A 58,441-nucleotide genomic window follows, 5' to 3' on the forward strand; every position below is an offset into this window, starting at 1 on the left:
AGTAATGTTTTATTGTGAATTGGATAAATTGTCTATGTGATGAGTACTGTTAGTAATGTTTTATCATTAATTGGGTAAATTGTCTATGTTATGGGGACTGTTAGTAATGTTTAATCGTGAATTGGGTAAATTGTCTATGTAATGAGTACTGTAAATAATATGTTTTATCCTGAATTGGGTAAATTGTCTATGTGATGAGTACTGTTAGTAATGTTTTATCGTGAATTTGGTAACTTATCTATGTAATGCGTACATTGAGTAATGTTTTATCGTGAATTGGGTAAACTGTCTATGTTAATGAGTACTGTAAATAACGTTTTATCGTGAATTGAGTAAATTGTAAATGTAATTAGACCTGTGAATTATGTGTTTTATCGTGAATTGGGTAAATTGTCTATGTAATGAGTACTGTAAGTAATGTTTTATCGTGAATTGGGTAAATTGTATATATAATTAGTACTGTAAGTAATATGTTTTATCGTGAATTGGATAAATTGTCTATCTAATTAGTACTATTAGTAATGTGTTATTGTAAAGTGGATAAATTGTCTATGTGATGAGTACTGTAAGTACTGTTTTATCGTAAATTGGGTAAATTGTTTATGTTATGAGTACTGTAAGTAATATGTTTTATCGTGAATTGGGTAAATTGTCTATGTAATGAGTACTGTAAGTAATGTTTTATCGTGAATTGGGTAAATTGTCTATGTAATGCGTACTGTAAGTAATATATTTTATCGTGAATTGGGTAAATTGTCTATGTAATGAGTACTGTAAGTAATGTTTTATCATGAATTGGGTAAATTGTCTATGTAATGAGTACTGTAAGTAATGTGTTTTATCGTGAATTGGGTAAATCGTCTATGTAATGAGTACATCTAGTAATATTTTATCGTGAATTGGATAAATTGTCTATGTAATGAGTACTGTAAATAATGTTTTATCGTGAATTGTGTAAATTGTCTATGTAATGAATCTTGTTAGTAATATGTGTTATCGTGAATTGGATAAATTGACTATGTACATTAAAATGCTCCAATTGTTTCTTCTTTCAATGGTAATAGAAAACTATCGGTACAAACTACACTTTGGCTTAACCAAATATAATTAAATCCATATATAAACAAAATGTCTCTCACATTGCAATGCATGCACTTAATATCTATTTTTATGGTTAATGATACAACTTTAAAACTTAATAGTGCTGCTTATTATACTTCCACTCTTATTTCTGTTTTATATGCTAAGTGTTTTCATAATTTGTGATTGCCTTACTTTAGTGTTTTATGTTGCTACTTTAATGCTAATTTTAGCTTAGTATATAGTGCTCATGCATGTATTTAATATGTATCATTTAACTTAGTTCAGCCTTGACTAACTGTGCATGAAGAATATGTTTTATTGATGCTTTAATATTAGAATTGTGTATGTTTATTGTGTATATGTATGTATTTTTTGGTTATAAAAGCCCAAAGAGCTTATGTTATTGTTTTGTGAAATGTCGACTTTAAATAAACCTTTTGACTGATCTGATTTGACTTATCACCTATAAATATAAAAATAAGAATATTTGGTATGATTGCCAATGAGACAACTCTCCACCAGAGACCAAATGACGTAGATATTAACAACTATAGGTTTACTTTGTTGACCACCATTATTTTTTTTTTTTAACTCAACTTCTTTCAAATATTACATCATATAGCAGTTCTTTCAAAAACAATTTTCGGTACATACAATTTTCAACAAGTATTTCACCATTGAATATATGCAATCTTTAGTTGGCTTTGATAAGATTTTTGAGATTGTACAGCTGGTGCAATTCAGGAATATCAATAAAATGTAAACCACGCTATATATTCTCGTTTGTTCATTTTGCTGTTTTGGCTCGAAACAATTCTTGTTCATCTTCTTACTTTTGTGATTAAGCTTGAAAAGAAAACTGTGAAAATTAAGACTAATTTTTTTTCTTACTTGTCATGAATTTTTAGTTTTTGATGCTCCCATGTTCTATTAATAGAAACAGTCTTCATCTACATGAACGAATACAATTTGATTATTTACCGAGTTGTAACGACACACGGTTGTTCGTAGTGTATTCAGCTTATTTGAATCGTCATCGGACATAAGAAGATTGGGCATAGCAAGGTAACTTTTAATTCAGTTTTGTCAAAATAATTGACGTTAGAAGGAAAAAGTATAAAGATAAAATAGTACTGATGCTAGATTTCATTTTATTGCATGATTGAAAGCCTGACTTAAAGTATTTACCTTTCAAATGCGATCACCATGAATGTAAACATTAGTGTATGATTCAGCTGGTTTCATCACATTATCTTTTACTTTAATATCTTTTTCTTCATGTATAAAAGGATTTATCAAAATATCGAGGAAATACTGTTTATGTTGTCTTTACTTTTGAGTGAAACATGAAAAATTTAACAGATAACAATATATAGCTAACTTATTTTTCTAAACAACATTCTCTTTTTTTCTTTCTCTTACATGGCCCACGTGACGTATCTGTAAACTATAATTTGCATTATAATCTTTAATCGCTAACTTTTTTAACGAAATTATGTTAAAAAAACGTCTTAACGAATAATAATATTTACCGTTATTATTTAACAAAAAGTTTTCTTTTGACTGCATGCATATGCATATGGTAGCAATAGAAAGTTACGTGGTTGCTTCTATATATAAATAGATATCTACAAATTGTTGTAAGAGTTTTTCTTATTCAAACCTAAAATAATAAACTTGAAGTGTAAAATTTCACTTAAAAGTTTTTGAATGAGAGAAATGATTATCATGGTCATCTTTACGTGTACATATGGCTTAATTTAGGATCTCCACCAATGATCATCAATTCATGTGACCTTGATTATGCCTCAAGGTTAAATTTTTAGGTTGACCTTGATTTTCACCTTACAGCTTGTTATGGGATAGTCTCAGAAACCATTATACTCACAGAAGTCTTGAATAGAGGAAAATGTTTGGGTCATTAGGCGCAACTTTGTTACAGTTTGACCGAAGAGATTTGACCTTTCTGTAAGGGGCACAATCCCCGATAACGGTTTCTGAAAAGACAAAATTAGCTTTAACTCTTAGACCAAAGGTACTAGACCCATGGGGTCTTTTGCAATGACATCGGAGATTAATGACCTTGACAAAGTTCGTAAGGTAAAGGTCAAGTTCATGCCCTAGATAGCGAATTTTGTGTTTTTGACCCTATTTTAAGAATTATATATGTGTTTTAAAGCTTTCTTTTTAGGTTGATCTTGACCTTTGGCCTATCACCTTGTTATGGGATATCTCAGAAATCATTATACTTACAGAAGTCTTGAATAGTGGAAAATGTTTTGTTCATTAAGGCGCAACTTTTTAACATTTTGACCGAAGAGATTTGACCTTTCCGAAAGGGGCATGACCCCAATTTTTGGTTTCTGAAAAGACCAAATTAGCTTCATCTCTTAAAACAAATGTCCTAAACCCATGGGGTCTTTTGCAATGGCATTGGGTACCAATGACCCTGACAAAGATCATATAAGTTCAAAGGCCAAGGTCATGTCCTAGATAGCGAATAATCTGGTTTTTTTTCCATATTTTAAGGGTTCAATGTGTGTTTTAAAGCTTTTCAATGCATTCTACGTCTATTTAAATATATATCTCACATTATGAAAAAAGAAAGACATCCCTTATTGTTCACGAACAATTGACATTTAATTATTATTATTATTATTATTATTATTATTATTATTATTATTATTTGACCGTTTTTTATTGGCTCATTACTGCATAGAAACAAAAATGAGGGCTTTCAGATAAATATTACTGCATTTAAAAATTGGATGCTTCTTTTTATAACTTTATAAACGTGTAAAATTATGAAAGAAGCATTCAATTCTTATAATTACATTTGTATGCTACAACTATGAAATTACGAGTCATGTCAAGCTTTTTGTTTCTTTTTGTATACATTGTTTAAACACGGTCACGGATAGAGCGAGCAGTCATAGCTGTTGTATTTTATACGGAAATAAAATAAGATTTTAATGTGCTTCAGTCAATCAAAATTACGGATTCAAATGAAACATACAAGTAATGTAATTATTGATAGTTGAAGCCTCCTTTAATAAGCCACATGATCGTGTTGTAATTTCAAGTTAAATTTTAGGTTGGCTACTACATTAACAATTTAACTATTTTTTAGTTTTGCATGATTTTGTATTTAAGATGAAAACCTCTGGAATACTGTGTGGTTTACAATATAAGGTGGAGGATAACCCACCGTGGATAACTACCATACTTCTAGCTTTACAGGTAATGTGGACTCTTCACCGTGGATAACTACCATACTTCTAGCTTTAAAGGTAATGAAGACTCTTCACCCTGGATAACTACCATACTTCTAGCTTTACAGGTATTGTGGACTCTTCACCGTGGATAACTACCATACTACTAGTTTTACAGGTAATGTGGACTCTTCATCGTGGATAACTATAGTACTTCTAGCTTTACAGGTAATGTGGACTCTTCACCGTGGATAACTACCATACTTCTAGCTTTACAGGTAATGTGGACTCTTCACCGTGGATAACTACCATACTTCTAGCTTTACAGGTAATGTGAACTCTTCACCGTGGATAACTACCATACTACTAGCTTTACAGGTAATGTGGACTCTTCACCGTCGATAACTATCATACTTCTAGCTTTACAGGTAATGTGGACTCTTCATCGTGGAAGACTAAAGTAGTTCCAGCTTTACAGGTAATGTGGACTCTTCACCGTGGATTACTACAGTACTCCTAGCTTTACAGGTAATGTGGACTCTTCACCGTGGATTACTACAGTACTCCTAGCTTTACAGGTAATGTGGACTCTTCACCGTGGATGACTACAGTACTTCTAGCTTTCAGGTAATGTGGACTCTTCACCGTGGATTACTAAAGTACTTCTAGCTTTACAGGTATGTGGACTCCAATGGGGTCTGCTACAGGATAGTACATGTAAGATAAGTGAGCTACTGTATATACAGATAATAACTTCATAGATAGTAGATCATAAATGGCAACTACAATTCTAACGACTTTGCAGATCAAATGGACTACAAATTAACACGGTCACAACAATATAAACGACTTTACAGATATGAAATGATTCATAAACAAATGAGGAACACCAATGTACTAACGGCTATACAGAATAGTCACTATAATATTTATGGCTTTTTATGTGAAGTGAAAAAGCAAAAATAAGAAAAATATCATTAGAAGGCTATTTCTTGAATCTTTGAATCTCAAAGTAATATAAATCCTTTAGATGCTCACAATTTATCATGAAAGAGGAGATTTAGGCCTTACATGACAGTCGCAACCATATAACACGTAAGACCACAAACTACACATATAGAACACAATATAGTTACGGTCTTCAATAACAGGCAAATGTCCAACCTTTATTTGCCACAGAACATACAAGTTTTAGATATATATTTAGGTAGACTACCAAAGACCTTTCATCAACATCAAACTCCTTGAAGGAAAAAAAGCACTAGGATGCAAAACAAAAAAAACCTGTGATGAGCTTCCTCACTCAAAACAGTCACATTAACATGAAATTATATAAGCTTTTTCAAATATAGTCAGACTTTTTTATCTTTCAAGTAGCAACCACCAATCAATCAATCCAAGTAGATTTCGTTTAGCGCCGTAAACAAGATAGAAAAACACCGATCTTTTGCTAAAAATGAACTGTTGCTATGGACCGAAGTAAGGTCGGAACTCCTGGTTAAAGATCTGACTGTGACTTAGAGATGAAGCTGTACCTTGCTTTAGGTTTTGTTAAGTGTGTGTAGGGATTTTGTGTCATTAATTCATACCACATCTTCTTATTTCTATTGACTAATATGAATAGAATTTTAAATAAATAAATGAAATAAAATAAAATGAATATTTTTTTCTCACAACTATCAGTTACAATATAATATGTGTGACATGTCTTTATAAGGATTAATTTTTTTATTGTAATTCTATTCATAATGGGAAATGGTCATTGGTGCGGCGTTAGTTCATGAACCAGACACTTTAATTTTATTTGATTAATTTTAAACTGCTTGCAGCATTATCTGATGTTATTGAGTTCTAACCTTGCAACCCCTGGTCTTGTGGCAACTATAATTTGTGCCAAAGGTGACGTAGAGGTCACATCAATGATGCTGGGTAATTTGTTGTTTGCCTGCGGGATATGTACTGTTATACAAACGTTCATAGGAGTCAGGTAAATAATAATAATCCATTTACGAAATATCACACAATAAAAAAATGTCGTAATCATTATTTTCATAGATAACCTCATCCTGTAGTTCTTATGTAATTTATTTCATAAGTAACATGAACGGAACAAACAAAAAATCTTGCAGACCAAAGTCACTGGAGCGGGAGAGGGGGCTTACTCACCAGGTCATATTCTTTAAAAAAGATTGAAGTTGAAAGACTATAGACACTATATGGAACAGTAAAAACAATGCTAGCCGGCAACTGTTCTCGTTCTCAGCCAATGCAAGCTATCGTCTTTATGTTGTTGAATACTGTTAGGATGCTTATCAACTCGGATAACCTAACAGAAGTTTGTACATAAAGGATAGATAGTGTTAGTTTTCATTGTTTTATACATTATTTACAGACTTTGCTCCAATTGTTATCCTGCGACTCTTTTCACAAAAAATCTTACGATTAAAATTGATCGTAAGTTATACTGAAATGTGTATGACTTACGAGTATTTTTACTCTTAAGATTTTTTGTGAAAAGAGCTGCTGATTTGTAACATGATTCAAATGGTTCTGTTTATCCACAGTTGGAAATAATATAAAATGCAAGTGACAAAGAAAATACAGCCGTACACGAAACATGATGGCATGTTAGCTAACCGTGAAAAAGCCCAAGTTCGACAAATCACATTACCTTTAACTGTTCAATCGCTATGTCTCTTGACAATCAAACCATTTTCAAATTTAACGGTTTACAAATGATGGTGTTTGTTTGTTTGCTTGATAGAAAAAAAGGCCTTGATATCATGAGAAATAACTTATTGATAACGGCCTAGTTTAATTTTCAGTGGCGGATCCAGGATTTTAGGTTTGGGAGGGGGTTTCTGATTTTCACCAGTGTTCACCGTTCAATATCTATACGACTTGAAATGTTGAAAACTACATAAATAATTGTTTCCGAAAATAATGATTGATTTGAAGAAAAGCAATGAAAACTTTGAAAACTTTTAGCCCACACAGTACATGCATAGCTTATTTATCGGCAGCTTTTGTTCTATATAGATATATCGCGAGAAAATATTAAAATCAACAAAGTTAATGGTTTATCGAATAAACAATGAATTTAAAAACAAGTTCAAAACCTTAATTATTCCAAAACCTTAATTATTCGGGACAATATCAACAACACTTAAAAGTAAAATAACAAAAATACTGAACTCCAAGGAAAATTCAAAACGGAAAGTCCCTTATCAAATGGCAAAATCAAAAGCTCAAACACATCAAACGAATGGAAAACAACTGTCATATTCCTGACTTGCACAGGCATTTCCTTCATTTTCCATATGTAGAAAATGGTGGATTAGCTAAACCTCTCACTTGTATGACAGTCGCATAAAATTCCATTATATTGACAACAATGTGTGAACAAAACAAACAGACATAATAGGTAAGATCATTAATCATTAGAAGTTTATTTCTGCCAATCTTCTTAATATCAGGACTGCTCCCGATGCTTTTTTCTGTAAAATGTCCTGCAGATAAATGTAGTCATTTTTTTGTATATAATTTCTAACTATTGAATAATGGTATTGTACCCTGTTTGTTGCATGATAAATAAAAAAAACACGTCACATGTCCCTGTCCCTTTTGCACATGCCATATGTCTGTATAGTATCGGGATTTATATATAGTATATAGTAATAATAATTCAATAGGTCAGGTGTTTTTCAGACTACCAATAGTCCAATGTCCAGCATTTGCCTACATAGTTCCTATGTTGGCTCTGACAGACTTTGAGAAGTGGAAATGTCCAGAATTTAACACCACAACGATAAAGCCGATGAATGAAACATTAGGTAAGGTAAATAAATCAGTTCAGAATTTAACACCACAATGATAAAGCCGATGAATGAAACATTAGGTAAGGTAACTAAATCACCAGAATTTAACACCACAATGATAAAGCCGATGAATGAAACATTAGGTAAGGTAAATAAATCAGTAAGTAAATAATTCAACTTGTCGTCATAATTTGTTTACGGTTATAGACTATATAAGAATGAAGCAAAGAAAATAGTCATTTATTTTTACAAACGTGAAAGGAGGAGGGTAACTAAATTAAAAAAATTGTACGCCATATTATTTTTAGCTCACCTGGCCCAAAGGGCCAAGTGAGCTTTTCTCATCACTTGGCGTCCGTCGTCTGTTGTTTGTCGTCCGTCGTCCGTCGTCGTCCGTTAACTTTTACAAAAATCTTCTCCTCTGAAACTACTGGGCCAAATTTAACCAAACTTGGCCACAATCATCACTAGGGTATCTAGTTTACAAAATGTATCCGATGATCCCGCCTGCCAACCAAGATGGCCGATATGGCTAAAAATAGAACATAGGGGTAAAATGCCGTTTTTGGCTAATATCTCGGAAACTAAAGCATTTAGAGCAAATCTGTTACGAATAAAAATGTTTATCAGGTTAAGATCTATCTGCCCTGAAATTTTCAGATGAATCAGACAACCCGTTGTTGGGTTGCTGCCCCTGAATTAGTAATTTTAAGGAAATTTTGCAGTTTCTGGTTATTATCTTGAATATTATTATAGATAGAGATAAACTGTAAACAGCAATAATGTTCAGCAAAGTAAGATCTACAAATAAGTCAACATGACCAATATGGTCAATTGACCCCATAAGGAGATATTGCCCTTTAAAGTCAAATTTAACAATTATTCGTAAATTTTTGTAATCTTTTACAAAAATCTTCTATCCTGAAACAACTGAGACAAATTTAACCAAACTTGGCCACAATCATCACTAGGGTATCTAGTTTAAAAAATGTGTCCGATGACCCTGCCTGCCAACCAACATGTCAGACATGGCTAAAAATAGAACTTAGGGGAAAATGCAGTTTTTTACTTATATCTCTGAAACTAAAGCAAATGTATAACGGTTGCATTATTTCATGCATCTATTGTAAATAAAAATATCAGGTGAGCGACACAGGCTCCTTGGAGCCTCTAGTTTAACGATAACGACAAATTGATAGCTATCATTTATTGACAGGTAACATAACAGACCACGATGGTGAAGAACCCTATTGGAAAACACGTTTAAACATGGTTTGTATCAAAAATTAAAATCAGGATATGTGCCAATATTGTGTCAGCTACCAAAAACCTCCAATACAATTGAATATCATATATTAAGCCTTATATGCAAATGGATGACCTTAAATGTTATTCCGTATTGTAAGCGAGAAAATGCCAAGAAACAATTAAAAAACAACCACCGCTGTAATTTAAGTAAACTACATACAAACGGAAAAACAAACGACAAACAAATATGTAGACAACATTTTCCTTCAGAAGCATAATGAAGAATTGGCTAATAGAGGTCATTTGAAAGAGTGTCAATTAAGTGATTTCTCAGGAAAGAATGCACTCAATACAAAGAGCAAAGACTTGTCGGTTCAACGTCAGAAAACTGATTGAGTAGAGTTAAACAATAATGCAATCTCAAATTATCAAATGCATGTTAATGATTTTTTATATAGTCTCGAGCGCGCAAAGAAATACAGGGTCTACTGATATTTAACTATCTATTCAGCGGGGAAAAAAAGTCAAATAACTTTGCATTTTCGGGTATCTTTGCAAAATCCCGTCTCTGAAACAAACCAATTGACTGAAGATAATTAAATTATTTGTGACTTTTTCACTGAAGTTTTTGTACCAATAACAATTTTATTTAAATGAAGATAACGGGATCGATAATGGTAGCCTGTGTATTTGAGATATTTTTGGGAGCCAGTGGTATCTTGACTTTGTTGTTGAGATTTATTGGCCCTCTAACAGTTGCACCAACTATAATGATGATGGGGCTTGGTGTTGTAAAGACTGGATATGAACTTGCTGGTACTCACTGGGGGATCGCTTTTGGGTAGGTACATAATACAGGTAATGCATGTTTGTCTGTGTGTGGCTTGTGTGTGGTTTTTTTAATATAAATTTAGTCACGAAATTAAATGCTTTAGAAAAAGCTCATAGACAGCGGATACAAACGATTTATTTGGATTAATGACTGATTGTTCCACACACACACACACACACACACACATATATATATATATATACATATATATATATATATATATATATATATATACATATATATATATATATATATATATATATTCAATTTAAATGTTTAATAGTTTGAAATATCACTAAAAATATGTCTTCAGATACTCACACATGGTAAGATTAAAAAAAATTCTCCGTATTCTTGTTCATTCCTACTGATACATGTATAAGATGTGTTTCGCCTTACTCTGACTATTTCTTTTATTTGTAATAAGCAGACATTATGTGATAATGGCTTCTGAATAATAACAACAAAATGCTGGTTCGATCATTTTATGTTACGTTCTTATTTATAGAACATGTATATACGTTTAAATCATATATTTATGTACAGGTTGTATTTCTTTCGGCAACAATTGCGCCCCTTAAATAGGAAACTTGTTCCTGTATTGTTATGAATCGCAGTTTATGAGCAAACTCAGTAAAGATCCGTCTAAATTTCAATTTCAAAGAGAAAAAAAACCTTACCATTACCTTAATGATATTTTGCTTTAACTATCAAGAATTCTCTAATAATACTGAGGAAACTAACCCAAAGAAACTGACTTTAAATAAATCGGATATAAACATTAACATTTGTCCTTTTCTAGTTTTGGATATTTTAGTTTCACACGGGAAACTTTTTACATATAATTACGACAAAAGAGACAATTTTATCAAATTGGTTCCCTTTTGATAATGTTCAACGTGATCTATGTATAACTGGTAAATTACAAAGTTAGGGATTTCATTATTACAAACTAGACACAAAGACTGGGTGAGCAAATTTGGATGTACCTGTAAAAACCAGATTGCAAACGGGATATCACTTAATAACTTTTACGTGGATGTTCTTTCTTGAACCCGTCAATTTAGATACGATCCATGTAAAGTTATTAATTCTTTGAATAAACTTATTCTGAAAGGTTATCAGTTGAACATTGTGGTAAGATCTTTGAATATTGTCTTCATCGGTTCTAGCATTGATTCTGTATTTGATAAACATAACTAAATATGTATTGCTTAACATTAACACATAATACATCATGTCGATACTTATATTTTGGCATTGAACAAGATCACACTTTTGTTATACTATCAATTACGTCTTTACACTTATTCCGTTGGATATCTACTGATTGTTATTTTAATCTGGGAAAACATGGTTTATTTATTGGTTGGAATTGGCTTTAAACGAGCTTATATTAGCTGCAAATACTCTTAGATCGGTACCTAGTTTTTTTGTGCGCTCCGTGTCGATCTGATAAGCCAATCTCTTTCCAACTGAATTTTCAGGATGTTAGTATTAGGCGAGTGACATATTTCAAAAAGCCTCTTAGTTAAGGACTTTAATGCACTCATCTAACACACGGCTGTATACCATATCAATCGAAAGCTTATTATCTGAACTATCTGTTTTCCAAGTCGTAAAAAAATCGTACGGTGCAATTTCCGTTAAATCAAGGTCAAAAGGTAAAGAATAAACATTCCAAATCTTTGCTATAATTAAAACAAATGCAATGTTCTGGTTCTTGTATGATAAGATTTTCGGAAAGATCCTATGAACCTTATAGAACAGGATACAATAATTCCAAATAAAACGAAAATTAAGAGGTTAGAAGCGCAATGTTTACCGAAAATTCCAAAAGTGAGAAAAAAATGCCTTAAACGCAAAATATATGTTGGAGGATCGATATTTATATGATCAAAAAATCAAATAAATGAATTGTTTTTTAGGTCAAGGAAATTTTTGTTCATAATTTTAAAATGCAATTGATATATGTCGTTCTTGGAACAGCCTTCTATTAAAGTTTTTGGTTGCCCAAAATACTGCCATCTGCGAATAGCGATAATTTTGCTTTACTATGTTAAGCTAGCTTATTGATTCTTGTCAATATCAGTTAGAACAACGATTTTCCATAACTACAGAACGTATACTTAAAGTTCGAAAAGAAATACTAGTATACTAGCTCAATTACAGTAAACATTTATTTGAATTTTCGATATCGAACTTATTTACCTTTTGAAATCATATAAAAGTGCAAACATGACTTTACTCCTAAATCGGTTGCAACATTAAAATACGTTTGGAAGCACTTGGTTGTCTTTTGCATGATATCAACGAACTAGAATGTATGCTGCTACTTTTTTATTGCTGGATATTAACTTGTATATCGGTATAAATCGGCATATTGCCTCCAAACAAACTCTGACAGAAATAGTGTTAAAAAAGCCTCTCGTTATATATAACAAGTATATCAAATTTCTAAGTCGTTCACAACGGACGAGAAAGATGGTAATTAACCAAAGTCATTTCTTGATTTCAAACTGGTATACTTTCCATTTCAGTAGCCGCTAAAACTTCGAAGAAAGGTTGTTGTACTTTATTTGAAAACACTATAAAGATTATACAATATTTTTTTTTCACTGTATGTGAAGCATCATATTTTTGAAACTTTACATGTATTACTTTATTTTAACACTCCATATTTGTAGCACCATTGGTCTTATCATATTGCTGTCGGAATGTATACCAACATTAGAAATAGATGTCCCTTGCACTGTAAAACTTACCGGAAAAGGGAAAGGTTTTGTAAGACACGATAAACGGAAAACCCAAATAGTGTTCCATAAAATGTTTTCTGTGAGTAAAAAGAATACGTTTAGATTGTATTTTACATTTCATAAGAACTTAAGTTTTACCTTTGGCAATCTTAGCGCATCTCCTTATTTTTGTATTGAAAGCACTATGTGAATCAACTGTTTCATTACCAGGAGTTCTTACTACTTTCTTGTTATGTTGAATCATAAAAGTTTTACATATGAATGAAAGATCTGGCCTGTACGTAAATTGAACAGCAACCAAACGTTTAAAAGGTCAAAAGACATCAAGAGGTTTGCATAATGTCTTCCAACAATATACAGGCGTCTGTGCAATGTGTCAAAGTTCTAAATCTTCATTTTTCCCAGAGTCTAAATCAGAGGGAACAGTACTTCACAGATGATTAAATGCCGTATGTTCACTTAAAATACTCAAATCAAGGTAAAAAACAATAACTGAGGGAATCGCAAAAACTTCAAATGAAACAAGACCGGAGGCGTTGGCAGAGTAAGCGTTTCCTGCTATACATGCTTCACCCATTTTGTTAAAATTTCACAAAACGAATAGAGCACAATCGGTAAATGTACGACTATTCTGGTATTTTATGATCTTAAACCGCGAAAACATGTCGCTTGTGAGTTGAGACACAGACACATCGTATCAGTCAACCGATTCCTCAGTGACCGTAAAACGTATGCCTATTTCGGGCGTAATACATCGATTGAGGTATTTCAACGCCGTACAATAGGATAGATAATATGTTACAGCTACGAAATGGGAAAAGAATTTAAAAGTTGAAAATGTAAAGTTGTTCATAGATTATAGTTCGTTAAAAATTAATGTCGTCCATCTTTGTGAATATAAAAACAAATCCGGATATGAAACTGACCGACCGCTAGTTTTAGTGCAAGGACATAACACAATGGTGAAATCAAACAAATTAAATAGTTGTGAATTTTAACAGAGACTAGCAAAGATATTTTGTCAACACCAAATTCTCCAAACGATAAAACACATTCATGACAAAGGCAAACCGCTGAAGAGGTTCCAAACTTTGGCATTTACGTGTTGTTTTTTTTTGGCCGGAGACTTCTCCTTTTCAGAGTGATAACAAGATTTACGTTTAACCTCTTTATATGATATAAAGTTAAATTCATCAGTTATAGTTGATCGTATTACAAATAAACCCGTGGAGAGATTAGAAGTCTGTCACAGAAAAGACTAAGATTTTAAAAGTTCATTAAACAACTAGAAAAAAACTCCTTAAGATAAGAGTTGTGAACACAATTACATACACAGCTTCATATGTAAACAACAAACAACATTGAAAAATAAAACCAAATTGAATATGAAATATAAAGCTCAGGTGATTTGGGGTGTTTCGAAAGAGTAAGCATATCATGCTTTAATGCGGTTTCCGTCGTAGAAAGTATATTTTTGTTTGCATTTTTTCTTCTTTTTTTTCGCTTCAGGGTAGCATGCTTTTTTCTACTATCATTGAGTTTTTATGCCCCCGTCGTAGCGGAGGGGGCATTAAGTTTTACCCTTGCCCGTATGTACGTCCGTCCGTCTGTCCGTACATCCGTACGCAGAGTAAGCGTTTCCTGCTATACAAAAATTGGTTTCCGTTCTCTTACTTTAGTTTGCCTCAACCAAATTTTATGAAACTTATGCACATTGCTTATTATCACAAAACACAGATCAAGTTTGAATTTTGGTGGCGTCACTTTTACCGTTCTAGAGTTATTCCCCTTTACAAATCGAAAAATTGCTGAATTTTTCATTTCCTTTAACTTAAGTTTGCCTCAACCAAATGTTATGAAAATTATACACAATGCTTATTACCACAAAACACAGATCAAATTTGAATTTCGGTGGCGTCACTTTTATCATTCTAGAGTTATGCCCCTTTACAAATCGAAAAACTGTTGAATTTTTCGTTTCCGTTCTCCAACTTTAGTTTGCCTCAACCAAATGTTATGAATCTTATGCACAATGCTTATTACCACAAATCACAGATAAAGGGGCATAACTCTAGAATGGTAAAAGTGACGCCACCGAAATTTACATCCATGTCCAGTGCACAATGTTAAAACAATATTGTCGACATCGCGATATTTACAATGTTAACACGATATCGTGTCAACATCTTTATATTGTATGAACTCTTATATGTACTGTTTACATCGTTGACATTGTTAACATCGCGATGTATACAATGTTGTAAATATATCGTGTTTACATCGTTTACATCGCCATATCAGCAATGTTAACACGATATTGTGTCAACATCGTTCACATTGTAACAATTGTTATATGCTGTTTACATCGTTTACATCGTATACATCGCGATGTATACGATGTAGTAACGATGTAGTGTTTACATCGTTTACATTGCGATATTAACAATGTTAGCAAGATATCGTGTCAACATCGTTTACACTGTAACAACTCTTATATACTGTTAACATCGTTGACATCGTTAACATCGCGATGTAAACAATGTATTATCAATATCGTGTTTACATCGTTTGCATTGTAGTGTGCACGATATGGCGTCAACATTATTTATATTGTTTGAAATGTTATATAATGTTTACATTGTTTACCTCGATATATTACAATTTTTAAGTCTCCCAAACGAAGTTTGGGAAGACTTATTGTTTTTGCTCAGTTCTTATTATTATTATTATTCTTCTTCTTCTTCTTCTTCTTCTTCTTCTTCTTCTTCCGCCGCTTTTAAATTTGAACTTGTCCGCACCCGTTCTCCAAAACCGCTTGTCGAATTAACTTAGGGTTTCACAATATGTTAGACTAACATGTCTAGTGGTGCAATCAGGGTTTTGTTTTTGCAATGGGGTTTATAAAGGGGTACTTTGAGGGGCAAAAAGAAAAGAGGGTTTTACTATAGAACCCTATGGGATTTTATTTTTTTAAATTTTCAAATGATTATAAATTGAAAACCGTTCGTGATAGACACAAACTTTTTAATTGAAAATGTTCTAAATGATAAAGCCCATTACATGAAATACAGGGTTAGTCCCCAGGGGTCACCCCCACCCCCTGCCATTTAAGAAAGTTCTAATACCTTGTAAGTGGTCAAGATCCCCACCCCTAAACCATATATATTCTGGTTTGTCATGCTAAGATGGTTTGAATGATATACAGGGTTAGTCCCCAGGGGTCATCCCCACCCCCTGTCATTTGAGAAAGTTCTAATATCTTGTAAATGGTCGAGATCCCCACCCCTAAACCATATATATTCTGGTTTGTCATGATAAAGCACATCAAATGTAATACAGGGTTAGTCCCCAGGGGTCACCCCCACCCCCTGCCATTTAAGAAAGTTCTAATATCTTCTAAGTTGTCAAGATCCCCACCCCTAAACCATATATATTCTCGTTTGTCATGCTAAGATGGTTTGAATGATATACAGGGTTAGTCCCCAGGGGTCATCCTGATCCCCTGCCATTTGAGAAAGTTCTAATATCTTGTAAATGGTCGAGATCCCCACCCCTAAACCATATATATTCTGGTTTGTCATGATAAAGCACATCAAATGAAATACAGGGTTAGTCCCCAGGGGTTACCCCCACCCCCTGCCATTTAAGAAAGTTCTAATATCTTGAAAGTGGTCAAGATCCCCACCCCTAAACCATATATATTCTGGTTTGTTATGCTAAGATGGTTTGAATGAAATACAGGGTTAGTCCCCAGGGGTCATCCCGACCCCCTGCCATTTTAGAAAGTTCTAATATCTTGTAAATGGTTGAGATCCCCACCCCTAAACCATATATATTCTGGTTTGTCATGCCAAGATGATTTGAATGATATACAAGGTTAGTCCCCAGGCATCACTAATGCATATAACTTTACTGGACCAAACCAATTTTCAATGGACGTTGCCCAATGTCAGGCGACCCTGGGAATTACGAATTATGGGAGCTTCGTGCACTGGACATACTTCGAATTTTCGTTTCCGTTCTCTAACTTAAGTTTGCCTCAATCAAATGTTATGAAACTTGTACATAATGCTTATTACAACAAAACTCAGATCAAGTACGAATTTGGGTAACGTCACTTTTACAGTTCTTGTGTTATGTCTCTTTTTAAAGTTATATGCAAGCGGGGGCATCATCTGTGTCCCATGGACACATTACCCATTTATTTTATTTTTATTTAAATTTTCTTTCATTTTTTATATCAGGTGATTATTTCCGTCTGTTTAATGTGGCTGCTTTGTTACATATTAACAACAACCGGAGTATTTCCAAGCGACGAGCAAAGTTATGGATACCATGCTCGAACTGATCTACGGGATGAAGAATTAAAAACTGCTTCCTGGGTCTCATTTCCCTATCCTGGTAGGATTATGATCAAACTTACATGCATATGTCTATTGATATCAAATAATCGATTATATGATTTCCAGGAAATGACATATTGATATAAATGAAGTCTTTGGTGTTACTCAGGCGGAAAGCGATGCCACGACCTCCGCCACTCGGCGAACATGGTGCCACGAGAACAACGATTCGATTCTTCATTTGTCTCCAAATTCTTTACCGAACGTTGTACAATTTGGTTTATACGATAAACAGTACTATAAGAGTAACACATTATGATTGGCATATCCTGTCATTCGTCAATGTTTTGATTTATCACCTTAAGTTTTAACTACTAGTATATATCATCATTATAAGTAAAGTTTTTCTTAAAGAAGGCATTTGTTTTTCTGTATCAGATGGTTTCTCTTTCAGGTAGATTTGACATGCCAGCATTTACCTCGAGTTCAGAATTCAGTTAAAAATGATTTATTTTTCAGGTAGATATGGCATGCCAACATTTAACTCGGGTTTGTTTGTAGCATTTATAGCAGGTGTAATAACTTCTGTAATCGAGTCGATTGGTGATTATTATACGTGTGCCAGAATAGCTGGAGCTGTACCACCGCCACCTTCTGCCATAAACAGAGGTAAGAGCCAGTAGGTTTATTTGCCAGAATAGCTGGCGCTGTTTCACCACCACCTGCTTTAATAAGTAGGTTTATTTACCAGAATAACTAGAGATTTTCCCCAGATCATTCTACCATAAACAGAGGTAAAACTGAATGAGTTTATTTGCCATAATAACTGAAGCTGTTCCACCACATCCTTTCGCAATCAATAAATGCAAAAGTACAAATGTGTATATCATAGAATAGCTGATTCTGTTCCACCCCATTACCGTTTTCTGCAATATGCAGAGGCAATTGTTTGTAGGTGTATCATAGTTACAAATTCACTTTCTGTGACCGTTAAACATATGAAGTGTCGATTGCAGTCGTTCTTCCTTATAACTCTGTTCGAGCAGTTTTTGTTGAAGAAACTCATCACTTCACTGAAGTCTGCTAAGAAATGGGAAGTTGACGATTGGAAAGTTAAGGTCATCATGTTTATCATTGCTAGTTTGAAGTCGTCTCTTTCAATATTGTTGAAAATATCACGATATGAAGTAGAACTTTACAATATTTAAGAATCAAAATCTCATTGACACCAGTAGATCATAATATATCTGAAGGCCATCTTTTACTGTAGAAAGAATGGTGGCAAGAACTTTAGAAAGCTGTTTAGTCGAACATTTTGATAATACGGCTTTAAATTGTTTTTTATACATATTTTTGTGAATTTAGGTATCCAGTATAAAGACGGGAGATTTTCATTGTCTAATTCCAAAGGAGAGAAGGACTGGACATTTCTAACTGTATGGTTAACAATACATTTAGTGAAATTAGTATTATAGAGCAACGAATATTTGATAAGATAGAATGTTTGACATATTTTATGTATTTTCTAGGAATATTAATAGAAGGAATAGATTGCATATTATCAGCAGCTGTTGGTCTAGGATTTGGTGTAACATCATGTAGTCAGAATATTGGTGTCATTAGTTTGACAAAGGTACAGTTCATTTGATCCATCAGTACACCGATACTGAAGTGTAATAATATATACGATTATACAATTACCTTGGGTGAGATACTATATTTCTCCACACGAGATATACAGTTATACAATTACCTTGGGTGAGATACTATATTTCTCCACACGAGATATACAGTTATACAATTACCTTGGGTAAGATACTATATTTCTCCACACGAGATAGTATTTGGGTCCTCACACAGCTATTTACATTATGGTTATATAGTGAAAATCTATATATATTATGCTGAAATAAACCCTCCTGTTTTTCTCCATTGTAAATATGAGTAGTATGTTATAACATCTTAACTGTACCATGCATATATTTATGCTTAATCAGTATTTGTTCATTTGCATTCGTTTTAGCAACGAGTGAAAAAAATTAAAACAACACGTTATTAAATTCATGCGTCCGAAGCGATTAACTGGATTTACCTTCATCCGGAACGCTCAAAGCCGAATATTTGAAAGCCGAGGATGTATAAGAACCGAAACAGTTGAAGATCTATATAACCAAAAAGTACTTAAAAAATAGCCAAATCCATGTAAGTCAACTTTGCCTGAGGGAGTTGAAACCTTTGTTTCTTTTGTTATATATCATGTCAGTACCGAAGTAGTGACTACAAGGCTGGAAATTCAGCATTAAACAAAAGCACGGTTGCACCGAAACAAATATATAATACAAAAAACAGCGATAGAAGCAATGAAAAAGAAAAACACAAAACATCATGGTCAAGAAAATAAAATCGGTAAAACAATTAATAGTCACAAAAAACGCAAAGAAACTTAAGAATAAGCAACACTAACACTGCCAATTACTGTGTTCAAGTTTCAGTGCTGTAGTGTAGTACATCAACGGCACGAGTTCTGGTACTTACGGCTCGAGTTCTGGTACTTACGGCACGAGTTCTGGTACTTACGGCACGAGTTCTGGTACTTACGGCACGAGTTCTGGTACTTAGTGGTAAATTTATGGAAAAGAAGGACATGACCATTATACAAATATTTCATAAAGATTAACAAAGAAATAATGACAGTTAGGTAGCTTTCGTAGTTTAGAAACGTCCCTGACAGGACTTGACCATTATACAAATACTTCATAAAGATTAACAAAGAAATAATGACAGTTAGGTAGCTTTCGTAGTTTAGAAACGTCCCTGACAGAACTTGACCATTATACAAATATTTCATAAAGATTAACAAAGAAATAATGACAGTTAGGTAGCTTTCGTAGTTTAGAAACGTCCCTGACAGGACTTGACCATTATACAAATATTTCATAAAGATTAACAAAGAAATAATGACAGTTAGGTAGCTTTCGTAGTTTAGAAACGTCCCTGACAGGACTTGACCATTATACAAATACTTCATAAAGATTAACAAAGAAATAATGACAGTTAGGTAGCTTTCGTAGTTTAGAAACGTCCCTGACAGGACTTGACCATTATACAAATATTTCATAAAGATTAACAAAGAAATAATGACAGTTAGGTAGCTTTCGTAGTTTAGAAACGTCCCTGACAGGACTTGACCATTATACAAATATTTCATAAAGATTAACAAAGAAATAATGACAGTTAGGTAGCTTTCGTAGTTTAGAAACGTCCCTGACAGGACTTGACCATTATACAAATATTTCATAAAGATTAACAAAGAAATAATGACAGTTAGGTAGCTTTCGTAGTTTAGAAACGTCCCTGACAGGACTTGACCATTATACAAATACTTCATAAAGATTAACAAAGAAATAATGACAGTTAGGTAGCTTTCGTAGTTTAGAAACGTCCCTGACAGGACTTGACCATTATACAAATATTTCATAAAGATTAACAAAGAAATAATGACAGTTAGGTAGCTTTCGTAGTTTAGAAACGTCCCTGACAGGACTTGACCATTATACAAATACTTCATAAAGATTAACAAAGAAATAATGACAGTTAGGTAGCTTTCGTAGTTTAGAAACGTCCCTGACAGGACTTGACCATTATACAAATATTTCATAAAGATTAACAAAGAAATAATGACAGTTAGGTAGCTTTCGTAGTTTAGAAACGTCCCTGACAGGACTTGACCATTATACAAATATTTCATAAAGATTAACAAAGAAATAATGACAGTTAGGTAGCTTTCGTAGTTTAGAAACGTCCCTGACAGGACTTGACCATTATACAAATATTTCATAAAGATTAACAAAGAAATAATGACAGTTAGGTAGCTTTCGTAGTTTAGAAACGTCCCTGACAGGACTTGACCATTATACAAATATTTCATAAAGATTAACAAAGAAATAATGACAGTTAGGTAGCTTTCGTAGTTTAGAAACGTCCCTGACAGGACTTGACCATTATACAAATACTTCATAAAGATTAACAAAGAAATAATGACAGTTAGGTAGCTTTCGTAGTTTAGAAACGTCCCTGACAGGACTTGACCATTATACAAATATTTCATAAAGATTAACAAAGAAATAATGACAGTTAGGTAGCTTTCGTAGTTTAGAAACGTCCCTGACAGGACTTGACCATTATACAAATATTTCATAAAGATTAACAAAGAAATAATGACAGTTAGGTAGCTTTCGTAGTTTAGAAACGTCCCTGACAGGACTTGACCATTATACAAATATTTCATAAAGATTAACAAAGAAATAATGACAGTTAGGTAGCTTTCGTAGTTTAGAAACGTCCCTGACAGGACTTGACCATTATACAAATACTTCATAAAGATTAACAAAGAAATAATGACAGTTAGGTAGCTTTCGTAGTTTAGAAACGTCCCTGACAGGACTTTACCATTACACAAATATTTCATAAAGATTAACAAAGAAATAATGACAGTTAGGTAGCTTTCGTAGTTTAGAAACGTCCCTGACAGGACTTGACCATTATACAAATATTTCATAAAGATTAACAAAGAAATAATGACAGTTAGGTAGCTTTCGTAGTTTAGAAACGTCCCTGACAGGACTTGACCATTATACAAATATTTCATAAAGATTAACAAAGAAATAAAGACAGTTAGGTAGCTTTCGTAGTTTAGAAACGTCCCTGACAGGACTTGACCATTATACAAATATTTCATAAAGATTAACAAAGAAATAATGACAGTTAGGTAGCTTTCGTAGTTTAGAAACGTCCCTGACAGGACTTGACCATTATACAAATATTTCATAAAGATTAACAAAGAAATAATGACAGTTAGGTAGCTTTCGTAGTTTAGAAACGTCCCTGACAGGACTTGACCATTATACAAATACTTCATAAAGATTAACAAAGAAATAATGACAGTTAGGTAGCTTTCGTAGTTTAGAAACGTCCCTGACATGACTTGACCATTATACAAATATTTCATAAAGATTAACAAAGAAATAATGACAGTTAGGTAGCTTTCGTAGTTTAGAAACGTCCCTGACAGGACTTGACCATTATACAAATACTTCATAAAGATTAACAAAGAAATAATGACAGTTAGGTAGCTTTCGTAGTTTAGAAACGTCCCTGACAGGACTTGACCATTATACAAATACTTCATAAAGATTAACAAAGAAATAATGACAGTTAGGTAGCTTTCGTAGTTTAGAAACGTCCCTGACAGGACTTGACCATTATACAAATACTTCATAAAGATTAACAAAGAAATAATGACAGTTAGGTAGCTTTCGTAGTTTAGAAACGTCCCTGACAGGACTTGACCATTATACAAATACTTCATAAAGATTAACAAAGAAATAATGACAGTTAGGTAGCTTTCGTAGTTTAGAAACGTCCCTGACAGGACTTGACCATTATACAAATACTTCATAAAGATTAACAAAGAAATAATGACAGTTAGGTAGCTTTCGTAGTTTAGAAACGTCCCTGACAGGACTTGACCATTATACAAATACTTCATAAAGATTAACAAAGAAATAATGACAGTTAGGTAGCTTTCGTAGTTTAGAAACGTCCCTGACAGGACTTGACCATTATACAAATACTTCATAAAGATTAACAAAGAAATAATGACAGTTAGGTAGCTTTCGTAGTTTAGAAACGTCCCTGACAGGACTTGACCATTATACAAATATTTCATAAAGATTAACAAAGAAATAATGACAGTTAGGTAGCTTTCGTAGTTTAGAAACGTCCCTGACAGGACTTGACCATTATACAAATACTTCATAAAGATTAACAAAGAAATAATGACAGTTAGGTAGCTTTCGTAGTTTAGAAACGTCCCTGACAGGACTTGACCATTATACAAATATTTCATAAAGATTAACAAAGAAATAATGACAGTTAGGTAGCTTTCGTAGTTTAGAAACGTCCCTGACAGGACTTGACCATTATACAAATATTTCATAAAGATTAACAAAGAAATAATGACAGTTAGGTAGCTTTCGTAGTTTAGAAACGTCCCTGACAGGACTTGACCATTATACAAATACTTCATAAAGATTAACAAAGAAATAATGACAGTTAGGTAGCTTTCGTAGTTTAGAAACGTCCCTGACAGGACTTGACCATTATACAAGTATTTCATAAAGATTAACAAAGAAATAATGACAGTTAGGTAGCTTTCGTAGTTTAGAAACGTCCCTGACAGGACTTGCACACTTTACTGACTGTATATTCATGTGCTGCTGAACTGCTGCAACATATAATAAAATATTAACATCATATCATTCCCGTTTGACAAGTTAACTACTTTATCGAAGTGTTTTGTACTCTTATATACAGTCGGTAATGTGATATAGAATATGTAATGATATTTTAGTTAAAATTTATTGATATATGCAAAGGTTGGCAGCAGACGTGTGGTACTTGTAGCTGGTATACTGATGATAATATTTGGATGTTTTAACAAGTTTAGTGCGTTTGTTGTTACGGTTCCTGATCCAATCATCGGTGCATCATTCATTGTACTCTTTGGTGAGTTGTCAGTTTCATGGAAACAGATTTAAAATTTGTCAAAATCCGAAAAAAGGAAGATTGCTATCTAGTACGCGCATAAATATTGAAAGCTTATATTATAACACGAAATACGAAACATTAAAAAAAACAACAACAAAAAAAAAACAAAAAAAAACCAAAAACATTTAATTCCAAATTCAAGCGGATTTAAACGGGCAAACATGATTTAGATTTAGATAACCCTTTAAATGTCATTAATCATTTTATTATTATTTGAACCATACATTCAATGTTCATGTTTCATTCCACCACTTCTTCAAACCGTACGTTATCTACTGATAAATAATCTTACGTTGCAAGAACGTATATGTGACTTGTATAAACAATGCCTAGAAAGGTAATTTGAGTAAAGGTGACAATTTTGTCTCACCTTTCGTGTAATTATAATCAAACTTGATATGTGTATAGTGGTCATTGTTGAAGGCGAACATTATGCTTATCGTTGAAGGCAGTAGTACAATGCCTTATATTTGTTTATACCATCATATGTCTCTCATTGGCAATCATACCGCTTCTTATATTCTATACCTATTTGATTTTTTGTATATCAGGAGTACTAGCAGCTGTTGGCGCATCAAATCTTCAGTATGTAGACCTGAATTCACCAAGAAACATGATAGTGTTTGGTCTGTCTTTGTTCATGGGATTAACAATTCCTCCATGGACCCAGCAGAATGAAAAAATATTTGCAGATGGTAAGAAATAAACATCATTTTGGCCAGACTATGACTTCTTATAAATAACAAAATAAAGAATCAGAATATTTAACTGTATACACATTTCTCAAGTATAATAACAAATCGGATAATATGACAGAGGTATCATTCTCTATTGGTTGTTTTGGTTGTATGCTTGTTGGGTGGCTGGATTGACAAATATGATTGACGACAACTGTTGCATTATGGAAAGGCGATTAAGAATTGCCATCAATATTTTTTTTTTGGTTTCAAATACTCTCTTTTCTTTCTTCTTATGTTAATTCGTTAACGTTTTTTTTTTAAATTAATGGTATAGCAATAATAATTAAATCAGTAACACGACTTGAGAAACTACAAAACAGATAATAATAATAATGATATATTATTGAATAAAACGTCTATCAAGTTAAGAAGAAATACTAAGTAAAATTGCTGATATTAAGGTTAGATTTTATTTCAGGAAACGAAAATGCTATGCAGATGTTGTTAGCTCTTCTAGGAAACAATATGTTTATGGCTTGTTTCACAGCATTAATATTGGACAATGTTATGCCTGGTATGTAATTTTGTATTTCTGATAGTAATAAAAACAAAGCAGGTTGATCACTTACATAAGAAAAAAAAAAACAACTTGATTTTTCAAATATACTAAAAATAAATCAAAAACTATGCAAGGGAAATATTTTTTTACTATATTTAATTATGCAAAAATACAGAAATAAGAGCCTGCATTCAATTCTTTCCTTACAGTCACAAATGCCCAATCAACTTCTTGGATCAGCTAAGACATGACTACAAAAAAACAAAATATCGAAACAACATTGCATTACAACGTACCATTATGAAAGAAAAAAACCCAGAAACAGCTGAAGATTTTAAAAAACAACGCACCACAAGGGATATATCAATTAAACAGAAACAAATATTGAAGTTTCACCTTTTAAAATAAGCAATAACTGCTTGTGTTATGAGTTGAAAATGCGAATTCAAAAATCAACATTTTACAATTCAAGCTTGTAATTTCATAGTTGTAGTCTAGTGAAGAAAATGAAAAAGGAGAAGGTCCGGTAATGGTTAATTTTGGCCTAAAATTTGAAGTACATCTGATGAAAGATTTTTGACATTTTTTAAACACTCCAGTGTCTACTTCATTCGATCAAATTAGTTTGTGTAAAATATTTGAACTGGTTTGTTCATTAAAGATGCTCAAATTTAAGCTTCAATGAAAAATCTATCAAATATGCCATAAAACGTATTTTTTCAGATGGTTTTTGTATAAAATATAAGTGGCTGCATTCGTGTCCAATCTCAACCTTTATATATTTTATGTATTATCATCAAATATAACATGTACATACAAAATTTTAATACTGAACACAAGTGCGGGCACTTCTATTTTAGACAAAAACCGTCTTAATATTAATACAAATGCTTAAATTGTGATATTTCAGTAATTTCACATGCATTACTGATGCTAGTACATGATGCATGTGCATTGTATTGTCAAAAACAGACCATATTTATGTAACAAAAATATTCCAATTTCCAATAAATAGCTTAAAGTTTTCATTTTAAACAAATTGTAAAAATGATACATTTCGGGACCAAAAAGGGGTCTTGCCGAGCCAATTCCTTTCAGAATCTCTTTTGAGAGAATTGAAATGAAATACTTCTGGCAGACTAAATTATAAAAGCGAGTTGCAAGTTATTTCAAAGTAAATTTCATTTTTCTGTATCCAAAAACTAGGTACTGTTGAAGAACGTGGAATAGTGCTATGGCGAGAATTAACATCTGAACATCTAGACAACAAGAGCAGCTACTCGTTGAGAACGTACGACCTTCCATTTGGTATGTCAAAAATAAGGTCATGGCGATGGACCCAATATATTCCGTTCTCTCCAACATTTGTAAATGATCATCTTAATTGTTGTTCATCTCCTGCACGTGACCATGAAGACATAACAGGACGTGACCACGATGACGTCACTGGACATAATGATCTCAATAGAACTAATGATGATGGGTGTACAAAACTATAGAACAATATTAGCATACAACAAAATCAATATACCAGGTAGTTAATTTGAAAAAAAAAATCAAATATTGCTAAGTAAAACTCTATAAGTATCTTATTGTGTCAGATAGTTTGACATATTCCAAAGGGGAAAGAGTCCGTTTAAATTTGCATGAATCTATCTCAGAGGAGAATGATAAAATGAAATATAACAATATAATGCTTGTTGCAGAAAAGCTTTTTATTTACAGTCAAATAATGAGACGCAGTCATCAAGCAAAACTATTTTTTAAGCCACGATATGAGCTAGATAATTGTTCTGTTTATTGAAGTATCATTTCATAAAACGAAAAGGCGCCACCAATTAATCCCACTGAAATGAAACTCCGGCAGTAAAAAAAATACCCAAGACGAACGCATTTAGAAATAAACATTGTGCAAAAAAGTTTAGAAAAGAAACATTATGCAAAAAGTTTAGAAAAGAAATAGTATGCCCAAAAATTTAGAAAAGAAAACATTTTTCAACTTAGACGTTGTCATTTTTATATTTCACGCAAGCACGTACGTGCCTTTGTTGCTTCCGCTGTTTAAAAGAGCAACTTTTATTATCAAGGTTTGAGCAGTCAAAAATGAAAAATAATGCATGAAATAATTAAAAGCATCAAAGGCAGTAATATACCCTCTGTCAATACAACGTATGTTGTTAACATATTTCAATTAATACATTACGCTCGTTGATGTTCACACTATACAGATTTCATAAAAGGGGTTAATCATTATGCTCCTTACACAACAACGATTTCAACAAAGTAAGTGTAAACATATTTTATTAAAGAATTCTTTATGTATAGCTACAAGAGTAAATGAATACGAAATAAACAAGGAATTCAAAAATTAGGATTAGAAAACAAGAACAGTGCCTTATATAAATCCATTTTCAACAAAGTTACGAAGAAGAACGACCTTAATCCACACTGCACAAGTTTTTCAGTCGTCATCACAAATTGGGTGATCTACTTACAAGCGATATGTTTTTCTCTGATTTAGATTTTTAAATACCAAAATAGTCGTCATAGTTAACTGTTAGATTACATATTGTGTCCTATTCCCGATTGCGACATATTGACTGAGTGTGGATTCGCATATTTTTTGAAGCATGTATAGCTGGAGACACTAACCTTGTCGACACCACCAATCTCGGTTCTTTTTTAGTAAATGCTTTTCTCAGTTTTGTTTTTTTGTTTCTTGATTTGTATTTTCTTAATCGAGATCGGTAACTACTGTTGCATAAACTTAGCAGTAGTAATATCTAATGGGCGAAAAAAAGCTAATTTCATTATTTTTACAATTACAGATTTGTATTCGATATGGGCGTCCAACTATTTAAGCTCAAGCACCGCTGAAGAGAATTATGTATGCGATACGTGCGTCTGGCGTCCCAAATTTTAAGCCTATTATATGATGAGTTTATATAAAAAATGACAGAGCTTAGGGTAACAAATATATATGAAGTTTTATATTTATCTCTTTCTTTTTTGAGATCATGGGCACTGACTCTCATTTAATAATTGGCGCTTCTCATCAGAATTTTTTAATAAAAAGATAGATAAACAATTTCGAAAAATATGCTTTTTGTTATCTGCTCTATTTATGTTCCTCATTGTAATAAAACTATTAAAAATGTTTTGATTAACTGACTTCATAAAAAAAGCTTTACATCTGAATTTTGATTATTCAGCTTTTGGAATATTTATGAAAAACTTATGGGTGAATACCAGCATTTTATATTTTTTGTAATCATGTTTTTGTTACATCAGTAAGCCATGTTCCATAATTTTTACTCTAAATCAATTTTTCAGCCTCAATAATACAACTGAAAAATATACTTTTATGTCGATTCGTCCGAATGAATGATTTGTGTACCTATATGAAGCAGAATCGATACAAAGTTTTGTAGAGGCAAGAAGGAATAACATGTTGCAAATCCTTCAACTGTTCTTTTAAATAAACTAACAATTTGTTTTCAAAATATCAAAATTTGGCTATCATTTATTTAAGTCCTTTTTGGTGGTCATTTAGCTCTTCTATTGTTTCAGTACTTATACATCCTTTGCTTTCAAATGTTTAGCTTTTAGCGTTCTTTATAACGATTAAACCAGAAAACGCTTTGAATGCATTCATTTTTTAACCCTCTACTTTGGTTAGTACTTGTATTATATATATTCTTGTGAAACAGAAATAACCACTCATCACAGTTTATGGGGTGTATATTATATTTCAGTTGATATTGTAGACCTTGTTATCTTTATGGCTATTAGTGATCACTTTCACCGAGGTTATCACGAGCCAAGTAGTCAACACTTCTGTGTTGACATGAACTATCAATAATATGTTCATAATAATAGATAAACTGTTTACAAAACTTTGAATTGTTCGAAATATTTAGGATTTGCCAACCCAGGAATAGATTACATTAGCTGTATTTGGCAAAATCTTTCGGAATTACGGGTTCTCAATGCTCTTCAATTTCGTACTATATTTTAGCTTTACCTACTAATGCTAGTCTGTCTTACATGTTACCTAAAGACAGTCTGTTTTACATATTCCCTAATGCCAGTCTGGCTTACATGTCTCCTTATGATAGTCTGTATTATCACTGGTTTTGTCGTATTTTTGGTTTCAACACTATCTAACAGAAGTGTCTCCAATATTGTGTCAGTAGATGGGAACTCGACAACAAAGGTCAAGGACCTCTTCCACTTAGATGATTTTAATTACTTTTTCAACAAGGGCTACAGATTATAGGACCTTGTCTAGAAACATGACACCTGGGAGGACGTTTTGGCTATATCATTATTAGAATAAGGAGATGTGGTATGCTTGCCAATGAGAAAAACCCATACAGTATTGTCAGCTATACAAGGCCCGGACACGAAAATTGTGAAACAATTCAAACTTGAAAACTAACCATGAAAACGGCATAATTCATACAATAGTATTTAAGAAAAACAAACCTGACAGATATGAACCAACGACAAGCACTGGATAACAGGCTCCTTACTAACCTGAAACTGGTGTTATAGAACAACATTACAACAAACTGTAAAAAATCAGTTGCAAATGGTTTAACTCAATAGATCGGTACGAAGCAAAACAAGCTAACATAAAATAATAGACACAGTGTACCGATATGAGAGAACTCTCAGTTACTGAAAGCTAATTCAAAGCCAATTATTACTAATAAATACATAATGTTTTCCCAGACTATTTTTTCAATTTTATCTCATTTAAAATTAATTATTTTCAAGTTAAAAATCACAAATTTCCCCCAAAAATCCCTTTTGTCGATTTCAAAGAATCTAAACACCATTGGATAATGACTACATAAAGAAAAAATAATGGTTCTTTTTGTTAAGTACCAATCTATTTCATTGAAAATCAACCCGGGGTTTGGCAGACATTTATGAAATTTAGACTTAGTGTCACTGGTCAAATGAAATGACTCTCTGGTGACATATTCAGTCTTAGTTGTTCACATTTTTAAGGTCTCATTAAAAGGAACACGTCCTCCATGTCTACTATACAAATTTAAGACAATTGTTTGAATACTTATGTAATGAAAAACAATTACCTTTGCTGAGTACATGTGTAGTAGGGGTGCCAACTCTATATGAGTATCAACGAAGTTTGTCTCATTATTTTTAGGTCCATGTGAGTTCGATGTTGTTTTCACGGAGTTATCAGTCATTTGAGCTTACTTTTTACGGTGTAGCTAAAATAAAAATATCGGTGTGGTATTTAACACCATTTTTCCTACCATATAATGACCATGTATTTGTATTTATTTAAAGTCATCAGATTTTGATGTTAACTTTCGTGGACACTTAAAACTCCATACGTTAAACTATTAATGCATACTAAATAAACTCATCATAGATACCAGGATAAATTAAGGTAGATAAATTTAACCTTGAATATTATTTTTGGGAAAGGGACAATATAAAAAATATGCGTATTTGTTTGTGTTTGACAAATAAGGTCAAAGCTCATTTATCTTAATTAAGGGAAGTTAGTAGCTAAGTTTTGATGATGTCTATTGACAAGAATACGCTTGGTTAGTATCTTTATATACAATAAGCGCACTAGAGATAATTTCTTGAACTAAAATGTGGTAGAAGAATGCCGGGTAGAAGAATGCTTTTCCACTAACGTTCTCATTCTCTTGACCAATCTTTTTCTTTCGATACATTTTAATTCAAATACTTACCATTAGTACCTGAATAATTTATTTACAAATTATAACATTATAAAACTTACATAAATTTTAGTGTAAATTATTTGATACAAAACATACTTGTACAAAACGTTTTGTTGTGAAACAGAAAATTATCTGATCAAACATACTTCCAATCACGGTTCTATTGTCAAACACTAACAGAAAATTATCCTATCAACAGATGCTTGTATGAAAATAAACGGTGACAGATCCTGATATATCAAGGGTTGTTATAAAAGTAATATAATAAATACTAATTTGAATGTGAAAACGTTTAACCAATTAGTATATTCCATTTAGTATAAACAACAAAGTCTTATTCACACTTTTAGTGGTGATTTCTTGATATCTTGAATTCCCTGTAAAGAGAAAAAAATATAAACATTCAGTTCATTACAAGTGTGTTCATTTACTTCTTCCTTGTGTTGTCGTAGATATTTATGTTGTAATTTGATATATTTAAGTTTTCATTGACTTTGTTGTTTTTATCGCTAATTGTCTGTTTTAGTTCTGAACATCTCTATGTGTTTTTTTCAAACTTCAATTGTCGGGTTTTAGTTCTGAACATCTCTATGTTTATTGCATACTTCAATTGTCGGGTTTTAGTTCTGAACATCTCTATGTTTATTGCAAACTTCAATTATCGGGTTTTAGTTCTGAACATCTCTTTGGTTATTGCAAACTTCAATTGTCGGGTTTTAGTTCTGAACATCTCTATGTTTATTGCAAACTTCAATTGTCGGGTTTTAGTTCTGAACATCTCTATGTTAATTTCTAACTTCAATTGTCGGGTTTTAGTTCTGAACATCTCTATGTTTATTTCAAACTTCAATTTACGGGTTTTAGTTCTGAACATCTCTATGTTTATTGCAAACTTCAATTATCTGTTTTAGTTCTGAACATCTCTATGTGTTTTTTCAAACTTCAATTGTCGGGTTTTAGTTCTGAACATCTCTATGTTTATTGCATACTTCAATTGTCGGGTTTTAGTTCTGAACATCTCTATGTTTATTGCAAACTTCAATTATCGGGTTTTAGTTCTGAACATCTCTTTGGTTATTGCAAACTTCAATTGTCGGGTTTTAGTTCTGAACATCTCTATGTTTATTGCAAACTTCAATTGTCGGGTTTTAGTTCTGAACATCTCTATGTTAATTTCTAACTTCAATTGTCGGGTTTTAGTTCTGAACATCTCTATGTTTATTTCAAACTTCAATTTACGGGTTTTAGTTATGAACATCTCTATGTTTATTGCAAACTTCAATTGTCTGTTTTAGTTCGGCACATCTCTATGTATTCAAACTTCAATTGTCGGTCATACGTGAGTTGGAGAACTAATACTAATTGATAAATTACATGTAACGATTACATGTATTAGATAATTCTTAGTGGTAGACAAGAGACATATACCAGTCCGTTATTGTACAATACCTTTGACGCACTATTAATGAAAGAACATAATTCTTATTGGTCAATCTTCAGTTTTCTGTTCTTTTGTTTGCTCAGGACTTTATAAATATTTATTTATTGGGTTCTTGATGGCAGAGTGGTCTAAACTGTTTATATATAGTATCACTGTCAACACTTGGTTGTGAGTTCGAAATCTGCACGTGGCAGGTGCGTTTGACCCCGATCTAACTGACTAGGACTGCGTTTTTCTGCTGAAGGTCGATGGTTCTCTCCGGGCACTCGGACTTCCTTCAAGTATAAAAACTGATCGCCACTCTATAGATAATAGTGCTGAAAGTGGCGTTTACAATAGCCATCAATCAAGCAATATTCTTAGCTAATGATCGTTTTACGGTCGATTTAGTAATGAATTATCTGTAAAAGAATGACGGAAGACAAACTGACAACGTCATTTAAAAAAAAAACAAAAAAAAAAAACCCCACCAAATACGGCCAAAAGACAAACATCAGTCTACAAAACACAACAAAGAAAACCAAACACTAATCAACACAAACCCCACAAAAACCAGGGGGTATCTCAGTGCTCCGGAAGGTCATGATTCAAATGTGACTACCGTCGTGTTACACCTATAAAAGTTACAAATTTTGATGTACAAAAGGAAGCACTACTGGATGAATTTTAGTCTGAAACGATCATTTTGATCTTAACATCATCTGAAAAGTCTGTACAATAAAATATTCAGTCATGTCCAGTTTTTCAGTCAATTTTCAGTCTTATCCACTGCAGTCAATTCAGTACTGTTCAGACAATGCGGCTGCAGTCAAGTCAGTACTGTCCAGTACCTTTTCAGATAATTCAGAATGATATTGATGTGTACAGGTAAAACAACTACTGAACAGTCTGAACATAAAATGAACAGATCTTAATCAACTGCTATGGAATAGTTTATTATAAAATAAATAAGGAGATATGGTATGATTGCCAATGAGACAACTATCCACCAAAGTTCAAATGAAGTGGATGTAGGCAATTAAGGGTACCCGTACGGCCTTCAACAATGTCGGCTATAAAAGGCCCGACATGAAAAATATGAAACAATTCAATTCAGAAAACTAACGGAACAAATTACGAAAAACAAATATGACAGACATGAACCAACTTCAACCACTGAACTACAGGCTCCTGAATTGGGACAGGCACAAGCAGAATGTGGCGGGGTCAAACATGTCTGTGAGCGCTCAACCCTCACCCTAAACTGGGACAGTGGTGTTACAGCACAACATTAGAACAAACTATAAAAATCAGTTGAAATGGGCTTAACTCATAAGATCGATACAAAGCAAAAAACATCAAACAAACACAGACCGGACGTGGCATGGTATTTATACATCCCTCATCTCTAACAACAAAAAATACACAAAGTACTGATATGAGAGGACTGCCAGTTACTGACAGCTAGTTCAAAGCCAATAACAACTAATAAAAAAATCATGTATCTAAGACTAAACTATCAAACAGTACACATCCAACTTCAAGTGGATTTAGTGTAAAGACGTCATTAACAGTCAGAGAAAAACATGACCTTGTGCAATGCCGAAATATAGGTATTAGCAGATTGTAGTACCGTGAAAGTGCATATGTGTATAACAATACTATTTAGTATGGTTTTAATTTACTGATAACAAAATCAATATTCATACCAATAAAAACCATATTCATAGATCTAATTACAGTGCTGAATTGGTACCCTTTTAGAATAAGTTTATTTAAAGGATTGATAGGTATACCCAGATCGTTTCTAAATTTCCGGGCTCGGTAAACAACATCATAGGATGTGCTATTCCGTTTGAAATAAGTTTTACAGCCAAACTTGCAAACCAAATCTTTGTATCTACTGTTCAGTCATTTAAGAGATCGGTTTACTAATAAAGATCTTGTTTTCAATTTTCCCTTCCGTACTCTTCCAATAATTTCTAAAAGCCAAGCTAGCACATTTAGATTTATATATCAATGGGAGGAATTATACCCGAAGCTATTTTAACTGAGAGAGGTTTTGTATACAGTAATTAGATGTCCGTATTTCCAGAATTTATACATGTACACTATTCACGTGAACAAAAAAGCAAAGCCTTTCATATACATCAAACTGCAAACTGATTCGTAATTCTATGTATGCAAGTTATAGAATTCCCGTCCCCTATACACAATCAAACACTATTGCTTGATTAATGTATACATTTGTGTTGCTGTGTATATTTTGAAGTCTCAAATCAAATTTGAATGTACCGTTTAATTATACATTAAATGTTTATAAAACTTTGAATTTTTCGAAATACTAAGGATTTTCTACCACAGAATAAATTACCTTAGCTGTATTTGACAAAACCTTTCAGAATTTTGGGTCCTCACTGCTCTTCAGCTCCGTACTTTATTTGGCCCTTTTTAACTTTTTTGTTTCGAGCGTCACTGATGAGTCTTTTGTAGACCAAACGCGCTTCAGGTGTGCTATTTTTTTTTATCCTGGTGTCTATGATGAGTTTATTTATGTGCAACTTGTGCATTTATAGATTTGTTTTCTCCAATACGAAATAGATCTAAAAGTGTGTACAGTCAATTATAGACGAATAAAAGAAGAACTATTTAACCTAAGTATGTCTTAAACTAGCCAAACCGTCCACTAAAAGCGTAATTTAGTCTTAGATGCATGATTTTTTTTATTAGTTGTTAGTAGCTTTGAACTAGCTGTCAGTAACTGCGAGTACTCTCAGATCTGAACTTAGTGTCTTTTTGTTGTTTGGATGTACAAGTACCCGGCCACGTCCACTTGTATTTGTAGTATTTGTATTTTTATCCATCTGATGAGTTAAGCCTCTTTCAACTGATTTTGATAGTTCGTTCTTATGTTGTACTGTTACACCACTGTCCCAGGTTAGGGGGAGGGTTGGGATCCCGCTAACATGTTTAACCCCGCCACATTCTGTATGTATGTGTCTGTCCCAAGTCAGGAGCCTGTAATTCAGTGGTTGTCGTTTGTTTATGTGTTACATATTTGTTTTTCGTTCATTTTTTGTACATAAATTAGGCCGTTAGTTTTCTCGTTGAATTGTTTTACATTGTCATTTCGGGGCCTTTTATAGCTGACTGTGCGGTATGGGCTTTGCTCATTGTTGAAGGCCGTACGGTGACCTATATTTGTTAATTTCTGTGTCATTTGGTCTCTTGTAACAAAAAATAGCTGTGAATTGCATGAAATGAATGTCAATCAAAATAAGCTGTTGATTGCACGAACTGAATGTCAATGTTTGAACAATGACTTCTGGTAGATATAACTTTCAGTGACACCTACAGACAGAAATATATCAATTCATTTATTAGTTCTATCAATATTGTTTGACATTTATGAAAATTTATTAGATATATTGAATAAAAATATACCACAGATATTTCAGGCTCGTCGTAGATCTTGATTGCTTCCTTCGACTTAACAGTTATCTCTCTCTTAGCTCGGAGAGTTTCTAGATAATCCTTCCTCAATACTCGGAGGTGTGGGTTATAGTGGAGTAAGCATGCTAAGTACCAATTAATCGAAGCAACCCTGTGACGTCTAGATCTCTGCTGTTCCTTCACATGTTTTAGTTCTGCATGTTTGGTAATAAAGAAGATTAATATCTGCTTTGATAAACATAGTGCGTGTATAGAGTTGAAAATAATTGCACAATGAATATCAAACCATGATAAAAAAAAAACATGATGAAAACGAGACAAAATAAGAAGGAAACCAATTTAATCCCCGATATTTGTTAATGTACCTGTGTAAGTCAGGTTATTGTAAAAGAAATCTAGTGTTTTTATTTGTTTTAACATGCAGATTTTTAGGTAACTTTGCTATTGTATTTACAAATTGCCTGGATTCGGACACTGTAGAGATAATTGGCGTTCAATGAAGACGAAGTTTAAATATATTGCTCAATTATTTTAAAAGAACCCTTTAAAAGTAGAAAAAGGTACCAATGGAGAACGTAGAAAGGCGAATCATGAGAATACCCACATTTGTTAAAGGATACATAATGTTATTTCGTGAAAGAAGTAAGATCATATGGTAACAATTACCTCTTTCTTCGTCGTTGTCTTTTTCTGTCTTCAAGTTAACTTGTAGGAGAGACAGGAATGTGAGAATAACTGGGTTGTAATGTGCATTTTCAATATGCATAAATCCAACATAAGCATTAAACCCTAATAAAAACATATTAACTTTTAGTCATTGTTGATCTAATAAGAATACAGTCGATTTCTTTGATTACTTTTATGTTTGTAAATTCCAATTAATCAGGATTTGTCACAGATATTTTATCTGCAAATACAGAAGGTTAGGCAGTCATTAACCAATTGTTCTCATCATGTTAGTTTTATACACGGATACACAATGAATTACAGTTGGTATTTCCTCAATTTTTAACCTTTCGGAATTTTGGGTCCTCAATGCTCTTCAACTTCGTACTTTATTTGGCCTTTTTTTTTTAACTCTTTTGATTTTAGCGTCACTGGTGAGTCTTTTGTAGAAGGCACGCACGTCTGGCGTACAAACTTTTAATCCTGGTATCTATGTTGAGTTTATTTGCGGAATTTCCCCTTACTACTATCGTACGATCAATAGATTTCCTACATGACGATGTCATTCGTTTGTTTTGCATGATGTCTAAGGCATGAAAACGTTTGGGGACGTAACATTATTAATAAATACATTTGGCGTAGTTTACGGTATTTGTATATAAGTAAAAATATAACTAAATATTTTACAATATGGTCCATGTTAGATTTGCAATCCATTATTTCTAAAACAGGTATAAACAACTTAAACATTGTTCTTAATATTTTTGAACTTATATAGACATATTACTATGCATGGCAATTTCTTTTACAAAACAAACCTGGATCAAACAGTTGAAATCTCCTGGGAAGAGTACTGTGGTCTAATCGTCCAAGAAATAATATTCCTATAACTGTAGCTTTTATAATGCGCAACAGACACGATAATAAACCCAAAAATGTATTGTAGAAAAAGACAAAATAAACTGCCAGAAAGAATCCTCGTCTGTAAAACATTTTAAGTCATTTAGTTGGCAATTAGAATAAAAAAGAGTAATCATCATTACAGAGATATACATTTTTATACTTAATTTTTATATTAGAAGAAAATGGTATTAAATAAATTGTATTTTTTTCACATTTCCAGATTTGTGATAAAAAAATGTTTTTTTTTAGCCTTAAAGTTAACCGATACTGTTGGATTATTATTCCACGAGGGTAGCATGATCTGCTAATCTTTCGGAGGACACGAGATCCCCCAGATGTTTGGTTGGGTTCATGCTGCTCAGTCTTTAGTTTTCTTTCTTGTGTGTTGTATACTGTTGTTTATCTTTTGGTCGTTTTTTCGTTTAAAAAAATGTAAAAAAGCAAAAATACCGAACTCTAAGGAAAATTCAAAACGGAATGTTCTTTATCAAATGGCAAAATAAAAAGCTCAAACACTTCAAACGAATGGAAAACAACTGTCATATTCCTGACTTGGTACAGGCATTTCCTCATGTAGAAAATTATGGATTAAAATGGATTAATATTGTCAGTCCGTTTTCGACGTACACGGGTAAGTTTTATTATCCCTTTTGTTTCTTTCGCCTCACTTTTAGCGTTCATCTTATGTAGCCTATGCTTGAGTAATGGATTGATTTAAATAGTTCATATTGTAATGGTGCTAATAAAGTTAAAAGCAGAGACACCTGTTGTGATCGTTCCTGGTAAAGGTTATAGCAGAAACACCTGTTGTGATCGTTCCTGGTAAAGGTTATAGAAGAGACATATGTTGTATCGTTCCTAATAAAGTTGATAGCTGAGACTCCTGTTGTGGTCGTTCCTGATCAAGGTTATAACAGAGACACCTGTTGTGATCGTTCCTGATAAAGTTATAGCAGCAACACATGAAGTGGACACAAAAATTATCTCATTTGTAACTAATACAACCGTAAAAATCAACAAATAAAGGCTATAAAAGTTTGTCCACAATGACCATTACGTAAAGATATAAAGACACATTGATTTGAGTGATTATTCAAAGTAAAAGAAAAGTAGTATCATGTTAGAACTGCGGTAATATAATATAATACCTGTTTTCAATCGCCAAAACATTACCACTTTCTTGCAAGAATAAAAACTTGGCCATTGCAAGTTGCGATACACTTAACAGTATCGCAGTTACTGGAACTGACCTGCAAATTAATTAAAAATCTGTTTATTTCATTTCTAAAAGGAAACAAGGTTTGAAAATATAAATCGATATGGCGCGGTGTAATTACATTACCTAAGTGGTGACGCTGAACTTTTGCCAGTCAATTAAAAATATATCCACCATAGAAATATTGGGTAAACATTCATTATTACTATTAATCATTTGTTATTCACAATTATTCTAAAGGGGCCAAGGTTTTATTATTTTATCATTACAAATATCGTTAATCCTTATTCCTACCAGCTTCTTAGTCAATCCGATTAAAAAAAATCGTTACTTCTACACTTCTATAAATTATGTTTTAGAACTTAACCCCAATAAGAGTATTATTTTACCAAAATTCGCTTATAAGGTCTGTGATTGTGCCACCTAAACCGGCTCTGTATAAGGAAACTAGGATATCTACCACAAAAAACGTCAAGAAAAACAAAGCAACTTGTACAATGTACGCTGAAAGTATACAATTATATAGTTTCTACAAAAGACCGAGAAAAACACTTAATACCATTCATTGGCCTGTTAAATGATATTAAGTGTTGTGTATTGTATTTGTGCGGTTTATATTCTACCATTTATTCTGTATCTATCGCTTACGGTCTTCCTATCTTTTGTACTAAGAACAGTTAGAGAATGCATAGCTTATATGTAATGATGTTGTGTATCGTTTTATTTACTCTACAGTTTTCCATTTAGTACTATTATGTTCCTTGTGGTTGTATGACTCTGGACTAGGCTCGGTATTTGTGCATCCAGATTTCGGATTTTTGCATTGGCGTTCCTGGTGTGGGTTCGACCAGAGGTTCGATTCGGAGGCATGAGATTTTTATAATGCTGTTTTCATTTTGTATACCCTTGAAATCATGTTTGACTGCATTTGTACTTTATCGGGAAGGTAAATATGTCATTATGTTTACTGTATGAACTAATTTTTTATTGTTGGCGTCTTTGTCAGATTTATGTGTACGTCGTTTGTTAGGGGTGCATGATCGTATCAATCGGGAATCGAACTAAATGATAAAGCAAGGTTGTGCAATGTGAACTCTTAGTGACTTTGCAACAAGATAACAATTAAAATTAGCATGGGACAATTGTACATTGCTGAGATACGTGGTGCCTATTTCATTTGTTTGTTTTGATTTATCTTTTTGGCGGGGGAGGGAGAGAATGAAATACGCGTGTAAGGGCGCTCCATCATATTTTACCCTAAAATATAGAAATGTCAAGTGTATAATTCTATTATCATCGGCAATAAAATATTTTTCTTTTCAGGTAATTTTTCGTTGCGTTTTTTTCTTGAAAACATAAGATAAATAAAGAAAAAACATGTCCCATTCCCAATAACAAGTGCACGTCTGATAAGTCTGGTAATTACGTTAAAGCTATGTCACTTCTACAGCTCTACGTTTTTTATTTGATTTTCATTGTTTATCACTATATACGACATACCCAATAAAATATACGACATACCCCATAAAATATAACCTATTTGGTATCCAGTATATCGCATAGTACCAACCTAAATTAAAAAAAACCATAGGATTTAGATTTTATATAATAAATTTCTAGAAAATAAAATGATTTTAATAAATTCAAAGATTTGTTTTCCAAAACCTCTTACATCCTTTGATTTTCAAAATGCTTTTGCAGATGTGATTTGTCTGGAAAGTAGAGAAACAGTTTCAAATTGCATAAAAAAAATAATGTATCTTATATTTGTGTACAAAGCATTGATTACCATAAGACCGGCGTTGCTCATCGATGATCTAGGAGGAATATGATGTGTAGAACCTTTAAACAGGGCAAGCAGATTTTTCCTGAAACATAAATAAAATATGTATGAGATCATTTGATTAGCATGCTTGACTGAGTAAAAATATACACTTTCTCGATCCTGCTATTAATAAATGTGTGTTCCTACTTCAACAAATTACAATAAGGGAAAAGGGTATAAAAGTACACAAGAATTATCAGACTAAAATGTCTCAACTGTTTTAATGATTATTATTGACTGAATTTTATGTTGAATGTCTATGAGATAAATTTTTCATATCAGGTATACATTTCGATCAATAATCAACGGAACTTCTCATCAAATGAAATAGACATATACTTCAAGTAACCGAAAATCTGATGTAGTTAGATTTTTGAGTTTGTGTGTGTGCAGATCATGCTCTATGAAAATGAGGTCACGGTGAAGCCAACCCTATCAGACAGACATATCGTTAGTAAATAACTAAAACACACGGAATATACAAAGGACTACCCTTAGGCAAAGATTAAGATTCATTTGGCACAACTTTTCGGAATTTTCGGTTTTTAATGCTCTTCAACATTGTATTTGTTTTAACTACTGTTTTGATTCGAGCGCCATTAATAAGGCGTATGTAGTCGAAAAGCGCATCTGGCGTATCAAAGTTATCACTTGCTACTTGATTGACACAGTTAAGCCTTGATGACTGTTTCATCAGAAACGCGTAGTTTACATATAATAGCTTTTAGGTTTCACCTGCAACTAGCGATAGCTACACACGCGCGAAGAAAAACCAAACAAAATATGAAATATAATATCAAATATCAGACCACCATAACGTTATTTTTATAATTAGAAAAAGAGAGATGATACAAAATGAGGCATTAAAAAACCACAAATGAGAAATACAGAAAACAATTGCCAGAAATATAAACAGCATTCTCCAAGGTACCACACAGAAAACTATATTTGAGAAATAGAGGACGGGATCATGGTTACGTCAATTGGAAAATATCCGTCGTCATATGTGAAACATACCTTGCTTATTGATGAACACATATCTTAGACCCTCAAATATACATTTACATTACCTATATGAAGAAATCATGTGGAATATGATTAAAGCTGACAACATCACTTCAGCAGCTATAGCAAACACGAAACATACTGAAACAAACTATTTGCATTTAATATAACATTAATAACGTCATTAAGTTTTGATGTAATCAGTCAGATAGATTACGACAGCTTTAAACTGAAAATAAATGAACACAAATTGATCTATAATCACGGCGCATGTCGGGTGATGCATGAATAGCATGAGACGCTTAGGTGTTTGTTTTTATAGTAATTAAGATTATAACACAATGTTGACTGCAATACCCCAACTTTTGACATTTTTTCCTGTCTTTCATTTTTGCTTATGTGCTTTGTTTTTTCTTTGTTGACATGTTTATTTGTTTTTATAGTGATAAAGATTATAACACAATGTTGACTGCTGTACCCCTATTTTTGACATTTTTACCTATTATGTCTGTTTATTTTGCTCACACATTATTGTCAACATAATGGAATTTTATGCGACTGTCATACACGTGAGAGGTTAAGCTCGCTATAAACCCAGGTTTAATCCACCATTTTCTCGTTAGGAAGTGCTGGTACCAAGTCAGTAATTTGACAGTTGTTTTCCATTCGTTTAATGTGTTTGAGCTTTTGATTTCGCCATTTGATAAGGGACTTTTTGTTTTGAATTTTCCTTTGAGTTCGGTATTTTTGTTATTTTACTTTTTACCCATTCGATGCATCCGGTCACGCTCCTGTTGCAATTCCCTCTGATTTGTTTGTAACCTTGATTTGTCTCTTTATTCTCGATTTACGAGATTTGAACAACGGGAAACTGCTGTCGACTTAATTTATAAAATACTGCAGTAAATTGAAACATTTACGAACGACATTTAAGACAATTCCTATCATAATATGGTATCATTCACGTACCTTTACTGAATATCTTTCATTCAATGTTACAGGAGCATATTTTGAATGCAGTTTTTATCATCGGTACAACATATCATATTGACAGTTTCTAGAGCATTCGGAAAGGAATGTCATCAGAATCTGCACTAGGCTTCTGCCAAAAGAGGATGACCTGCTTCATTTGATATACCTTTCATTTAAATGACAACCGTTTATACTTTTGAGATTTTTTTCGAACAATCAATTAACAAATTGGGGGTACACAATAACTTTTTTTTTTAAATTACCTATTAAACATTTCATATCTAAAATGACATAATTTACTTACTCTGAATACCTTCTATTGTATAATAAAGAAACATGACTATTTTCCTGGCTGTCTTCACATCCTCGGAATCAAATGCGTCTTCTGCAGTGCCAATCACATCTACAACCGAGGATATAGTTTCAATCCAGCCTGCTATGGTTGGTAAGAAGAATATAATCAACTCTACCGATATCTAAAATATGCGAAAACAGTGTTTAAATGAAGTAAACCGTCAAGAAAACAGGATAAATGAGTTGATTTTTTTACATTGATTCACTTAACTGGGTAAAATTAGAAATCTATCCAGCAATACTCAGTGTGTATATGTGAGTATGTGTGTTCTACATTTCTACTATTTTTCAAATATTATATTCTGTGGTTATGTATCAACTACAACAATAAAATTGAGAATGGAAATGGGGAATGTGTCAAAGAGACAACAACCTGACCAAAGAGCAGAAAACAGCCACCAATGGGTCTTCAACACAGCGAGAAAATCCCGCACCCTTGTTTCTTTTATTTGTTACTTTTCTAAATTATTAGATTTACCATTACCGTAAGAAAAAAGACAGGCAGATTATCAGAAATCATACAACACCATGGGCAATTCCCGACAAACGAAGAAAGTATAAACACAGCCAAGAAAATGTAACTCTGAGCACACAAAAACAAATTAAAAAGCCGGGGGAGATCTCATGTGCTTCAGAAGGGTTTACGATCCTGCTCTACTATATATATATATGTGGCACTTGTCGTGTTGCTCATTGTACAAATTCGGTGATAAATCTTATTCGGAGATGTCACAATCGAAAAAAAGAGGACATGATTATAGCTAACAGTCGTCACAACATTACTGTACCGATCACATCAATAACTATAGATTAAGTCGAGTATGCGATTTACTAAGTATCTTTTATTCGTAAAATAATTTAATTGAATTTATATACAATTGTCGCTTACAATCGTTTCTCGGATATTATATCTCTAAACAACATAACGATGTGCATCCGATGTCTAATTTTAAACATGCAATGGATCTGAATTCTAGATAACCATATGTATGTCAGAGACGTAACGTCATAAAACATAAAAAAAAAAAACGGGGAAGAATACGATTTGCGTGAGCGCAACGTTACATTGGCGCAAATACACGAAAACAGTACCTACAAGTATTATATTATATATAAATGAAATAAATAAATGAATTCAGCAATAATAAATCAATAAGCCCAATAAATTGGAAACAACATTAATTTCAAATCTAACAATTGCTAAGAAAAATAAAGACCGAAGTACACGAATCCCACCAAACCAGGAATTTATCTGAAGAACTCTCGAAGGGTAGGCAGATCCCTTCTTCACAAGTGGCACCATTCGTTATGCTCATGACATGTACAAATTAGAGATTAAGTCTTGGAACAGGCACATACAGAATGTGGCGGGGTTAAACTACTTTGAAGGTGCCAACCCTGCCCTAACCTGGGACAATGGTGTAACAGTACAACATAAGAACAAACTATAAAAATCAGTTGAAAAGGGCTTAAGTCATCAGATCGATACAAAGGATCATAGTCAACGATTTCTGAAAATTATTTATCTTCCTTTTTATCTAATACTTTTGCAGAATGTTTAAATTGTGTAATAAACTTTCAAAAGTTCATCTAGGACAATAAAGAGTCAATTTTGTTTATGAAGTATAAGATATGAAATATATCAAATGACAATTCGTAGATAGATAAAATAATTATCTTTCAAATATATCTCTTTATAACGGATGGCAGTGACACAATGGGAAGGGATTTCATGACAGATCGTCGTCATCACTCCAATTGCCACCTTCTTCTTCATAATTAAAAATCTTTACTGTTGATTACATAATTCAACAAACAGATGTGTTGAAGATAGGCATTTAATCTAATACGAAGAACAGAGAATCAGAGACTTTTTAAGGCTTAAAATTAGGTAATAATGATAATGACATCAAACATTTATCGTATTCTAATGAATCATTTCAGTTTTACCTTGGCCAATGAAGTCTCACCTTGTAAACCAGGACAAAGCACACAAAGTATACTGATAGAATTCTAGCCGAGTATCTGAAATCTGAAAAAAAGTTATTATAACAAACATTTTATAACTTCATAATACCTAATCGAATGATAATGAATAAAATTGAAAATCAATTGAACAGAGAACCATTGAAGATCTTTCCATCTCAAATGTTCATAACTAAGGTTTAAATCAACTTTTATACAGATATGCAAACAAAATTGTATAACAAAAGTAGCCTTTTATTTAAAAAATAAACTATGCCAGAAGATAACTTATCTTGCACAGATTCCAAAAGTACAAAGTTTGTAGTCCTTTCCTCGAAATAAGGAATATGATGAGCTACTTCCCTTTTCTGTGTCGAGCTTACTTTTCTCTCATTCCAAATATGCATGGTTTCTCTGTATTTTCCTTTGAAATAAGGGAGATCATTTACTCTGATCGTTTACAAAATGTCACAGCCGGTTCATATGATAGCTTACTTTACACTTATTCAAAAATAAATGCTCTTCGAAATAAGGGAGATAATTTGCTACCTCCTTCAAAATGTCACGTTCCGTGTCATACGATAACGTACATTATACCGGGTTTGTACTTACATGAGAAACATGAAGGGTGCTTCTAGAAAAAGTCTATCCGTGGTAAGACATACATACATGAGTAGTATTGTTGTCTGTTAGAATGAACATACAGTGCATTATTGTTCCACGCAAAGGACAAATCGATACAAAGCAAAAAGCTCTCTTGTCACGCACACTAAAGACATTAATAAACAAAGCAATAATTTCTCATACCATGCATAGTAACCACATGGAGATTCAAATCTTTGATTTTTTGCGTGACGCTTAGAGAGGACACATGGATTCTTGGTTCGTGCATACTAGTATTAAGAACAAACAAACGTTGTTTGTGTCACGCATAGTAAGGACATATTAGAGACCAAGCAAACATTGTTTGTGTTACGTATAGTAAGGACATAGAGACCAACAAACATTGTTTGTGTTACGTATAGTAAGGAGATAGAGACCAAGCAAACATTCCTCGTGTCTCACATAGTAAGGACATAGAGACCAAGCAAACATTGTTTGTGTTACGTATAGTAAGGACATAGAGACCAAGCAAACATTGTTTGTGTTACGTACACTAAGGACATAGAGACCAACATCGTGTCACACATAGTAAGGACATATAGACCAATCAAACATGTTTTGTGTCTCGCATAGTAAGGACATAGAGACCAATCAAACATTCCTCGTGTCACACATAGTAAAGACATAGGGACCGATCAAACATTCATCGTGTCACACACAGTAAGGACATGGAGACCAATCAAACATTCCTCGTGTCACACACAGTAAGGACATAGAGACCAATCAAACATTCCTCGTGTCACGTATAGTAAGGACATAGAGACCAAGCAAACATGTTTTGTGTCACACATAGAAAGGACATAGAGACCAATCAAACATTCCTCGTGTCACACACAGTATGGACATATAGACCAATCAAACATGTTTTGTGTCACGCACAGTAAGGACATATAGACCAGTCAAACATGTTTTGTGTCACGCATAGTAAGGACATCGTGTCTCGCATAGTAAGGACATAGAGACCAATCAAACATCCCTCGTGTCACACATAGTAAAGACATAAGAGACCAACCAAACATTCCTCGTGTCTCGCATAGTAAGGACATAAGAGACCAAGCAAACATTCCTCGTGTCTCGCATAGTGAGGACATATAGACCAATCGAACATTCCTCGTGTCACACATAGTAAGGACATATAGACCAATCAAACATTCCTCGTGTCACACATAGTAAGGACATAGAGACCAATCAAACATTCCTCGTGTCACACATAGTAAGGACATAGAGACCAATCAAACATTCCTCGTGTCACACATGGTAAGGACATAGAGATCAATCAAACATTCCTCGTGTCACACATAGTAAGGACATAGAGACCAATCAAACATTCCTCGTGTCACACATAGTAAGGACATATAGACCAATCAAACATTCCTCGTGTCACACATAGTAAGGACATGGAGACCAAGCCAACATTCCTCGTGTCACACATAGTAAGGACATATAGACCAATCAAACATTCCTCGTTTCTCGCATAGTAAGGACATAGAGACCAATCAAACATTCCTCGTGTCAAACATGGTAAGGACATATAGACCAATCAAACATTCCTCGTGTCACACAAAGTAAGGACATAGAGACCAATCAAACATTCCTCGTGTCACACATAGTAAGGACATAGAGACCAATCAAACATTCCTCGTGTCAAACATGGTAAGGACATAGAGACCAATCAAACATTCCTCGTGTCACACATGGTAAGGACATAGAGACCAATCAAACATTCCTCGTGTCACACATAGTAAGGACATAGAGACCAATCAAACATTCCTCGTGTTACACATAGTAAGGACATAGAGACCAATCAAACATTCCTCGTGTCACACATAGTAAGGACATAGAGATCAATCAAACATTCCTCGTGTCACACATAGTAAGGACATAGAGACCAATCAAACATTCCTCGTGTCACACATAGTAAGGACATAGAGACCAATCAAACATTCCTCGTGTCACACATGGTAAGGACATAGAGATCAATCAAACATTCCTCGTGTCACACATAGTAAGGACATAGAGATCAATCAAACATTCCTCGTGTCACACATAGTAAGGACATAGAGACCAATCAAACATTCCTCGTGTTACACATAGTAAGAACATAGAGACTAAACAAACATTTCTCGTGTCACACATAGTAAGGACATAGAGACCAATCAAACATTCCTCGTGTCACGCACAGTAAGGACATAGAGACCAATCAAACATTCCTCGTGTCACGCACAGTAAGGACATAGAGACCAATCAAACATTCCTCGTGTCTCGCATAGTAAGGACATAGAGACCAAGCAAACATTCCTCGTGTCTCGCACAGTAAGGGCATAGAGACCAATCAAACATTCCTCGTGTCACGCACAGTAAGGACATAGAGACCAATCAAACATTCCTCGTGTCACACATAGTAAGGACATATAGACCAATCAAACATTCCTCGTGTCACACACAGTAAGGACATAGAGACCAATCAAACATTCCTCGTGTCACACAAAGTAAAGACATAGAGACCAATCAAACATTCCTCGTGTCACGCACAGTAAGGACATATAGACCAGTCAAACATGTTTTGTGTCACGCATAGTAAGGACATCGTGTCTCGCATAGTAAGGACATAGAGACCAATCAAACATCCCTCGTGTCACACATAGTAAAGACATAAGAGACCAACCAAACATTCCTCGTGTCTCGCATAGTAAGGACATAAGAGACCAAGCAAACATTCCTCGTGTCTCGCATAGTGAGGACATATAGACCAATCGAACATTCCTCGTGTCACACATAGTAAGGACATATAGACCAATCAAACATTCCTCGTGTCACACATAGTAAGGACATAGAGACCAATCAAACATTCCTCGTGTCACACATAGTAAGGACATAGAGACCAATCAAACATTCCTCGTGTCACACATGGTAAGGACATAGAGATCAATCAAACATTCCTCGTGTCACACATAGTAAGGACATAGAGACCAATCAAACATTCCTCGTGTCACACATAGTAAGGACATATAGACCAATCAAACATTCCTCGTGTCACACATAGTAAGGACATGGAGACCAAGCCAACATTCCTCGTGTCACACATAGTAAGGACATATAGACCAATCAAACATTCCTCGTTTCTCGCATAGTAAGGACATAGAGACCAATCAAACATTCCTCGTGTCAAACATGGTAAGGACATATAGACCAATCAAACATTCCTCGTGTCACACAAAGTAAGGACATAGAGACCAATCAAACATTCCTCGTGTCACACATAGTAAGGACATAGAGACCAATCAAACATTCCTCGTGTCAAACATGGTAAGGACATAGAGACCAATCAAACATTCCTCGTGTCACACATGGTAAGGACATAGAGACCAATCAAACATTCCTCGTGTCACACATAGTAAGGACATAGAGACCAATCAAACATTCCTCGTGTTACACATAGTAAGGACATAGAGACCAATCAAACATTCCTCGTGTCACACATAGTAAGGACATAGAGATCAATCAAACATTCCTCGTGTCACACATAGTAAGGACATAGAGACCAATCAAACATTCCTCGTGTTACACATAGTAAGAACATAGAGACTAAACAAACATTTCTCGTGTCACACATAGTAAGGACATAGAGACCAATCAAACATTCCTCGTGTCACGCACAGTAAGGACATAGAGACCAATCAAACATTCCTCGTGTCACGCACAGTAAGGACATAGAGACCAATCAAACATTCCTCGTGTCTCGCATAGTAAGGACATAGAGACCAAGCAAACATTCCTCGTGTCTCGCACAGTAAGGGCATAGAGACCAATCAAACATTCCTCGTGTCACGCACAGTAAGGACATAGAGACCAATCAAACATTCCTCGTGTCACACATAGTAAGGACATATAGACCAATCAAACATTCCTCGTGTCACACACAGTAAGGACATAGAGACCAATCAAACATTCCTCGTGTCACACAAAGTAAAGACATAGAGACCAATCAAACATTCCTCGTGTCACACATAGTAAGGACATATAGACCAATCAAACATTCCTCGTGTCACACATAGTACGTGTCACACATAGTAAGGACATAGATACCAATCAAACATTCCTCGTGTCACACATAGTACGTGTCACACATGGTAAGGACATAGAGACCAATCAAACATTCCTCGTGTCACGCATAGTAAGGACATATAGACCAATCAAACATTCCTCGTGTCACACATAGTAAGAACATAGAGACCAATCAAACATTGTTTGTCTCCCGCATAGTAAAGACATAGAGACCAATCAAACATCCCTCGTGTCACACATAGTAAAGACATAGAGACCAAGCAAACATTCCTCGTGTCACACATAGTACGTGTCACACATAGTAAGGACATAGAGACCAATCAAACATTCCTCGTGTCACACACAGTAAGGACATAGAGACCAATCAAACATTCCTCGTGTCACACATAGTAAAGACATATAGACCAATCAAACATTCCTCGTGTCACGCACAGTAAGGACATAGAGACCAATCAAACATTCCTCGTGTCACACATAGTAAGGACATATAGACCAATCAAACATTCCTCGTGTCACACATAGTAAAGACATATAGACCAATCAAACATTCCTCGTGTCACACACAGTAAGGACATAGAGACCAATCAAACATCCCTCGTGTCACACATAGTAAGGACATAGAGACCAATCAAACATTCCTCGTGTCACGCACAGTAAGGACAAAGAGACCAGTCAAACATTCCTCGTGTCACGCATAGTAAAGACATAGAGACCAATCAAACATTCCTCGTGTCACACATGGTAAGGACATAGAGACTAATCAAACATTCCTCGTGTCACGCATAGTAAGAACACGTAGATACCCACCAACAGTTTCGCATTTCGGACATAGAAAGGATAACAACAACCATGAACAAATTAAAAAAACATATTGACTTATTTTGTACTGTTAACATTTAATAAAACAATGATATATAACACATAGAATGAATTTCATAACAGTATGGACATGGACACACAATATTTAAATGATATCGTGTCGGTCACTGGCTGTCTGTCGACAACAAAGACTTCACGCAATTACAGTATGTCAGGGGATATACATAATTACTTTTTTACACATGTCCATTCATAAAAAATTTCTTGTGCATGAATTTATATATATATTTATATAGTCACGTTCATTTTGAAAGAATGAGTATATTCAGAGGTGATATCACCAAGTAATCGAGAGAAAAAAAGAAGAAAAATCTTTTCTGGCAATAAGTGAAACATTAAATAGTGTGTCAGTTATAGACAAGTAGTCCATCATGCATTGCAAATCATTCAGTGGATTGGTCAATCGCCAAAAAAAAAAAAAAAATGATTTATTTGTAAACAAACACTAATACATGCATTGACGGGGGCATACGTATGCTAAATAATACATGTCCGTATTAGGAAATGTGCCCGACCTATTAAATGCAGCTGTTCTGTTGATTTGAAAAACGAATGGACGGATCACAGCGATTTAATTTAGAATTGTACTTAATTTTCTTAATTCATGTTTAGTATCTATCCATGAATTAAATAAGTTCACAATACCTTTTATACTAGACAGTTTAAATGTTATTATTGCTTCGCATCACGGTGCGGAGCTATTAGTTTCAGTCGACATACACGCCATCTTGAAATAATTACTTATCACATATAGATTCCGATTGGTTGCTTTATGATGCGACTGAGATACAGCAACAGCTATTGGCTTAAATGAGATAAAGAATTAATTACAGATTTTTCTCGTCTCAGGACAAGACATCAAATGCCGGAAAATTAACTATGTGTATTTCAGTTCCGATCAACTGTTATTAATTCATGTTCGTTTTATTATGCATAATGCACACTGAAATTCAATATTGAAATGTCAATTATTAATACGTGTTTATTTGCTTTGTTAATCTTCAATATACACGATTTGTTTTGCTAAACAATGTTCCTATACAATGTTTACAAAAATGCATTATCTGTATTTTATAACTTCTGCCAACCTAGGCATACCTCCAGAGAGGCACAACTCCAGAGTCAAGTGAACAAAATTTTAAAAGCATGGGTGTATAACGCACACTCTTAAAGGAAATCCCTTTTATATCAATCAATATATAAAAATACCACATTTCCAATACTAAATCAACAACCACATGCACACATATTACCTTAAATTAGGATAGAGCGAAGCAGTCCACAGCTTTTTAGAAAGCTCAAACTTGTTACACTGTTACTGTTATGTTGACATAATAACCTGTACATTATCTCGTGTTACAGTTGACCAGTTTAGTCTTATGCACATAATTTATTATTCCAAAACAGATGTATTGTGAACATATCATTAAATTCATGGATATATATTGAAACACAGAAACCGAAAAAGAAGTGAGTACAATTCAAATTGTAAGGGGGCGACCATTCCTGATTCAGTTAAAATAAGGGAGGGCGTGGCTTTGCAAGAGGCTTTTGAAATCAGCACGAATAAAATTGCAAATAAACGTTTATACAGAATTTTCTCATCAAATATGCGTCCTCAAATAACAAAAAAAATAGTTTTAATAAGACAAAATTCATTGAAATTACTTGCTTGAATATAGATCCCGTAACTTTTGTTTTAAGTGTTCAGGTAATAACAAAATCTAAAATAAATATCAATGTTTCCACAAAAGCTACTCTGACTCCAATCAACGTAAATTTCATATGCTTCTTGATATTTTCACGAGTTATTTTGTGTTAGAATGATATTTAAATGATATTTAAATGTTCACGAAAATCTGATCGTCGGAGTCTTCGATGGGAATTCAAATATGTTCCGTGCCAAAAAATATGCAGCCCAGAGGACGAAAATGATTTTGAAGAAGGTCCGGGGGGTCTTATTACCAACAAAAATAATCTTATTATGAAAGTTGATCGTAGGTTACTGTACATCAACTAGTACCAATAAATGTTTTCTTATTTTTTAAGGAGCTGCAGAACGTTTGTGCAAGAAAAAAACAACTTTTTTTCTCTCGGTTACTTGGTGATATCGACTCTGAATATATTCATTCTGTCAAAAGAAACTTTTTGTTGTGAAAATATAAATATATTCAAAACAAATTCCTATAAACTTTCATGCAAATACTTTTATTTTATGAATGGACATGTGTAAAGATTGTAATTGTGTATATCCCCATTGAAAGGCCGCTGGCGTACTGTAATTCCGTGCAGTCTTTGTTGTCGACAGCCAGTGATACATACGATAACATTTAATTACCATGTGTCCATGTCCACGCTGTTATGAAATTCATTCTATTTTCATGTTGAAAGTTACACTATAAACACATCCTTATGTATAGTTTATAAGTTTACATACTAGGGTTATTTCTGTACAACCACGGCTTCAAACAAGAACTACAACAGCTCAGCATGTTGTCTTTACAACCCTCACCATCACTAAAGACCAGTCATAAAAAACAGCAATTAGTGTTATATTGAGAGAATGAGAAAACATCTATCGTTATAAATATATCTTAAGAAGGTAAGAAATATTTGTCTATAAGTATGAGTTATATGTAAAAAAACAAACCTTTTATTATTCGTCATCTGGTAATAGGTAAATATATATAATTGAAATACTGTTTTCTAACTCTACCCAATATGCCTCTGTTTTCAAGTAACATTTGAAATATCTTTTTCGTGGTAAGCTCATATTTAAGAATCTACCAACTAATATGTTTGGAACATGTTCTCCTCCTAAATATGACCAAATATTTATCACACGGCGTAAAACACCACAATGACAAAATGAATGAATCAATCAATAATGTTTTCTATTTATTTAAAAGAGTTTTCCCAGCATAAACTGCTCTAAATAACATAAGTAATATTTATTTTTTTTCATAATTCCTTCCACAGTAGATCAAATAAAGTTTACAAATAAATGTATGAGCTATTGGAAAGGACTTCCAGAAAAATGATTTGAATAGTCTAAACTTAATGCAAAAATTTACCCGTGATCTTCAATGATTGTCTTTGGAGGTTGGAAAGTTTTACGGACGTGTTTTCCCGCTAAAGAACCCCTTATTATTTCCATGCTATCCGTATGTGGTCCAACTGTGTTCGGTTTTGGGTTTATGAATGGTATGTGTGGTATAATATTCAGTGACAACAGAAATCTTGCTGGCAGCATAACTGCTAGATAAAACATAGATGCCAGTTTTGGCCAGTCCCGTAATACCAATAGGAACTGATTCGTCTGGAAGAGAATTAAACAAAATAAAATAAAATACAAGTTTATGAAAGCAACAATAAAACACAATATGTTACATTATTATAACCATTTATACCAGCTTTTCGCCACTCATCATATATTAGAATACAAATGCCATCCTCATTCATGTCGGTATTGGTTTCACGAATATCCCTTTTAAACTATATGGAAAATTATGTTTGTATTGTTTCCTCTAAAAATACGAAACTAGATTTGACCAACAATTGGTAAATGTATAACAGGAGGTCCGCTTCAAATGGTTTTCAACTCGGATGGATCGAATAGAAATATTGGGTTCAAAAGGCAATAATGATTGGCTGATTTTCGAGAGTATCTACATCTGAAACATAAAAGGCGAAAAGTTTTGAAATTCTAGTGGATTGATGATTTCAGACCCTCTACAAACGATCCGTATTTAATATTGATCGGGTGACAAACATGGTGGTATTGATCGCATGTAGCTTCCTTTATAACATAATGGAAATTCACAAAATCTAGTGTTCTGCTCTTTATACACTCGGCAAAATTTGTTTAAAATATCATCTACAAAAGATCTCTTGTTGGTATGGATCGAAATCAAACATGGTCGCACGAGAATCTGTTTGAATCTGATACGCTCATTTAAAAAGAACTCGTCGCAAAATGTTTTGATAAAGGAACTGTTCGGGACACAAAATCATAGCTACATGTTCAGAAGTTATCTTGAAGTTCGTTTAAAAAAAATCTAAAGGGGGAAAGGGGGAAGGGGAGGGGTCGGTGAGCTGTTCAGACTTTAGTTAACGTGTTATAAAAACTTCCCACTTCAAGTTGACCTCACCCAAAGGGTGACTGGGGAATAGAATGGACACTACAGGTCTTCTTCCGACTGGCAGTAAAACCCTTGCAAAGTGGGGCGTCCGTTAGGCTGTAAGGGATGTAAAAGTACACAGCCACGTCCGGTCAGAATGACGTTAATTCGATGCCTCGTGAGGAGAGTGCCACGCTCTCTGCACGTTAAGAACCCTTGTAACAACTATTTGAGGGATCCGCAGGTGGCCTGTCACAAGGCAAAATTTCAGTCCCTATACAATATACCCTCCCTTTTCAGTGGCAATCTAATTTCCCCGACCTTTATCCCGGACGTCCTCTATTACAGGACCTACCTATTGTATTTATTGTTAATTTGTTCTCGTCCTGAACATTCATGAAATATTTACCACTGGATGGTTAGCAAACAACAAAACTACGATTTTAGTATATCTGCTATAAAGTACCCCACTTTAAGTTGATCTTACTATACGAAAGTTACAACATGTATCGGTTTATTTTACGACTTTTATTAATCTGTTAAAAAGCTTCTCCGCGTATTTATACATCTATTGCAATCTAAAATTTTGGCTCACACTGAACAATCCTAATAAAAGATAATAAAAAAAATCGTTTTGAACGCGTCAGTGTTGTTAGTTTATGGTTTTTGCTGCTGTTTCCTTTTCTTGTTTTGATTGTTTGCTTTTGTTCCTTTCAGGTTTTCTGGTTCCAAGTTATCAAGTCGCTTATGAATTCTCGTTTCACCAACCAATACACTGCACGTTTTATATCTAATGATTGTTGACATTTCAAAAGTTGAAGAAATTAATTAAACACATATTTTTGTTCAAATAATTACCTAAACTTGATTAGACATCACTAGTAATTCTTGACTTCATATTTCAAACTTTATTGACATTTCATAAGTGTACTTACCGATGAAAGTAGATCCGAACAGCCAAACGTGATAAAGAATGCTTCGAACAAGAATACCCAAACGTGGAGAGTGCCCAAAATATATCCAATAGGTGTCCTCACAGTCAGGGCTCCAAAGACAGGGAAAAATATCAAGCCATAACATATTACTGACACAAGTATCACAAATACTGAAAGAAAACAAAATAAAACATTGACAGAAATCCAACAAGAAGAACATCTCTTGTTAGAATTACGGGATAATTGAAGAGAACTTTATATTTTGATGATATTGTTACGATTTTAAAGATTTAAAAAAAAAAATCATAAATTAACTCCAGAATACTATAGATCTTCAGGCTTCAATTTCATTACAATAAACCACTTGATTGCCAACGAAATATTGCCAGTCCTGGCATTGTACTGGTGAGCTTTGAGTATCACTATAATAAAATATAGAATTTTAAAACTTGTTCAGAAAACGTTGTGCTATAACACCGCTAGTAGTTTGTGTATCTTAAATGATTTCTCTGTACAGTGTAAGACTGATCAATATTAGAAAAAAGAAGTCGCAGTTTATTTGCCAATTATATAACTATCCATCAGAGACCAAAAGACGTGGATAAAGTTCTAGTTTTGATAACTAGAAGCTTATGATGCTTTTCCAGTATTAACTATTTTTCTTATGTTGTGTTGTTCCACCACTGTCCAAGGTTATTGTATGTATGTGTGGGTTTTTTTTTGGGGGGGGGGGGGGGGGGGTTGAGCGCTCACAAACATGTATAACCTCATCACAATTTGTATGTGCCTGTGCCTGCCCCAAGTCAGGTGCCTGTTATTTATTGGTTGTCGTTGATTGCTGTCAATTATATTTGTTTTATGTTTATTGTATTGCACATAAATCAGGCCGTTTGTTTTCTCGTTTGAATTGTGCTACATTTTATCATGTCGGTTGGTTTTATAGATGACTATACGGTATTGAAGGCCGTACGGTGACCTACAGTTGTTTACACCTATGTCATTTGGTTTCTGGTAGATAGTTACAGACTGGTGTGTCATTAGCAATCATACCACATCTTTTTTTTTACATAAGGTATCGGAAATTTTGTAGCACTTCCTTACCCACCTTGAGGAGTATCGTTTATAAAGTTTCTAGTGGTTGGAAACTCCATGAAATTTTGCTAAATTCTAATTAAAACTTTATAATGTTAGAAAACTTGGTGGATTATGTATGCAACTATTGACTGACTGTCTCATTTACATTGTTCTGTAGTTTTGTAACCTTTTCCTTTCATGTGTGCCGTACCGACACATGACTTGAACACACTTGTTATGTGCACTGGCTTTATAGATATAGGAAGATGTGGTATGAGTGCCAATGAGACAACTCTCCATCCAAGTCAAAATTTATAAAAGTAAACCATTATAGGTCAAGGTACGGCCTTCAACACGGAGCATTGGCTCACACCGAACAGCAAGCTATAAAGGGCCCCAAAAAATTACTAGTGTAAAACCATTCAAACGGAAAAACCAACGGTCTAATCTATATAAAAACGAGAAACGAGAAACACGTATGAACTACATAAACAGACGACAACTACTGTAATCAGATTCCTGACTTAGGACAGGTGCAAACATTTGCAGCGGGATTAAACGTTTTAATGGTACCAAACCTTCTCCCTTTTCTGAAACAATAGTATAACATCACAACATAGAAAAACACACTATAAAATATCAATTGGAAGGCTTAACTCAATCAAAAAACGTAAATAAACACACAATGAACGAATAAATTTGACCTGTGACACCTGAATGCAAATACACAGTTAATAAAAAATTACAAGGGATAAATAATTAAAGTCAAAAGTAAATAAACAGGTTTAAACAAAGTTAAAGTATGATATCACTGTGAAATGTCAAATAATTTTTAGAAAATCATCACTTTTGAAGAAACCTGCGTCATATTAGTACGCATTTGATTATAATCCCAAACCACAATTGATTGGGGTTATAACCAGTAGCTGATGAGCTTTATCTTACAGGACTGTTTTGCGTCAGGGGAGAAATTAACAAAGTGTAATGTTTTTCTGTGACTTCTTCAGGACTTTTATTGATTCAATTATAAACGATCAAACAAATGAACTTTTGTATATGATACTCCTACTGATTTTAGGTTAGGTTTTCTTAATGTTTGTCTGGTAAACCGGATTCATCTGTATTTTTTTTTTGTCCCACTTAGGGGCATTATGTTTTTCGGTATGTTCGTCAGTTCGTCCGTCCGTCTGTCCCTCTTCAGGTTAAAGTTTTTGGTTAAAGTTTTTGGTCAAGATAGATTTTGATGAAGTTGAAGTCCAATCAACTTGAAACTTAGTACACATGTTCCCTATGATATGGTCTTTCTAATTTTAATGCCAAATTAGAGTTTTGACCCCCAATTTCACGGTCCAGTGAACATAGAAAATGATAGTGCGAGTGGGGCATCCGTGTACTATGGACACATTCTTGTTTTAAACATATGGCTGTAATTTTATGAAGTGTTCAAACTTTAATGCGCGGAAACTTACTTCTTAATGAAAAATGTCCATTGAACTCAAATATAAATCTACCATTCAAAATAACTTCCGAACACAGATATGAGATGGCTCCAAACGCAGCAATGAACGACATCCTGTTTTTCATTTCGAAGATATTCATTGGGCTACAAGAAAAAGAAAAAGTACGTGTGATTACTATAATACAACTTGGTCTCGGTTTACTTTCTAGTTGTTAGGCTTAGGATAGCCTACTGATTCAATATACCAAACTTCTCTATTTATCAAATAAAGATTTCTAAAACATTTGAATAATATATTTTAAAATAGGGTACATTATTTTTGTATTCCTACAATTATTGCTAGTCAATTTAATGTTATTTAGCTTAAAGACAACAATCCTCAGCATGACAAATAATCAGTCTCACTATCCGGTCTTGATGCACATGTGTACTGATACTCACTACACAATACCCAGTTTTGATGTACATGTCTACTGATACTCACTACAAAATACCGGTCTTGATGCACATGTATACCGATACTCACTACACAATACCCGGTCTTGATGCACATGTGTACTGATATTCACTACACAATACCCGGTCTTAATGCAC

At 33.6% G+C, this 58,441-nt stretch overlaps 2 protein-coding genes across 2 annotated transcripts; one reads left to right on the top strand and one right to left on the bottom strand.

The window, feature by feature from the left end:
• The first annotated feature begins 2,080 nt into the window (after positions 1-2,080).
• Positions 2,081-28,933, top strand: LOC127737256 (solute carrier family 23 member 1-like). Its single transcript, XM_052247803.1, has 14 exons — positions 2,081-2,148; positions 4,237-4,323; positions 6,125-6,282; positions 8,004-8,128; positions 9,330-9,385; positions 10,021-10,202; positions 12,881-13,028; positions 17,194-17,350; positions 17,812-17,961; positions 18,822-18,925; positions 23,730-23,859; positions 24,453-24,596; positions 25,060-25,155; positions 26,347-28,933. Exons 2-14 carry the CDS (start codon positions 4,237-4,239, stop codon positions 26,637-26,639), a joined length of 1,830 nt encoding a protein of 609 aa, XP_052103763.1. The 5' UTR covers positions 2,081-2,148; the 3' UTR covers positions 26,640-28,933.
• Positions 28,934-30,858: 1,925 nt separating this feature from the next.
• On the bottom strand, positions 30,859-55,478 carry LOC127737257 (receptor for retinol uptake stra6-like). Its single transcript, XM_052247804.1, has 14 exons — positions 55,315-55,478; positions 53,333-53,577; positions 52,696-52,775; positions 44,657-44,718; positions 42,637-42,808; positions 41,426-41,501; positions 40,320-40,398; positions 40,052-40,100; positions 38,920-39,034; positions 38,463-38,564; positions 37,230-37,393; positions 36,412-36,534; positions 35,737-35,939; positions 30,859-31,249 (listed from the first exon to the last, which is right to left on the bottom strand). Exons 2-14 carry the CDS (start codon positions 53,527-53,529, stop codon positions 31,211-31,213), a joined length of 1,461 nt encoding a protein of 486 aa, XP_052103764.1. The 5' UTR covers positions 53,530-53,577; positions 55,315-55,478; the 3' UTR covers positions 30,859-31,210.
• Positions 55,479-58,441: the final 2,963 nt, after the last annotated feature.

This window comes from Mytilus californianus, unplaced genomic scaffold (assembly GCF_021869535.1).
Source record: "Mytilus californianus isolate M0D057914Y unplaced genomic scaffold, xbMytCali1.0.p SCAF_4, whole genome shotgun sequence".
Classification (NCBI taxonomy): Eukaryota; Metazoa; Mollusca; class Bivalvia; order Mytilida; family Mytilidae; genus Mytilus; species Mytilus californianus.

What these genes read in the sequence shown, in the direction of transcription:
- LOC127737257 (XM_052247804.1), bottom strand. Translation starts at nt 53,529, where the DNA reads ATGTTTTATCTAGCAGTTATGCTGCCAGCAAGATTTCTGTTGTCACTG. An exon ending in GTTGTACAGAAATAACCCTA is followed by an intron (nt 44,719 to 52,695) that starts GTATGTAAACTT and finishes ACTTTTTTTCAG; the next exon opens with ATTTCAGATACTCGGCTAGA. An exon ending in AGACAACGACGAAGAAAGAG is followed by an intron (nt 35,940 to 36,411) that starts GTAATTGTTACC and finishes CCAAACATGCAG; the next exon opens with AACTAAAACATGTGAAGGAA.
- LOC127737256 (XM_052247803.1), top strand. Translation starts at nt 4,237, where the DNA reads ATGAAAACCTCTGGAATACTGTGTGGTTTACAATATAAGGTGGAGGAT. An exon ending in TGTTCCATAAAATGTTTTCT is followed by an intron (nt 13,029 to 17,193) that starts GTGAGTAAAAAG and finishes TTTTTATATCAG; the next exon opens with GTGATTATTTCCGTCTGTTT. An exon ending in TGAAAAAATATTTGCAGATG is followed by an intron (nt 24,597 to 25,059) that starts GTAAGAAATAAA and finishes ATTTTATTTCAG; the next exon opens with GAAACGAAAATGCTATGCAG.